Genomic DNA, 72,089 nt, shown 5'->3' with positions numbered 1-72,089 from the left:
TAGGGTGCTGTCGTGGCGATAGGAAAAAGGGACTTTTGGTTTCTGAGGAGTTTGGATTTAAAAGTTGCAGACCTACACTAACTTCCCTGAACCAGCTGTCAGCTTGACTCCCAGTCCAGGGTGGCAGAATGCAGCCACCAGGAGACACTGTGGACGGCCACATTAGATGGTCCAACTGTGCCCCACTGCCGGCCCACTGCCCCACTGCCAGCTGCGCACGGGGCTGTCCCCCCAGATACACCTCCGCTGGCCATTATTGCTCCTTTTGTTCCGAGTCCTGATGTTTGTCCAAACAGAACTTTTTGACTACATGTGGGGAATCGCTGTGCTTGAAAGAAAGTGAGTAACAAACTGTGGGGTTCACTTTTTGGTGTTACCTCTTGTAAAAGTTAAAAAACTGGGGCAAAATCAACATTTTAGAGCTAAAATTTAAATCTATTTTTTTTTCCACTTTGCTTTGCATTAACCCCTTAGTGACAGAGCTAATTTGGTACTTAACCCCTTTCTGCCATATGACATACTATCCTGTTGAGGTGGGGTGGGCCCGTATGACCACCGACGGGATAGTACGTCATACGCGATCGGCCACGCTCACGGGGGGAGCACGGCCGATCACGGCCGGCTGTCAGCTGCCTATTGCAGCTGGCATCCGACACTATGTGCCAGGAGCGGTCACGGACCGCCCCGGCACATTAACCCCCGGCACACCGTGATCAAACATGATCGCGGTGTGCCAGCGGTGCAGGGAAGCATCGCGCAGGGAGGGGGTCCCTGCGGGCTTCCCTGAGACCCCCGCAGCAACGCGATCACATCGCGTTGCTGCGAGGGTCTCCTTACCTCCCTCCCTGCAGCAGGCCTGGATCCAATATGGCCACGGCATCCGGGTCCTGCAGGGAGGGAGGTGGCTTACCAAGTGCCTGCTCAGAGCAGGCGCTTGGTAAGGATGCAGTGCTCTGAGACAGATCGGTGATCTGACAGAGTGCTGTGCAAACTGTCAGATCATCGATCTGTGATGTCCCCCCTGGGAGAAAGTAAAAAAGTTTAAAAAAAATTTTTCCAAATGTGTAAAAAAAAAAAAAAAAAAATTCCTTAATAATGAAAAAAATATATATATATTATTCTCATAAATACATTTTTTTATCTAAATTAAAAAAAACAAAACAATAAAAGTACACATATTTAGTATCGCCAGGTCCGTAACGACCCGACCTATAAAACTGGCCTACTAGTTAACCCTTCAGTAAACACCGTAAGAAAAAAGAAAAAAACGAGGCAAAAAACAACGCTTTATTATCATACCGCCGAACAAAAAGTGGAATAACACGCGATCAAAAAGACAGATATAAATAACAATGGTACTGCTGAAAACGTCATCTTGTCCCGCAAAAAACGAGCCACCATACTGCATTATCAGCAAAAAAATAAAAAAGTTATAGTCTTCAGAATAAAGCGATGCAAAAATAATTATTTTTTCTATAAAATAGTTTTTATCGTATAAAAGCGCCAAAACATAAAAAAATGATATAAATGAGGTATCGCTGTAATCGTACTGACCCGAACAATAAAACTGCTTCATCAAATTTACCAAACGTCGAACGGTATAAACGCCTCCCCCAAAAGAAATTCATGAATAGCTGGTTTTTGGTCATTCGGCCTCACAAAAATCGGAATAAAAAGCGATCAAAAAATGTCACGTGCCCGAAAATGTTACCAATAAAAACGTAAACTCGTCCTGCAAAAAACAAGACCTCACATGACTCTGTGGACCAACATATGGAAAAATTATAGCTCTCAAAATGTGGTAACACAAAAATATTTTTTGCAATAAAAAGTGTCTTTCAGTGTGTGACGGCTGCCAATCACAAAAATCCGTTAAAAAACCCGCTATAAAAGTAAATCAAACCTCCCTTCATCACCCCCTTAGTTAGGGAAAAATTAAAAAAAAAATGTATTTATTTCCATTTTCCCATTAGGGCTAGGGTTAGGGTTAGGGCTAGGGTTAGGGCTAGGTTTAGGGCTAGGGTTGGGGCTAGGGTTAAGGCTACAGTTAGGGTTGGGGCTAAAGTTAGGATTAGGGTTGGGGCTAAAGTTATGGTTAGGGTTTAGATTACATTTACGGTTGGGAATAGGGTTGGGATAAGGGTTAGGGGTGTGTCAGGGTTCGAGGTGTGGTTAGTAGGGTTGAGCGAAACGGCTCGGCCATTTTCAGAAGTCGCCGACTTTTGGCAAAGTCGGGTTTCATGAAACCCGACCCCTGTGTGGGGTCGGCGATGAAGTCGGCGATCTTCTGAATCTGGTATCAGAATTCCGATCCCGAGTTCCGATATGTTTGCAATATCGGAAATCGGTATCGGAATCCATATTTAAGTGTAAAATAAAGAATTCAAATAAAAAATATCGCTATACTCACCCTCTGACGCGCCCTGGTACTAACCGGCAGCCTTTCTTCCTTTCTTCCTTCCAGCGCTTGCAGGACCTTGCGGTGACGTCGCGGTGACGTCGCGGCTTGTGATTGGTCGCGCGACCGCCCATGTGACCGCTCGCGCGACCAATCACAATCCGCGACGTCACCGCAAGGTCCTGCAAGCGCTGATTCTTAGGAAGGAAGGGTGCCGGAAAGAAGCAGGGCGCGTCCGAGGGTGAGTATATACCTGATAGGAATATACTCACCCTCGGACGCGCCCTGCTTCTTTCCGGCAGCCTTCCTTCCTAAGAATCAGCGCTAGCAGGACCTTGCGGTGACGTCGCGGTGACGTCGCGGCTTGTGATTGGTCGCGCGAGCGGTCACATGGGCGGTCACGCGACCAATCACAAGCCGCGACGTCTGTTATGATCTGGTGGTTAGAACAAATAGTGGATCTGGTAGTTAGAGCACCAGAAAAGACCTGATAGCACATTAATACAGGACAAGCTCTGGGAAGTGGAACCTCTGCTGACCGCAATCCCTAATCCTATCACGTACACTAGAAATAGCCGTGGAGTGCTCCTAACATGACCTAGGCGCCTCGTCACAGCCTCAGAACTAGCCAGCCCTAGAGATAGGAAAAATAAGCCTATCTTGCCTCAGAGAAAATTCCCCAAAGGAAAAGGCAGCCCCCCCACATATATTGACTGTGAGTAAGATGAAATCACAAACACAGAGATGAAATAGATTTAGCAAAGAGAGGCCCGACTTACCAAACAGACAGAAGATAGGAAAGGTCACTTTGCAGTCAGCACAAAACCCTAAAAAATCCACACAGAGAGTGCAGGGAAAAATACCTTCCGCACCGACTAACGGAGCGGAGGCGCCCCTCTGCGTCCCAGAGCTTCCAGCAAGCAAGGCAAAATTCACATAAGCATGCTGGACAGAAAAAATAACAAACAAGAAAAAAGCAAAGCGAAACTTAGCTTCTGCTGGAGAAAACAGGTAACCAGGAAGATCCAGGAGCGAACTAGACCAATGCTACAACATTGACAGCTGGCATCGGACAAGGATCCAAGTGGAGTTAAATAGAGCAGCCCACTAACGAATTAGCCTCGTCACCTGTAGAAGGAAACTCAGAAACACCCACAGGCATCAGAGAAAGTCCATGGACAGAACCAGCCGAAGTACCATTCATGACCACAGGAGGGAGCCCGAAAACAGAATTCACAACAGACGTCACCGCAAGGTCCTGCAAGCGCTGATTCGAAGGAAGGAAGGTTCCCGGTTAGTACCAGGGCGCGTCCGAGGGTGAGTATAGCGATATTTTTTATTTTAATTCTTTATTTTACACTTAAATATGGATCGCAGGGCCTGAAGGAGAGTTTCCTCTCCTTCAGACCCTGGGAACCATTGGAAACCCAATGCACTGCATTGGGTTTCGAGTTTCGGCCAACCCCGAACCCGACTTTTTTATAGGATCGGCCGATTTCACTCGACCCGACTTTTGAAAAAGTCGGGTTTCGTGAAACCCGACCCGATCCTATAAAAGTAAAAGTCGCTCAACCCTAGTGGTTAGGGTTACTGTTGGGATTAGGGATAGGGGTGTGTTTGGATTAGGGTTTCAGTTATAATTGGGGGGTTTCCACTGTTTAGGCACATCAAGGGCTCTCCAAACGCGACATGGCGTCCGTTCTCAATTCCAGCCAATTCTGTGTTGAAAAAGTAAAACAGTGCTCCTTCCCTTCTGAGCTCTCCCGTGTGCCCAAACAGGGGTTTACCCCAACATATGGGGTATCAGCGTACTCAGGACAACTTTTGGGGTCCAATTTCTCCTGTTACCCTTGGGAAAATACAAAACTGGGGGCTAAAAAATAATTTTTGTGGGAAAAAAAAAAGATTTTTTATTTTCACGGCTCTGCGTTATAAACTGTAGTGAAACACTTGGGGGTCTAGTTTCCAATATGGGGTCACTTGTGGGGGGTTTCTACTGTTTAGGTACATTTGGGGCTCTGCAAACGCAATGTGACACCTGCAGACCATTCCATCTAAGTCTGCATTCCAAATGGCGCTCCTTCCCTTCCGAGCCCTCTCATGCGCCCAAACAGTAGTCCCCCCCCCCCCACATATGGGGTTTCAGCACACTCAGGATAAATTGGACAACAAATTTTGGGGTCCAATTTCTCCTGTTACCCTCGGGAAAATACAAAACTGGGGGTGAAAAAATAATTTTTGTGGGAAAAAATGTTTGTTTTATTTTTACGGCTCTGCATTATAAACTTCTGTGAAGCCCTTCGTGGGTCAAAGTGCTCATCACTAGTGTTGAGCGATACCGTCCAATACTTGAAAGTATCGGTATCAGATAGTATCGGCCGATACCCGAAAAATATCGGATATCGCCGATACCGATATCCGATACCAATACAAGTCAATGGGACACCAAGTATCGGAAGGTATCCTGATGGTTCCCAGGGTCTGAAGGAGAGGAAACTCTCCTTCAGGCCCTGGGATCCATATTAAGGTGTAAAATAAAGAATTAAAATAAAAAATATTGATATATTCACCTCTCCGGCGGCCCCTGGACATCACGCTGGTAACCGGCAGGCTTCTTTGTTTAAAATGAGCGCCTTTAGGACCTGCGAATGACGTCGCGGCTTCTGACTGGTCGCGTGCCGCTCATGTGACCGCCACGCGACCAATCAGAAGCCGCGACGTCATTCGCAGGTCCTTAATTCCTAGAATTGGCCCGGTCATTAACGTGCAAACCACCCTTGGGGGTAAAGGGGTTAATGACCAAGCCAATTTTTACAATTCTGACCACTGTCACTTTATGAGGTTATAACTCTGGATTGCTTTAATGGATCCCGCTGATTCTGAGACTGTTTTTTTCGTGACATATTGTACTTCATGTTAGTGGTAACATTTCTTCGATATTAATTGTGATTATTTATGAAAAAAATGGAAATATGGCGAAAATGTTTACAATTTTGCAATTTTCAAACTTTGTATTTTTATGCCCTTAAATCAGAGAAATATGTCATGAAAAATAGTTAATAAATAACATTTTCCACATGTCTACATTAGCACAATTTTGGAAACAAATGTTTTTTTTGTTAGGGAGTTATAAGTGTTAAAACTTGACCAGCAATTTCTCATTTTTACAACACCATTTTTTTTTTAGGAACCACATCACATTTGAAGTCATTTTGAGGGGTCTATATGATAGAAAATACCCAAGTGTGACACCATTCTAAAAACTGCGCCCCTCAAGGTTCTGAAAAACACATTCAAGAAGTTTATTAACCCTTTACGTGCTTCACAGGAACGGAAACAATGTGGAAGGAAAAAATGAACATTTAACTTTTTTTTGCAAACATTTTACTTCAGAACCATTTTTTTTTATTTTCACAAGTGTAAAAACTGAAATTAAACCATAAATTTTGTTGTGCAATTTCTCCTGAATACGCTGATACCACATATGTGGGGATAAACCACTGTTTGGGCGCACCGCAGAGCTTGGAAGAGAAGGAGTGCCGTTTAACTTTTTCAATGTAGAATTGGCTGGAATTGAGATCGGACGCCATATCGTGTTTGGAGAGCCCCTGATGTGCCTAAACAGTGGAAACCCTCCACAAGTGAACCCATTTTGGAAACTAGACCCCCCATGGAACTTATCTAGATGTGTGGTAAGAACTTTGAATGCCCAAGTTCTTCACAGAAGTTTATAATGCAGAGTCGTGAAAATAAAAAAATAAAAAAATTTCCAAAAAAAAGATTTTTTAGTCCCCAAGTTTTTATTTTCACAAGGGTAACAAGAGAAATTGGACCCCAAAAGTTGTTGTCCAATTTGTCCTTAGTATGCTGGTATCCCATTTGTGGGGGTAAACCACCGTTTGGGCGCACGGCAGAGCTCGGAAGGAAGGAGCGCCGTTTTGGAATGCAGACTTTGATAGAATGGTCTGCGGGCATTATGTTGCGTTTGCAGAGCCCCTGATGTACCTAAACAGTAGAAACCCCCCACAAGTGACCCCATTTTGGAAACTTGACCCACAAGGAACTTATCTAGATGTGTGGTGAGAACTTTGAATGCCCAAGTGCTTCACAGAAATTAATAATGCAGAGTCGTGAAAATAAAAAATATTTTTTTCCCCAAAAAAGATATTGTAGCCCCCAAGTTTTTATTTTCACAAGGGTAACAGGAGAAATTGGACCCCAAAAGTTGTTGTTCAATTTATCCCGAGTACGCTGATGCCCTATATGTGGGGGGTAAACCACTGTTTGGGCGCACGGCAGAGCTCGGAAGGGAAGGAGCGCCGTTTTGGAATGCAGACTTTGATAGAATGGTCTGTGGGCGTTATGTTGCGATTGCAGAGCCCCTGATGTACCTAAACAGTGGTAACCCCCCACAAGTGACCCCATTTTGGAAACTAGACCCCCCAAGGAACTTATATAGATGTGTGGTGAGAACTTTGAATGCCCAAGTGCTTCACAGAAATTTATAATGCAGAGTCGTGAAAATAAAAATAAAAAATTTTTCCACAAAAAAGATTTTGTAGCCCCCAAGTTTTTATTTTCACAAGGGTAACAGGAGAAATTGGACCCCAAAAGTTGTTGTCCAATTTATGCCGAGTATGCTGATGCCCCATATGTGGGGGTAACCCACTGTTTGGGCGCACGGCAGAGCTCAGAAGGGAGGGAGCACCATTTGACTTTTTGAGCGCAAAATTGTCTGTCATGTTTGGAGACCCCCTGATGTACCTAAACAGTGGAAACCCCCCAATTCCAACTCCAACCCTAACCCGAACACACCCCTAACCCTAATCCCAATCCAATCCATAATCCTAATCACAACCCTAACGATAATCACAACCCTAACCCCAAAACAACCCTAATGTCAACCCTAACCATAACCCTAATCAAAACCCTAAATCCAACACACCCCTAATCCTAATCTCAACATTTAACCTCAAACCTAACCCTAATCTCAACCCTAACCTTAACCCTAATCCCAAACCTAACCCTAATGCCAACCCTAACCCTAATACCAACCCTAATCCAAACCCTAACCCTAATCCCAACTCTAACCCTAACTTTAGCCGCAACCTTAGCCCTAACTTTAGCCCCAACCCTAGCCCTAACCCTAAATTTAGCCCCAACCCTAACCCTAGCCCTAACTTTAGCTCCAACCCTAACCCTAGCCCTAACTTTAGCCCCAAGCCTAACCCTAGCCCTAACTTTAGCCCCAACCCTAAGGCTACATTTACACTTGCGTCGTTTGGCATCCGTCGCAATCCGTAGTTTTGGACAAAAACCGGATCCTGCAAATGTGCTCGCAGGATGCGTTTTTTGCCCATAGACTTGTATTGCCGACGGATCGCGACAGATGGCCACACATCGCGCCCGTCGTGCACTGGATCAGTTGTGTTTTGGCGGACCGTCGGCACAAAAAACGTTCAATGTAACTTTTTTGTACGTCGCGTCATTTCTGACCGCGCATGCGTGGCCGGAACTCCGCCCCTTCCTCCCCAGGACATAGACTGGGCAGCGGATGCATTGAAAAACTGCATCCGCTGCCCACGTTGTGCACAATTTTCACAACATGCGTCAGTATGTCGGGCCGACGCATTGCGACGGCCCCGTACCGACGCAAGTGTGAAAGAAGCCTAACCCTAAATTTAGCCCCAACCCTAAATTTAGCCCCAACCCTAACCCTAAATTTAGCCCCAACCCTAACCCTAATCCTAAATTTAGGCCCAACCCTAAATTTAGCCCCAACCCTAACCCTAAATTTAGCCCCAACCCTAACCCTAAATTTAGCCCTAACCCTAATTTTAGCCCCAACTGCTCTCTCCTGCCGGCCGGCAGATGGCGACAGATGGCGGGTGCACTGCGCATGCGCCCACCATTTTCTTTCCCCATGAAGAAGCCGGCAGGCAGGAGAGGACGCAGGAGGACTCAGGGACACTTGTAAGTATAATAGGGTCCCCGAATCCACCTATTTCTCTGTCCTCTGATGTGCGATCACATTAGAGGACAGAGAATTACACATCGTTTTTATTTTTTTTTGCGACCGTCGGTAAACAGTTAATTACCGGCCATCGCAAAACAGGGGTCGGTAAAAACCAATCCCGATCATGTTCTTTGGGGTCTCGGCTATCCCCAGCAGCCGAGACCCCAACGATCCTCCCGATGCCGGCTGGCGGGTGCACTGTGCTTGCGCCCGCCATTTTTTTGCCAGAAAAAGATGGCGGCGCCCATCGGGAGCCACGAGGAGCACCGGGGGAGACAGGTGAGTATCGGGGGGCTATCGGGGACCCCATTTCTCTGTCCTCTGATATGCGATCACATCGGAGGACAGAGAAATTAAAAGGGAAATCGCGTTTTGTTTTTTTTTTGCGATCGCCGGTTAACGGTTAATTACCGGCGATCGCAACTCGGGGGTTGGTAAAAAAAAAACCCGAATCATGTTCTCTGGGGTCTCGGCTATCCTCGGCAACCGAGACCCCAGATAAAATCCGACTCTGGGAGGCGCTATTCACTTTTTCCACAGCGCCGTTAAATAACGGCGCTGTGGTTTAAGTACCCTTAACTGCCGCCGTTAAAAGACGTATCGGTGGTCGTTAAGGGGTTAATTCCTGTGTAGCACGTGAAGGGTTAAAACAAAATTCCTTATAAAAGTTTTGAAGTATTTGAGGGGTGTGGTTTATAAAACAATATCACTTTTGGAGAGCTTCCAAAATATAGACCCCTCAAGATCTGGAATATGTAAAGGACCCTAAAGAAACAGGCTTTGTAAATTTGTTAAGAAATTGCTGCTAAATTTTTAGCCCTTCTAACATCTTAATAAAATTACGTTTGAAAAATGATACAGATACAAAGTAGACATATGAGAAATGTTACTTATTATTTTGTACAGCATGACTAACTGCTTTAACGATAAAATGTTTGAACGTTTAAAAATTGCAATTGCAAAAAAATGTGCCAAAATTGCGATATTTTAAAAAATAAACGCAAGCCATATCCAACAAATATTACCACTATCATGAAGTACAATGTGTCGCGTAAAAAGGATTCTCAGAATCACTGGGATACATTGAAGGATTCCAGACTGGTTTAGACGAGTGCATGCAATATCATTCATTTTTCATCCAGAAAAGCACAAGATTTTTCATCCGTATGCATAGTTTTACTTATGTATTATATCCATTTTACAGCAACAATTTAATAAATAATAAAAGGCCAAATACAATTTTCTATGTTTTTAACTGAACAATCCCTAAAGTGACAGGGAAAAGTGAAAAACTTGTCTGGATAAAAATCACATTGCTCCTGAATTGAATGACATTGTCACTCATCAAAAGTAAATATCTCATAGACGCTTTAAAGGGAACCTGTCACCCACCCCCAGGCATTTTTAACTAAAAGAGCCATCTTGTGCAGCACTAATGCTGCATTCTGTCAAGGTGGCTCTTAGTTGGGGTCCCTACCAACGCTGAAATAATTGTTTTTAGAAATTGACCCTCATACCTGCAGTTTATCAGGGAGGCATGTATTTCCCCCCCTGACACAAACGCCTCCAGAGATGCAGTAGGGAGATGGGAGAATGTTCCACAAAGTCCACCATCACTGCCGCCCTCCACTAGTTGGGTCTTTATGGCAGAGTGGCCCGACGGAAGCCTCTCCTCAGTGTAAGACATATGAAAGCCCACATAGAGTTTGCTAAAAAACACATGAAGGACTCCCAGACTATGAGAAATAAGATTCTCTGGTCCGATGAAACGAAGATAGACCTTTTTGGTGATAATTCTAAGCGGTATGTGTGGAGAAAACCAGGCACTGCTCATCACCTGCCGAATACAATCCCAACAGTGAAACATGGTGGTGGCAGCATCATACTATGGGGGTGCTTTTCAGCTAGAGGGACAGAACGACTGTCATTGACGGAAACATGAATGTGGCCAAGTACATTGATATCCTGGATGAAAACCTCTTCCATAGTGCTCTGGACCTCAGACTTGGCTGAAGGTTCACCTTCCAACAAGACAATGACCCTAAGCACACAGCTAAAATAACAAAGGAGTGCTTCAGAACAACTCTGTGACCATTCTTGACTGGCCCAGCCAGAGCCCTGACCTAAACTCAATTGAGCATCTCTGGAGAGACCTGAAAATGGCTGTCCACCAACGTTCACCATCCAACCTGACGGAACTGGAGAGGATCTGCAAGGAAGAATGGCAGAGGATCCCCAAATCCAGGTGTGAAAAACTTGTTGCATCATTCCCAAGAAGACTCATGGCTGTACTAGCTCAAAAGGGTGCTTCTACTCAATACTGAGCAAAGGGTCTGAATACTTATGACCATGTGATATTTCAGTTTTTCTTTTTTAATAAATTTACAAAAATTTCTACATGTCTGTTTTTTTTTCAGTCAAGATGGGGTGCAGGGTGTAGATTAATGAGAAAAAGGGAACTTTTTGAATTTGCCAAAAACTTTCTGTACCCACTGAATGTGCAGCTACAGCATGCATATCAGTGGATGGAGTGTGGGGGATATTGCTGAATGACAGTAAGAATAATGGACTTTAACTATTAAACAACAGTGGCTATATGCAAGCTTGTCCACGGCTGAAAATGTATGCCTCACTGAAACGTCTGTTTCTTGCGTTTTGGGTTTTTTTTGCATACAAAAAAAGACCATTGTTCATCAGTGTGCTACATCAGACTTTCATCCATTTTTCTCCAGTGTTCGAATGTGGCAAATTTCAAAGTTTATCTTACCATTTAGGCTGCCTTCACAAGTCCGTGTTACTATTAAACTGTCAAAAAACACAGCTGGCATCAAGCCCCAGTGTTCGTAATAGAGAACTGTCCAGCAGACACCACCATTACTAACCCAGTAATAAAAAAAAAAAAACACAAAAAATACTTTATTTGAATAAAAAAGTGGTATAAATCCAGCGACTATGGGCAGCAGAAGATAAGCAAAACTTTCAGTTTATTCTATACATATTAAAAAAGAAATGCAGCATGTTGCAGCCACAGGGCTAAAGGGCTAAACTAGAGGAGGAACCATCCTACGTGTTTCAGCAGCAGGCACAGGCTTTAGCCACAGCAGCCGACTCTTGCTTCCTGTGACTCACTGCTCCGCCGCTCCCCCTCCGTCTTCTGGGACAATAACTTGGGTATAAGCAGAGGGGGGCCTTTTCAGCCCAAAAAATGGCTGAAAAACTCAGCTTATACCGAGTATATATCGAGTATATATGATATATGCAAAGCTCCTCTGGGAAATTGCAAGTTGCCTCTTCAGATAGGAAGAGGACTTGAACTCTAGTGACACCTGTTGGAAGTAGCAATCCTAAAGATTATTATCGACCCCTTATCGAGTCTTGCCACATGACATAGCATAAACATTTTTCCAAACTCATGTGACAAGGCTCCTTAAAGGGTCGATATTGACTTTTAGGATTGCTACTTGCAATAGATGGCTCTAGAGTTCAAGTCTTCATCCACTGTGAAGAGGCAATTTGCATATGCGTTCTCTATGAGAGTCATGGACAAACTATTCTGGCAACGGCTTAAATTTGAGAACAAAAGGATCGGTTGTCGGAAATTGGACAAGTGGTATACTTCTGTCCCCTGAAACTATGTTGCAGGAAACTTGGGAGCTCCTAAATACATTAAACTGTTGGGGGATCCAGCCGATATCAGTGGGTTCGGCCTATGTCAGGCCAATGTGTTTGGGAGACTTCAGTTATCAAAAACTATCCCACAAGATCTTCACTCCATGTTCCAAGTGGTCACTGAATGTCAGGATTTTGTCTGCTGTGCTGCCAAAAAGTGGAGTGAAGTCCAGGATCCGGGAAAGGCTACAATTCTGGGTGTCTCCTGAGCACTTCATTAGAACTGGCAATTAATTTGTAAAAATCATGGAAATTTGTATTTAAGAATACAGTGTAATAAAATGGCAGTGGCAACTTACATGAGAAACTTTTTTTCGACAAATAACATCTGCAGATTAAGAACAGGATGTGTAGTCATATTGTTAGTCGCTTGATTTAGCTCAGAAACAAATAGTAACACAGTTACTGGTATTACTCGGGCAAGCTGAGATCCCAAGGGTGTAAGCAGGGTTTGGTCAAGCAGGGGTTCACCTACTTGAATATGAGGAAGATACTTGGATAAGAAACACTGAAAGCACACTACTGACTACTTCATATTAAATGTTTCCATGCAGTAATCTAAAATCAGAAAATACGAAAAAACAAACATACATTTCCAAATAAAAAAAATAAATTACTTCACGTAAAATGGAATCTGTCACCACATTTGAACTATCTAAATTAGGCTAGGGTCACACTGCGTTATGGCGGTACGTTTAACGGATTACGCTACACCGCTACATAATGCGGTGTAACGTAGTCCGTTAACGCCGCCATTGATTGTAATGGCGAACGCATCACTAGCGCACGCCCATATTGGGCGTGCGCTAGCGATGTGCCGTCATTTGAGTGATGGACCGCGAACGCGATCACCAGCAGAATGACTGTTGTCCTAATCACCGTGCTGGCAGTGGTAGGATTTTTGCACCTTACAGAGACACAGGATAAACAAACTTATTCAACATCTTGCTTTTCTTATAAAAGACGCGGAAGGACAAAAACTGCTGGACTGTTGGATCTGTGCACACAGCCCAGTATCTGCAAGGACTATGCTGTACTTAGCCTTACCCCAGGACCCAAGGAAGGTATTAGCACCACACTGCATGCACAATGAGACTTGGACTCAGATTTTCTTGGTTCCTTAAGGCTCTTAATGAGACTAATACAATATAGAGACTCCTTTTTAATCCAGCCAATTGGCTTAGCGGCCTAGCGGAATGGATTATTTTTGGTATTTTACAGACTTGTATGCAAATTTTGTTGCTTTGCTTATTGTTTTATGTAGCCGTAAAAGCGCTAATATATATATTACCTAAGCTATGGAATAATGTAGGTGTAGAAAAAAAACCTAAGGCTTAACCTACTGTAGTGTACCATAGGCCCCGTGTAGCCACTGCTGACGGGGGAGGTGAGTGTCCACACTGAGGGTGGATGGGCGAAGCAGGTAGGAAGTCCCCTTGTGGGTACTAGACCCATGAGACAGGAGCTCCTTTTTGGACATCAGCTGACCCCGTAGCAAAGGTTATACCATTTACAAAAGGGGGAAATTGATATAGAAGGGTTAATAGTTTGCCTTAAAGTGCCTTTTGCCTTTAATTGTTAGAATTGCTAGAATCTGTTGACGCAGTAGTCTGATGGCCTCCTTCTCAAGGAGACTATACTTCTTATCAATGTATGTTCTTAATAGTCAGTCACAACATGTTCTGGGTTATGGTAAATAAAGTATGACCCTGGGTGATGATGGGGGCTACATGACTTACATTGAAATGCATTTGTTGTAAATGGTATAAAATATTGCCTCTTGCTGCATTACATCAGATAAAAGTGACTTGCTCACAGAAATATGTGTGAGGCGTCCTTTGTCTCCAAGCGCGCTTGTAAAATGACGGGCGTAATTCCACAATTTGGTCTCACTGGTGATCTGTCAGCTGACATTTGGGTCAGAACGAAAACAGCCATGACAGTTTTGGCTAACGCGATCCCTTTTGGGACATTGCGATAGCGCAGTACGTAGCGCTATGCACTAAATGGACTGCCCTAACGCAATGTGACCCTAGCCTTAGTAATATGGGCATACAGGTTATAGACTGCTGATAAAAATCCTGACTGTATGCCTCACATCAGATGCCTTGCTGATAAATCATCTTTTATCACTTTATATAAATGACCTCTTACAGGCTGTGGGGAAGGCACTGCCTGGAAGATAACTCTGCCTGTAGATATTACTGTACATGAATGTGGTGCATAATGGCCTCTCTCTGCTCTCCTGAACTCACTGCAGAGCTGTGTGTGATTATACCTGACGCATTTGCAGGTTTCTCTTAGGCTACTTTCACACATCAGGTTTATGCTGTCAGGCTAAATCCGGCTAAATTTAAAAAAAACGGATGTGGATAATGTTGCCGGCGGATTCAGTTTTTTTCCCATAGACTTGTATTAGTGCAGGATTGCGCCGGATGACATTGCGTTTCATCCAATTTTCGCCGGATCCAGGAAATCTGCCGTTTCCAGTTTCTGGAAAAATCGTCCATAGCAACGTTTTCTGTCTCCGGCGAAAAAGCCGGAAGCGCCGGATCCGGTGCTTCCGGCTGTTTGCTAGAATGGAAGCCTATGGGAGCCAGAAGGTGCCGGATCCAGAAAATGACGGATTCTGGCGCCGGATTCCATTTTTTTTAAACGGAGCATGCTCCAAATTTTTTTTTATCCTATAATCTAGATATGCTAGCCGGATCAGTCGAAAAAACGGATCCGTCGCATCAGTTTTTCACAATCTGCGCCGGATTTTTTTTCCCAACATTTGCTGGATTGTGCCTGATGCAAAAAACCTGATGTGTGAAAGTAGCCTTAGGCCATGTTCACACGTTCCTGATTTCCCTGCTGTTTTTTCTGCACTAAAACCGCAGCTCTTGGCAGAAAACGCAGGTCCTTTTTTTGGTGCGTTTTTTGATGCGTTTTTTAGTGCGTTTTTTAATGCAGAGTCTGTGTGTTTTCTAGGAAGTTTTTTAGGGTTAAAATGACTGAAAATACCCTAACCCTACCCCTAACCCTACCCCTATTCTAACCTTAGTGGAAAAAAAAAATTCTTTATTTTTTTATTGTCCCTACCTATGGGGGTGACAATGGGGGGGGGGTCATTTACTATTTTTTTTATTTTGATCACTGAGATATAACCTATCTCAGTGATCAAAATGCACTTTGGAACGAATCTGCCGGCCGGCAGATTCGGCGGGCGCACTGCGCATGCGCCCGCCATTTTGGAAGATGGCGGCGCCCAGGGAGAAGACGGACGGACACCGGGAGGCCGGGTAAGTATAAGGGGGGGAGATGAGGGCACGGGGGGGGCGTCGGAGCACGGGGGGGGTGGCATCGGAGCATGGGGGGGTGGGATAGGGGCACGGGGGGGCAGCCACACTGCAGCGGTTCTGCACCACAAACCGCAGAAAACCCGCAGATATTTTTTTCATCTGCGGGTTTTACTGCGGGTTTGACCTCACAATGGAGGTCTATGGGTGCAGAACCGCTGCAGTTCCGCAAAAAGAAGTGACATGGTACTTCTTTTTTACCGCAGCTATTCAGCGCGGCTTTTTTAGTTAATTCCCGCATCATGTGCACAGTGGTTCCTGTTTTCCATAGGGTACAGTGTACTGTACCCTGCATGGAAAACAGCTGCGGACCCGCAGCGGCAAAATCGCGGCGGTTCCGCAGTAAAAAACGCACTGTGTGAACATGGCCTTAGCTTCAGCTTCCATCTCACAGTGTTGTAATATTGTTACAATACAGCAACATTCAGCAAGAAGCAAAAAATATTTTTGCAAGAAGACAAATTTCATTTCTCCTGTTCTGTGTTAGATACTTGTCTCACGCTGCTAAATCCCCTTTTATTTAAAGTAAGCTCTGGAGGCAGAGTTATCTTCCTGGCAGTGTCCGCCCCATAAACAGAAGACGAAGAAAAAGGACGATCAGATGTCCCCAATAGTCAGTGTGCAAAATTTTATACACATATAAGAGAGCAGGGACGCACAGACCAGGAACATAAACATGTAAGTATAAATCTCAATTTATCACATAATTAGTGGTAACTTGACATGAATTTATATGCAATGGTAAAGCCCAATTCTGCAATTTGTACATGATATATGGAGGTACTCATGATTGATAATGTTGCTGTATATATAATGATGATGTAAATAGGAGTGAAATAATAGATTACCTGGGACACACACCAAATAAATGCACAAACTCCTGGATGGATGTGTGTCCACCCCGACGTGCGTTTCAGACCAGTCTTTGTCAGGAGGCAAGCACATATCAGTGATTGTGAAGTTTAAAGAAAGAACTCTATCCAATGAGGTTGCAGCACGGATCGGAAGTGAGACATGCGCAACCATGGCAATGGGGAATGGGGATGCCCTTGGGCGTCCGCATCATGTGACAAGTGACATCAGAAGCAATTGACTGAGCATATGATCTAACATCTGTCAGCACATAGAGGCACAGAAGGTCTCCGGGAAGCCCAGGGACAGGGTTCGCACGTGTGCTAGTCCATTGCAACTAAAGGCATGCCTCTGACTAGACATGCATATATCTGAGACTGTCACAACTCAGTATGAGCTGATCAACAGGGATGGTGTGACGGGGTGTACGTCAGAGCAAGAAGGGACAACAGGCCAAGGGATGATTCCACAGATTTATTATCAAGAATGCTGGAACAACACATGCAGGTAGATCTACAGAGTCCACAATTAGTCCAACGGAACAGATTCGGGGGCACCTCCCGATAATCCTTGTGCCAGGTAACAAAGCAATAGTCCACACGAGTCCAAGGGATCCCAAAACAATTCCACGAATGACGAGATATGTCCTCGGCTCAAGTCTCGCCACGTTCGCTTCCACAGTCACAGATGGATGTGGGGTCTTGCCTCAGCTAAGAATCCCCACTCCTTCTCCTTCAAGGATCAACTCACATCTGATCTCAAAATAAGAATGGATTGTCTGAGCTCCTGGGATCCGCCCATGAAGTAGGGGTCACACCTTCTATTCAATGGTTGGGTCCAGCAGAAGATTCTAGACTGGTTGGCTCCACTTAGTCTATTCATTATGTGCATTTGACTAGCCACCTGCTGTGAGGAAGAATGGCTATTCCTTCCCTAGTGGTGTGGACAAAGCTTAATTACATTATAGCTCAGGGCTGCAAGTATTGGGGGAAGGAGACAGGTTAGTTACATACACCCCATGACATTGCAAAATGTACAGTAAATACAACGAAAGAGAAGTCGCATCACATCATGACATATTATACAAAATACAGGACAGGGAAAAAAGTACAGATCATGACAGATGGGGGAATAGTAGAAATATATGCGCATGTAAATCACATTATATACTGGATTAACCAAGGATGATCAACATATTCTGTCATTTAGAACCAATGGCCAAAACAACACATACAGAGGGAAATATATAATTGAATGTGCACAATTACATCATATAATCAATTACAAAGAGTATACAAAGTTTCCATCTGCAAGAAAGGGTATACATGTAAGTGTGAGATGCACCTATTAAGTATAAGCCTTGAAGAATAAAAAAAAGCAAACAATAAAAATAAAGATCATAACAAAAAAAAATAAAATATATAAATGCAAATTATATAAAACACTATAACAGATGGTTAAGGCATAATGAGTACCAGTGAATACCACACCATATACACATGTATATCCATGTATAAATATGGTGACAGCACTCATAGCACATAGTAGAGTATTTAAAGGGAATCTGTCACCACTTTTTTGGGCTACCAGGTAAAAATTCCATTCAATTCAGTGCCCCCTATGTATTACACAAGTACTTCTAATATTCCGACTCCCCATGTATGATCCATGCGCAATACAGCTTTTCTGCTTTGCAGTTGGGCAAAGCATACTGAGCACGCGCGAGATGCCTTTGGAATGCGCATGCGCGAAAACTACGCAATCGCCGAAATTCACCGCAAGGAATGCGTAGAAGCAAGCGAGGAGGTGGGGAGATGGACACTAAGCCCCGCCCATCGGACTGAACCGACCATATTAACATACAGCGTGAGAGGAATAAAAAAGGTATGTGCGGATCATACGTGGGGACTCAGTCAGGGGGTATCAGAAGTACTTGTGTAATGCTTAGGGGGCACAGAATTGAATGTTATTTTTACCTCAAGATAAATTATTAACTTGAAAATGACTGGTATATTTGGTCAAACAATTAATTAACTCACCCATAATGTGATGGCTGGATCTGCTTCTCTTAGGTGTTTGATGTTAGGTGATCATGTTGCTTCTCACAACTGCTTTTCCGGATTTGTGTCGGTCTGGAGGGCAGTAAACTTTGTGATAAGTTTTGTAAACATCTTACAGCAGAAAGCTGTTAAGAACACAGAAGTATACTACACTGCAGGTCTCCTCACAGGGGGAAATTGATCATGCTCATGTTACATTTATAAAACTCAGCCAGGGTGAGATCTGCAGTACACAAATCACATAGCAGACACCCGGACTGCTGTATACATCACATAGAAGACGCTGGGGATGCTGCATATACAACACAAAGGAGACGCTGGAGCATAAACCTCATATAGGAGACGCTGGGGCTGCAGCATTTACATTACATAGGTGACACTGCGGTTGGAGCATATACATCACATAGGAGACACTGGGACTGCTGTATATACATCACATATGAGATGCTAGGGCAGGAGTATATATACTGTATATATATATATATATATATATATATATCACAGGAGACACTGGGGCTGGAATATATACATCACAGGAAACGCTGGACTGGAGCATATACATCACATGAGATGCTGGAGCTGGAAAATATACATCACAGAAAACGCTTGGGCTAGAGCCTAGACTTCAAAGCACATCACAGGAGACATGGGGCTTGAGCATAAATGACAGTAGACATTTGGGGCTGCTGCTTGTCTTCATCTGTGGGACGGTAGCATATCGCGCTCTGACATTGGCAAATGTAATCCTTAATGCATATGAGCGCAGTGTTCTGTACTGAATGCTGTGTGCACATGCTTGCATCGCAAGAAGGTTTTAATGCAGTGGTCCCCGGGAATCTGCCTAGGGATCGCAGAAAGAGCCTTTGCGATCCACAAGCAGCCTGTGGGCTGGAGGTTTCCTACCACTGCCTTAAAGGGACTCTGTCACCTGAATTTGGAGGGAACACTCTTCAGCCATAGAGGCGGGGTTTTCGGGTGTTTGATTCACCCTTTCCTTACCCGCTGGCTGCAATATTGGATTGAAGTTCATTCTCTGTCCTCCATAGTACATGCCTGCGCAAGGCAAGATTGACAGGTGACAAGAGTCCCTTTAAGGCTATATTGACACGGTAAGTTTTTGAAGAGTTTTTGACGCTGCAAATTTTTACTGACTCAAAATCGTAATGTCTTACAGTTCCAACAAAGTGGATGGGATTTATGGAAATCTCCTGCCAACTACTTTTTTTTTTTTTTACTCAGCGTAAACGGACCTGTGGTGCATGTTACAAATCCTAACATGTCAATTTCTCTTGTGGGTACGCTGAGTTTTCTGTGCAGATTTTTCCCACAGACTTGCATTAGATATGGAAAATACACAGGTAAACAACACAATCGTTTTTAGTGCAGCTCCACAGCACAAACACATGTAAAACACACTTGACTATATAAATAAGGTTTTGTCAAAGCCAAAACTAGGAAGTATCCAAAACAAAGCAGCTTTATTTAAAACATGGCATACCAATGAGACAAAAAAACAGTATAAAAAAGATATAAAACGCAATGAAAAAAAAGTCACATTCAACCAAATTTAATAGGTACAGAAAATCTGCAACATCAAAAGCTCACCAAAAGCTCAAAGTGGGAACGTAGCCTTAAAGGGAACCTGTCACCCCCAAAATCGAAGGTGAGCTAAGCCCGCCGGCATCAGGGGCTTATCTACAGCATTCTGGAATGCTGTAGATAAGCCCCCGATATAATCTGGAAGATGAGAAAAAAAGGTTAGATTATACTCACCCAGGGGCGGTCCCGCTGTGGTCCAGTCCGGGGCCTCCCATCTTCTAAGGCTACTTTCACACTTGCGTTTTTTGCAATCCGTTATTTTGGGCAAAAAACGGATCCTGCAAATGTGCCCGCAGGATGCGTTTTTTGCCCATAGACTTGTATTAGCGACGGATCATGACGGATGGCCACACGTCGGACCCGTCGTGTTTTGGCAGACCGTCGTCACAAAAAAAGTTCAATATAACGTTTTTTTTTGTCCGTCGGGTCCGCCATTTTCTACCGCGCATGCGAGGCCGATACTCCGCCCCCTCCTCCCCAGACTTCAGAATGGGCAGCGGATGCCTTTGTCATTTTATGAGGTTATAACTCTGGAATGCTTTAACAGATCCCGCTGATTCAGAGACTGTTTTTTCGAGACATATTGTACTTCATGTTAGTGGTAACATTTCTTCGATATTACTTGCGATTATTTATGAAAAAAAACAGAAATATGGCGAAAATTTTTAAAATTTTGCAATTTTCAAAACTTATTTTTATGCCCTTAAATCAGAAAGATATGTCACAAAAAGTAGTTAATAAATAACATTTCCCACATGTCTACTTTACATCAGCACAATTCTGGAAACAAAATTTTTTTTGTTAGGAAGTTATAAGGGTTAAAAGTTGACCAGCAATTTCTCATTTTTAAAACACCATTTTTTTTAGGGACCACATCACATTTGAAGTCATTTTGAGGGGTCTATATGATAGAAAATAACCAAGTGTGACACCATTCTAAAAACTGCACCCCTCAAGGTGCTCAAAACCACATTCAAGAAGTTTATTAACCCTTTACGTGCTTCATAGGAACTGAAACAATGTGGAAGGAAAAAATGAACATTTAACTTTTTTTTTGCAAACATTTTACTTCAGAACCATTTTTTTTTCACAAGTGTAAAAACAGAAATTTAATCATAAATTTTGTTGTGCAATTTCTCCTGAATACGCCGATACCCCATATGTGAGGGTAAACCACTGTTTGGGCGCATCGCAGAGCTTGGAAGAGAAGGAGCGCCGTTTGACTTTTTCAATGCAGAATTGGCTGGAATTGAGATCGGACGCCATTTCGCGTTTGGAGAGCCCCTGATGTGCCTAAGCAGTGGAAACCCCCCAAAAGTGACACCATTTTGGAAACTAGACCCCTTAAGGAACTTATCTAGATGTGTGGTGAGCACTTTAAACCCCCAAGTGCTTCACAGAAGTTTATAACGTAGAGCCGTGAAAATAAAAAATCAAATTTTTTCTGCAAAAATGATATTTTTGCCCCAAAATTTTTATTTTCACAAGGGTAACAGGAGAAATTAGACCACAAAAGTTGTTGTGCAATTTCTCCTAAGTACGTCGATACCCAATATGTGGGGGTAAACCACTGTTTGGGCGCACCGCAGAGCTTGGAAGAGGAGTGCCGTTTTACTCTTTCATTGTAGAATTAGCTGGAATTCATGTGCCTAAACAGTAGAAACCCCCCACAAGTGACCCCATTTTGGAAACTAGACCCCTTAAGAAACTTATCTAGATGTGTGGCGAGCACTTTAAACCCCCAAGTGCTTCACAGAAATTTATAAAGTAGAGCCGTGAAAATAAAAAATAATTTTTTTCCCTCAAAAATGATTTTTTAGCCTGCAATTGTTTATTTTCTCAAGGGTAGCAGGAGACATTGGACCCCAATATCTGTTGACCAGTTTGTCCTGAGTATGCCGATACCCCGTATGTGGGGGTGGGGGGGCACTGTTTGGGCACCCATCGGGGCTCGGAAGGGAAGCAGTGATGTTTTGGAATGCAGACTTTGATGGAATGGTCTGCGGGTGTCATGTTGCATTTGCAGAGCTCCTGATGTATCTAAACAATAGAAACCACCCACAAGTGACCCCATTTTGGAAACTAGACCCCCCCAAAGAGCTTATCTAGATGTGTGGTGAGCACTATGAACCCCCAACTGCTTCATAGACGTTTATAATGTAGAGCCATGAAAATAAAAAAAAAAATCAAATTTTTTCCACAAAAATGATCTTTTCACCCCCAAATTTTTACTTTCACAAGGGTAACAGGAGAAGTCAGACCCCAAAATTTATTGTGCAATTTATGCTGAGTAGACTGATACCCCATATGTGGGGGGGGACCACTGTTTGGGCGCACGGCAGAGCTCTGAAGGGAAGGAGCGCCGTTTTGGAATGCAGACTTTGATAGAATGGTCTGTGGGCGTTATGTTGCGTTTGCAGAGCCCCTGATGTACCTAAACAGTAAAAAAAAACACAAGTGACCCCATTTTGGAAGCTAGACCCCCCAAGGAACTTATCTAGATGTGTGGTGAGAACTTTGAATGCCCAAGTGCTTCACAGAAGTTTATAATGCAGAGTCGTGAAAATAAAAAATATTTTTTTTTCCACAAAAAAGATTTTGTAGCCCCCAAGTTTTTATTTTCACAAGGGTAACAGGAGAAATTGGACCCCAAAAGTTGTTGTCCAATTTATCCCGAGTACGCTGATGCCCCATATGTAGGGGTAAACCACTGTTTGGGCGCACGGCAGAGCTCAGAAGGGAGGGAGCACCATTTTACTTTTTGAGCGCAAAATTGGCTGTCATGTTTGGAGACCCCCTGATGTACCTAAACAGTGGAAACCCCCCAATTCTAACTCCAACCCTAACACCAACACACCCTTAACCCTAATTCCAACCCGATCATAATCCTAATCACAACCCTAACGATAATCACAACCCTAATCTCAACCCTAATCAAAACCCTAAATCCAACACACCCCTAATCCTAATCTCAACTTTAACCTCAAACCTAACCCCAATCCACCCCTAACCCTAATCCCAAACGTAACCCTAATGCCAACCCTAACCCTAATCCAAACCCTAACCCCAACTGTAACCCTAACTTTAGCCGCAACCTTAGCCCTAACTTTAGCCCCAACCCTAGCCCTAACTTTAGCCCCAACTCCAACCCTAGCCCTAACTTTAGCCCCAACCCTAACCATAAATTTATCCGCAACCCTAACCCTAACTTTAGCCCCAACCCTAACCCTAAGGCTACTTTCACACTTGCGTCGTGTGGCATCCGTCGCAATCCGTCGTTTTGGACAAAAAACAGATTCTGCAAATGTGCACACAGGATACGTTTTTTGCCCATAGACTTGTATTGCCGATGGATCGCGACGGATGGCCACATCTCGCGTCTGTCGTGCACTGGATCCGTTGTGTTTTGGCAGACCGTCGTCACAAAAAAAGTTCAATGTTACTTTTTTGTACGTTGCGTCCGCCATTTCTGATCGCGCATGTGTGGCCGTAACTCCGCCCTCTCCTCCCCAGGAAATAGACTGGGCAGCGGATGCGTTGAAAAACTACATCCGCTGCCCACGTTGTGCACAATTTTCACGTGAATCGGGCCGACGCATTGCGACGGCCCCGTACCGACGCAAGTGTGAAAGAAGCCTAACCCTAACCCCTAAATTTAGCCCCAACCCTAAATTTAGCCCCAACTCCTCTCGCTGCCGGTCGGCAGATCATGGCGGGCGCACTGCGCATGCGCCCGCCATTTTCTTACCAGATGAAGAAGCCGGGGACACCGGTAAGTATAACAGGTTTCCCGAATCCCCCTATTTCTCTGTCCTCTGATGTGCAATCACATCAGAGAACAGATAATGACATCGCTTTTTTTTTTTGCGGCCGCCGGTAAACAGTTAATTACCGGCGATCGCAAAACAGGCAGCAGAGACGCCAAAGATCTTTCGGGTACCAGCCGGCGCACTGCACATGCGCCCGCCATTTTTTGGCCGGAACAAGATGGCGGCGACCCCAATTTCTCTGTCCTCTGATGTGCGATCACATCGGATGACAGAGAAATTAAATGGAAAATCGCATTTTTTTTTTTGGGGGGGGGGGGGGGTTTGCGACTTCCGGTAAACAGTAAATTACCGGCGATCACAACCCGGGGGTCGGTAAAAACCCCCCGAATCATGTTCTCTGGGGTCTCGGCTACCCCCAGCAACCAAGACCCCAGAGAAAATGTGACTCTGGGGGGCGTTCTTCACTTTCTCCACAGCGCCGTTAATTAACGGCACTGTGGTTTAAGTACCCTTAACTGCCACTGTTAAAAGGTGTATTGTCGGTCGTTAAGGGGTTAAGATGACGTCCTCTTCTTGTATTCACGCTGCGGCTCCGGTACAGGCATACTTTGCCTGCCCTGTTGAGGGCAGAGCAAAGTACTGCAGTGCGCAGGCGCCGGGAAAGGTCAGAGAGCCGCAGCTTGAAGACAAGAGGACGTCATCCTATGAAGATGGGAGGACACGGACTGGACTGCGACGCCCATCGGATCGCCCACCCAGGTGAGTATAATCTAACCTCTTTTTCTCATCTTTCAGGTTACATCGGGGGGCTTATCTACAGCATTACAGAATGCTGTAGATAAGCTCCTGATGCCGGTGGGCTTAGCTCACATTACTATCCAAGTTAAAGGTGTGTAATATCATGAATAATACACACAGACAGTGCCATTGCTTATATCATTAACCCCTTAGTGACCACCAATACATCTGTTTACTGACCTCACATATTGGACAATAGCATCACCCGACTGATGAAAATGCAGCAGCTGTCCACTGTATACTATAGCTGACAACTTGTTGCATCAGCCTTGAATGGTTTGACCACCAACCATGGCTTTTTAACCCCTTAGATGCTGTTGTCAATATTGACTGGCATCTAAATGGTTAACAGAATGTGGTGGGCTCCGTCTTAACCCCATCAGCACCCTGAGATCTTCATTGTGTGGTCCTGATGTTTGCTATGGCAATTCAAGGCCAAGTAAGGTAACGCTCACATTAGCGTTATGCTAGTTTGCATCGGGTTTGCGTCGGGCGACGCAGCGGCGACGCATGCGTCATGCGCCCCTATATTTAACATGGGGGACGCATGCGTTTTTGTTTGTTGCGTTGTGCGTCGCATGCGTCTTTTTTGCCGCAAGCGTCGGACCAAGAAAACGCAACAAGTTGCATTTTTCTTGCGTCCAAATTTCGGCAAAAAACGACGCATGCGTCGCAAAACGCAGCGTTTTTGCGTGCGTTGCGTCGCCGACGCAGCGGCGCACAACGCGAATGTGAACGTAGCCTAACGGTGTTGAAGTCTGCCAGCTATAGCGGCGTGTTCAGAAGTTAGCAACATTTAGGTGATGAAAATAACATTTTTCCTTCTTGTCATGTCACTTTGCATTCACTCCCGAAAAGCAAGAGAATGAATGGTAAACTACCTGAGAGCAGTTCTGAATACGTTGAGGGGTGCCGTTTTTAAAATCTCACTTTTGGGGTTTACGGCGTATACGGTAGGTCTGCCAAAGTCACTACAAAACTGAATAGGATTCCAAAATAAGTAAGTTTTGTAAATTTACTTGAAATATTGCTGCTACAATATTAAACCTTCTAACATCCTAACAAAATAAAAAGATATTTTAAAAATGATGCTGGTGTATAGCAGACATGAGGGAAATGTTATTCAATGACTACTTTATGTGGTTTGACTGTCTGGATTAAAGGGATAATCATTCAAAGTTTGAAAATTGCAAACTTTTTGAATAACTTCTGGTATTTTTAAAAATAAATGCAGAAAATAGACACACATTTACCATTAACATAAAGTACAATATGTCACGAAACAAAACAAACTCAAAATCAATGAGATCTCTTGAAGCATTCCAGCGTTATTACAACATAAAGTGATACTGGTCAGATTTGAAAAATGTTGCCCGGTCACTAAGGGGTTGATAACGGTAATAATAGCAGGGATGTCGGTATAATATAGGCAATACTGTTTTCTTACCTTGTAGATTGTACCCATAATACCACAATGGTATCACTGTAATCACTGTAACATGACAGGTTTTGTAATGTGTGAAAAGAGTGAACTAAGAAAAAAAATGTCAATGCACTCAACCGTAACGGTGAAATATTCATCGGGAGCAAGTATTTTATATGTTTATTAAAGCCATCTTAGTATTATACATTCAGGATGATCCAGAGATTTTAGGTCACTAACATTAATCAGTACATGCCAACAATATTTATAGGACAAAAAACCCCAGGAAAGGAAAGTGCAATTTCTAACGGCTATATCAAGATAGGAGTCTGTGCAACCGATAGCATTAACACATACTACACAAGAAATGTAACTCTAAACTACTGAACGCATATTTAGTCAGGACAGGATAAGGGCGCAGTCAGACGGCCGTATAACATGGACAACGATCCCATCACAAAGCTCGGACTGGCCGGCATAGAAACACAAGCTGTCACGCTCGGGAAGGAGAGCCGCCGGCCAGTCCGAGCTTTGTGATGGGATCGTGGTCAGAGTTAAATGACTGCATCCTAAAGGTAGTAAAACGATCAGCTCTACGTGAGAAAGTGCAGCTTTGACAGCAAAGGTCTTTATGGGATAGCTTCCTCATTAGCAGGTGTGGTGAACACCCAGCTTCCCACACTGTATTCTCCTAGAGAAATAAATTAACAAAGAATTCAGAATCACAGAAACACATTTTAGGATTTTTTTGCACGGGAAAGTGCAGTTAGATTGTGTAATCAAAAAAATGGCGGTAGTCCAATATTCTGTCCCAACTTCTTTTTAAAATCAGATTGCAGAATTTAAAAAAAAAAGGTTTAGAAAGCATATGTGCACACAATGGCCCCGATTCATCAAAGTTTTGATGCCACAATTCTGGCATAAAAAGGTTTGAAAAGTTACATTTTTGCCCAATGCAGAATTGTGTAGACAAGTTTGTGCCTTACGGCATAGTTTTTGCCCAGCTTCGGCAAAATGGGCACAGGCTGAGTAGGACAACGGCACGGCTTGGGACCATGGTGGCAGATGGGGTTAATTACGCAACAAAGCTTACTCCAGTTCCCAACTCGAGTAAGACTGACATGTGCACACAGAGGTGCACGCCACTTTGCGCCCCCGCCTAATTCATAGAGAGGCATTCACCTTTTAACGAATAACGCTCCCTTTATAACACCTGGCACGAAAAAAGCTGGTCTTGATGATTTGGGACCGATGTCTAAATTCAGATGGCAGTGATGCCACAGTTTTGTTTGTTTTTTTAAAAAGACAGGACGCGTGTACAGCAATGTTGTTTTTTACTTAGCTGTGCGTTATGAACCTTGCTGCAGCGGTTTTTCAGGATTGCAGGCGTTATGTGCGCATGCCCTAAAGTGATCTCTTACTTAGTAATGCATCGTATGCAATGATTCTCTACAAATAACAAATAATTTATCCCAAAGTGTGCGTGGGTATGTGCTCACTTTAGTCGGCCGTATTTGTGCAGACCGAATAGCCACTTTAAATAAAGCACAAGGTATAGTTACCCCGCATCACAACTTACGAAATGGAGATTGAACATGAACTGAAACAACCGCGATTGCAATCAGGTATTATCCAATATTGTTGTAGTGCAGATTAGATAAAGAAATCAGACACCAGAAAACGAAGGGCAATATCATCACAACACAAATATCAATAGGAATTGACTATTGTGACAAACGAATTTACAGCAGCCCTCCTCCACCCTGACACTGAAAATTGACCATACAATTGTACCGACCTGGTGCCTTCCCTTTTCTTTGTCTGCCGACACCATGGTCCAGCTCCTCCTGCATCCAAGGTGACCGTGGCAGTGACCTAAGGAGCGTAGCGGAAAGTCTGGGCCATACTTTCAATGCCTCATCTGTGTTATCGGCGCGTGGCTCAGGCTTACCACTGCATCAGCCATGCTGGAGGCACAACAGGAACGTAGATCTCGGCAGAGGAGACAGTGAGATGCCTTCAAAGAGCACCAGGTAGACTGACTGCACGTGACAAATGTATAGTCACTTTTCAGAGCCTGGGCTATTCTATATAAGACATACAGGCTCTATTTGCCTTCCAGTCAATGTTTATACTGTTTTAATGCATCCCAATTGAAAAAGGAAGCCATTTTTTTCCCAAACTCTCAAATAGTTTTGTGTCTACAGCTATTACTCAGGGCTTTTTGTACCCAGATAAAAAACAAAGCCGGTGTTCTCTATTTCTAGTTACGGTACCTTCTATCTGTTCCCAACTACTGGAACCTACCAAAGACATGGAAATGATCGTACAGCCAGGGGCCGATAGCTGCTGCCCCAAAACTCCCCCAAATAAGAATCTCTGCTTGGTTGAAGGGGAAATTAGCATATGAGGCTCCCTTAAGTTTAAAAGCCAATGTCTCCACAGTGGAGCAGAGAAATAAAAAAGATGTTAACTCAGCTCTTCAGCCCTCTAAAGGTACCGTGACACTTAGCGACGCTGCAGCGATACCGACAACGATCCGGATCGCTGCAGCGTCGCTGTTTGGTCGCTGGAGAGCTGTCACACAGACCGCTCTCCAGCGACCAACGATGCCGGTAACCAGGGTAAACATCGGGTAACTAAGCGCAGGGCCGCGCTTAGTAACCCGATGTTTACCCTGGTTACCATCCTAAAAGTAAAAAAAAACAAACACCACATACTTACCTACCGCTGTCTGTCCTCCAGCGCTGTGCTCTGCACTCCTCCTGTACTGTCTGTGTGAGTACAGCGGCCGGAAAGCAGAGCGGTGACGTCACCGCTCTGCTTTCCGGCTGACCGACGCTCACAGTCAGTACAGGAGGAGAGCAGAGCACAGCGCCGGGGACAGACAGCGGTAGGTAAGTATGTAGTGTTTGTTTTTTTTTTACTTTTAGGATGGTAACCAGGGTAAACATCGGGTTACTAAGCGTGGCCCTGCGCTTAGTTACCCGATGTTTACCCTGGTTACCAGTGAAGACATCGCTGAATCGGTGTCACACACGCCGATTCAGCGATGTCTGCGGGGAGTCCAGCGACCAAATAAAGTTCTGGACTTTCTTCCCCGACCAGCGACAGCACAGCAGGGGCCTGATCGCTGCTGCCTGTCACACTGGACGATATCGCTAGCGAGGACGCTGCAACGTCACGGATCGCTAACGATATCGTCTAGTGTGACGGTACCTTTAGACAGGGTAGCCAGTAAAGTGATAAAAGGTCTTCTTTAAAGATCAGAGCAAGTATAGTACTTTATATGTCTGCAGAGCGGTGTGGGGGCACTGTCCATTTATAGTATTTCCATATGAATAGGGATATGCTCATATACACTTATTGAAAAGTAAATACTTCTCCTCACCGGGCCCCATACCCCAATCGTTGGGATTATATTATAACACAGAGTGCATTGTCAACTATGTGATCTGCTACTTTAGCCACATTTATAAAAATTAAAAAAAACTGTAAAACCACATTAAATATATGTCAAGCAGCAACGTTTCTAATTCACTAAATACAATTTCTTAAATACAAATCAAACATGAAAATGGGCAAAGGTTTTATAACATGAATTCAAAATTATTGCAGTGTAAGATCTTACTAGTCAATGCCAAAATACACATCCCTACAGATTAGGATTGGGAAGCAAAGGCAAATCTCTGATGTTACAGCAATTATGGTTTCCACGGACTTCACTAAAAGACCATTGAACTTTATTTACAAGTGTCCTTCTTTTCCAAGGCTTGTATAGATCTCCTGAACTGCAAATGTCCATAAAACATGAATGTGCCATCTCTAATGGAGACCTCCGTCAGACTTGTGATCCGATTTGTTTTTTTCATTCTTGACTGAGCAGATGAAATAGGTCAGTGTGTCCTTTTCATTCACTGGGAGCGTTCTGAAATGACCACCAATGATCTAGGAAGAATGAAATCAACAATCACTAGCATTATAGGTTTATCAAGACTTTGTATTGCAGAAAAAAGTCACAGCTGGATGCATCTAACCCCATCATGGCAGCGATTTTTATTTTTTTCAATTTCATTTTTTCTTCCTAGAGCCATATTTATATTTTTTTTCCATGGACTGACATAGCCATACAAGGACATGTTACTATATTAAGGAGCTGAAAAATAAAAATTCACAAAAGGGGTGAAATAGTAATAAAACTCAATTTTTGCAATTGGTATATATGTTTTATTTTTATTGGCGTAAACTTTGAAGTAAAGATGAGCTACCGATATATACTGCATCGGATTAAAAAAGACGCACCTCATATTTTGATTAAAAAAAAATAGGATAAAAACTTTTTTTTTAATAAAATGGCTTCTGACAATCCATGCATCTTATTGTTTACCAGGGTGGTGGCTGTGGTGAAACGGGGTCCCAGGGTTGCTGCTGGCCGAGGCAGGAGTGGTGCGATGCTGTGGATCCCAGACTGGAAGAAAGGGGTGTTCGGATGTGTGAAGCTGCGGGTGTTCAGTGTTGCGGGGGCTCCGCCGACATTTTGTGAAAGAACAGAGCCACCGTACTTCCACGGTTTACTTTGCGGTGGGTCTCCGGGAAAATGGCTGCCGGGGGCGACGCATGCGCAGATGGACATTTAGATTGTGAGCCCCATCGGGGACAGTGATGATAATGTGTGCAAACTGTAAAGCGCTGCGGAATATGTTAGCGCTATATAAAAATAAAGATTATTATTATTATATGGAGATATTGAAACGGAGATTTTCATCTCCCGAGATCTTGGTGCCAAGCTCTTCACCTATGCATGCGCAGCCATTTTCCCAGACTCCACCGCAATGTAAACCATGGAAGTGCGGGGGTCCTGGGCTTTCACAAAATGTCGGCAGGGCCCCACACTACCGAATACCCGTAGTGTCGCACCGTCAAAACCCCCTCATCCCAGCCTGCAGCAACGCGCCACTCTTGCCTCCTCCAGCAGCGACCCTGGGACTTTGCTCCACCGCAGCCGGTAAGGTATATTCAAATTATAAGACGCACCCCCATTTTCCCCAAAAAATTTGGGGGAAAAAAGTGCGTCTTCTAATCTAAAAAAATACGGTATAATTTTTCAGTATGATTACAGCAATACCACATTTGTATAGTTTTTAATTACATTTTGGTGCTTGAAAAAAAAAAAGTCTTTGTAAAAAATAAAATAAATAAATAAATGCAATAAAATATTGGCTTGTGTTGCCTTTTTTCTGAGACCCATAACTTTTTTATTTTTCTGGAAATTAAGGGTAGGTTCACACAGGGCGTTTTTACTGCTTTTTTATGCTAATTTTCAGCTGCTTTTTACAGTACCAGCAAAGCCTATGAGATTTCAGAAATCTCATGCACACACAATCGTTTTTTGTTTGATCAGTATTTTGTGCTTTGCTGCGTTTTTTCACCCATTGACTTGAATGGATGTTGGGGAAAAAACGCAGCAAAACGCAGGTATCATTATTTGCTGAGTTTTTGCAACTGAAAATCCAAGGACATTAGCAAAAACATCCTGTGTGAACTTACCCAAAACTGTGAGAACTTGTTTTTTTGTGTTACGGTCCGATCTTTTTTATTGATAGCATCTTAGGGTACGCAAGATATTTTCCTTGCTATGTATTGCACTTTTTTTGGCGAGGTGACAAAAAAACAGCAATTCTGGCATTTCAATTTCTTTCCCCTTTACAGCATTTACATTATAGAATAACTTTATAGATGGGATTTTGGCAATACCAGTTTAAATTTTAAATTGGATTTTTTATTTTTTTTTGCATTAATTTTAAAAACATTTGATAGCTTGTACTATATATTGCAATACTGTAGTATATAGCAGAAATGGCAACTTCCTATTAAGTCCAGCCAGTGGAAGCACAAAGTGACGGCATCCGATAATTGCGTTTTGGAGTGTTGGGAATCAAAAACAGCTGGCTCCAGAACAGTTGTGTCGTATGTTTGGGTGGGCTCAGCTCCATACACCCTTCACCCGATGTCTAACGATCATGCATGTCACAAGTAAGGGTTAATACAACAACATGAAACCTCATTTACATCTAGACACATTCTGAGAATTAATGCTCCGGTTTCCATAATAACACTACTTCTTACCTCAACGAGCTGTGCTTTATTTAGACCAGGCCTCGCTTGCAGCTTGAAGTGTCTCTTATACCTTCTCAGGGTGTTCACTTGCAACTGGAAAAGGTCCACCTAGGAGAGGGAAGCAAAAAGGAAAATCAGAAAGACGTCAGAAAGCCAAGGTTATGGCCAGGATTGGTTTCATATCGCTTCTGTTATCCTGGAAGTGGCCTTCAGAACAGTGCACAGGAATCTGCTTCCTTTACCCTAGACACTTGTACAAAAGTCGTCGGATTTATTATTCATTCAGCACAACATTTAGTTTTTTCTTAATATGCCTCTGAAAATACAGCTTTAGGGCACACTGACATGGATAGAAATGCTGCAGATTAGCAAATCTTATCCACACGCTGAAGAATTCTTCAGCAAAAAAATTGATTTGCATTTCACGTTACCATCCGCAGCGTGTCAGCTGCCATTACAGATTTTCAACAGATTTCATCCTTCTAATATAAAACCATCAGAAATCTGTAGCAAATCTTTATGATGAATTTCTAGAAAAAAAAAAATGTTTTCCTGTGTGGACGTTCCCTTAGAGATGTTATCTCATCAACTTCTTATGGCTGGAAACGCATGGTGACAGGAGCTCATGGACAAACATTGTCACGGGTTATCCGGGACTTTTTTTTTTTTTTCAAGGATGGCTTATCCTTAGGAAAGGTCATCAATATCAGATTGGTGGGGGTGCGAAACATGGCCACCCCGGCGATCAGGTGTTCTGTGCCGGCAGGAAGTGATTAGTTGAGGAGCAGAAGAGCACAGCGCCATCCACTGTATAGTGGCTGCAGGACGGTACTGCAGATCCAGCCCTATTCAAATAACCAGGCGTGGATCTGCAGTACCCCACTGCGGCCACTATAGAGTTCACGGAGCTGTGTACTGTAGCTCCACTCCACAACTGAGCACATTTGTCCTCCGCTGGCACCTGGAACAACAGCTTGATGGGGCTTACCGGTGTCACAACCCCATGATCTGATATTGATGACCTATCCTAAGGACGGATGGTGCTGTGAGGATTTGTTCAGTTTTGATGGAAAGGAGATTGAACAGAGATGTCTGTGTGTAACATTCTGCAGAGAGGAGTTGCTGATAAAGTTGTCATGACGGTCAGGACTGGACCAAATACACAACTACGATTACAGAGAACATTACTAGTTAGACACTGGGTTTTACCTACGTTGTGTACACATACAGTCATGGCCAAAAGTATTGACACCCCTGCAATTCTGTCAGATAATACTCATTTTCTTCCTGAAAATGATTGCAAACACAAATTATTTGGCATTATTATCTTCATTTAATTTGTCTTAAATGAAAAAACACAAAAGAGAATGAAGCAAAAAGCAAAACATTGATCATTTCACACAAAACTCCAAAAATGGGCCAGACAAAAGTATTGGCACCCTCAGCCTAATACTTGGTTGCACAACCTTTAGCCAAAATAACTGCGCCCAACCGCTTCCGGTAACCATCAATAAGTTTCTTACAATGCTCTGCTGGAATTTTAGACCATTCTTCTTTGGAAAACTGCTCCAGGTCCCTGATATTTGAAGGGTGCCTTCTCCAAACTGCCATTTTTAGATCTCTCCACAGGTGTTCTATGGGATTCAGGTCTGGACTCATTGCTGGCCACCTTATGTCTCCAGTGCTTTCTCTCAAACCATTTTCTGGTGCTTTTTGAAGTGTGTTTTGGGTCATTGTCCTGCTGGAAGACCCATGACCTCTGAGGGAGACCCAGCTTTCTCACACTGGGCCCTACATTATGCTGCAAAATTTGTTGGTAGTCTTCAGACTTCATAATGCCATGCACACGGTCAAGCAGTCCAGTGCCAGAGGCAGCAAAGCAACCCCAAAACATCAGGGAACCTCCGCCATGTTTGACTGTAGGGATCGTGTTCTTTTCTTTGAATGCCTCTTTTTTTCTCCTGTAAACTCTATGTTGATGCCTTTGCCCAAAAAGCTCTACTTTTGTCTCATCTGACCAGAGAACATTCTCCCAAAATGTTTTAGGCTTTTTCGGTTAAGTTTTGGCAAACTCCAGCCTGGCTTTTTTTATGTCTCAGGGTAAGAAGTGGGGTCTTCCTGGGTCTCCTACCATACAGTCCCTTTTCATTCAGACACCGACGGATAGTACGGGTTGACACTGTTGTACCCTCGGACTGCAGGGCAGCTTGAACTTGTTTGGATGTTAGTCGAGGTTCTTTATCCAACATCCGCACAATCTTGCGTTGAAATCTCTTGTCAATTTTTCTTTTCCGTTCACATCTAGGGAGGTTAGCCACAGTGCCATGGGCTTTAAACTTCTTGATGACACCGCGCACAGTAGACACAGGAACATTCAGGTCTTTGGAGATGGACTTGTAGCCTTGAGATTGCTCATGCTTCCTCACAATTTGGTTTCTCAAGTCCTCAGACAGTTCTTTGGTCTTCTTTCTATTCACCATGCTCAATGTGGTACACACAAGGACACAGGACAGAGGTTGAGTCAACTTTAATCCATGTCTACTGGCTGCAAGTGTGATTTAGTTATTGCCAACACCTGTTAGGTGCCACAGGTAAGTTACAGGTGCTGTTAATTACACAAATTAGAGAAGCATCACATGATTTTTCGAACAGAGCCAATACTTTTGTCCACCCCCTTTTTTTATGTTTGGTGTGGATTTATATCCAATTTGGCTTTAGGACAATTCTTTTTGTGTTTTTTCATTTAAGACAAATTACATGAAGATAATACCAAATAATTTGTGTTTGCAATCATTTTCAGGAAGAAGATGAGTATTATCTGACAGAATTGCAGGGGTGTCAATACTTTTGGCCATGACTGTATACGTCTGCAGAGTGCCTGTGCAGAACTGGTTTCTGCCACTACAATGGGGAAAAATAAGTATTTGATACTCTGCCGAATGCCGATTCTGCAAGTTTTTCCACCAACAAAGAATGGAGAGGTCTGTAATTTTTATCGTAAGTTCACTTCACCTGTGAAAGACAGAATCTTAAAATAAGTCCAGAAAATCACACTGTATGATTTTTACATAATTCATTTGCATTTTATTGCATGAAATAAGTATTTGATACAATAGAAAAACAACTTAACCCCTTCATGACTGGGGCTTTTTTTCGGTTTTGCGGTTTCGTTTTTCGCTCCCCTCCTTCCCAGAGCCATAACTTTTTTATTTTTCCATCAATATGGCCATGTGAGGGCTTATTTTTTGCGGGACAAGTTGTACTTTTGAATGACATGATTGGTTTTTACCATGTCGTGTACTAGAAAACGGGAAACAAATTCCAAGTGCGGTGAAACTGCAAAAAAAGTGCAATCCCACTCTTGTCTTTTGTTTGGCTTTTTTGCTAGGTTCACTAAATGCTAAAACTGATCTGCAATTATGGTTCTCCAGGTCATTACGAGTTCACAGACACCAAACATGTCTAGGTTCTTTTTTATCTAAGTAGTGAAAAAAATTCCAAACTTTGAAACAAAAAAAAAATAAAAAAATTTGCGCCATTTTCCGATACCCGTAGAGTCTCCATTTTTCGTGATCTGGGGTCAGGTGAGGGCTTATTTTTTTTTGCACGCCGAGCTGACATTTTTAGTGATACCACTTTAGTGCAGATACGTTCTTTTGATCGCCCGTTATTGCATTTTAATGCAATGTCGTGGCGACCAAAAAAAACTTAATTCTGGCGTTTTGACTTTTTATTCCTACGCCGTTTAGCGATCAGGTTAATCCTTTTTTTATTGATAGATCGGGCGATTCTGAAAGCGGCGATACCAAATATGTGTAGGTTTGCTTATTTTTATTGTTTTATTCTGAATGTGGCAAAGGGGGGGGTGATTTGAACTTTCATTTTTTTAATATTTTTAAAACTATTTTTCTTTAACTTTTGGCATCCTTCAGTTGCCTCCATGGGAGGCTAGAAGCTGCCATAGCCCGACTGGCTCTGCTACATAGAGGTGATGTCAGATCGTCTCTATGTAGCAGAATTACAGATGTGCTATGAGCGCCGACCACTGGGAGGCACTCACAGCAAGCCGGCAATGACAGCCTTAGAGGTCTCAAGGAGACCTCTGATTGTCATGTGGGGGGGGAGGGGGTCACCGATGTGCGTATTTACAGCCCGACGGAAGGAAGCGCGATTTAAATGCCGCTATCAGAGTTTGACAGTGGCATTTAACTAGTTAATAGCAGCAGGCGGATTGCGATTCTGCCCACAGCTATAGCGGGCACATGTCAGCTGTTCAAAACAGTGGACATGTCTAGGCTTTGAGGTGGGCTCACCGATAGAGCCCAAATCAAAGTGGGGGATACTGACATGGGCGAATTAGTACGTCCGATGTCAGTAAGGGGTTAATATTTGGTACAGAAAACATTATTTGAAATTTCAGAGGTCAGAAGTTTCATGTAGTTTTTGACCAAGTTTGCACACACTGCAGCAGGGATTTTGGCATACTCCTCTATACAGATCTTCTCCAGCTCTTTTAAGGTTTCGAGGCTATCATTGATCAACATTCAGTTTCAGCTCCCTCCAAAGATTTTTTACTGCGTTCAGCAGGTCGGGAGACTGGCTAGGACACTCAAGGACCTTGAAATGTTTCTTACGGAGCCTCTCCTTGGTTGCCCTGGTTATGTGTTTCGGGTCATTGTCATGCTGCTAGACCCAGCCACGACCTATCTTCAATGCTCTTACTGAGGGAAGGAAGTTGTTGGCGAAAATCTCACGATACATGACCCCATCCATCAGCCGTTCAATACGGTACAGTTGTCCTTTCCCCTTTGCAGAAAAGCACCCCCAAAGTATGATTCCCAACTCATGTTTCACAAGTGAGACGGTGCTCTTGGGGTCATACTCATCCTTCTTCTTCCGCCAAACACTGTGAATGGAGCGGATACCAAATATTTCTACTTTGGTCTCATCTGACCACATGACCTTCTACCATGCCTCCTCTGGATCATCCAGTTGGTCACTGGCGAACTTCAACCAGGTCTGGACATTTGCTGAGGTAGGCAGGGAGACCTTGTGTGCCCTGCAGGATTTTAATCCATGATGGTGTTGTGTATTACTAACAGTAGTGTTTCAGACTGTGGTCCCATCTCTCTTCAGGCCATTGACCAGGTCCTACTGTGTAGTTCTGGGCTGATTCCTGACCTTTCTCAAAATCATCCTTACCCCACGAGGCGAGATCTTGCATGGAGCCCCAGGTAAGTAAGACTGACAGTCATCTTGTGTTTTTTCCATTTTATAATAGTTGTGCCAACAATTATTGCCTCCTCATCAAGTTGCTTTCCTACTGTCCTGTAGTCCATCCCAGCCTTGTGCAGGTCTACAATTTTGTCCTTTGTGTCCCTAGACAGCTCTTTGGTCTTGGCCATGACGGAGAGGTTGGACTGTAATTGATTGAGTGTGTGGACAGGTGTCTTTTACACAGCTAACTAGTTCAAACAGGTGCAATTAATACAGGCAATGAGTGCAGAGTAGGAGAGCTTCTTAAAGAAAAATGATAATTACTTACGGGTAATTTGATTTTCCAGATCCATGACAGCACCGGTACATGAGAGATGGTCCCGCCCCCAAGAACAGGAAACCTGCAGAGGAGATAAAAGATGGGGGCGGCACCTCTCTCCTCAGCTTGTTTACAGAAAATGAAAGGTAACCGCTTTGTTAAGTCTTAGGCCTATATTAATCCCTGAAGACTATTTATTATATTACGTGGTTATTACCCCATCCTACGTATGTATATATATATATCTATATATATATACCTATATATATATATAGATATATAGATATATATATATATATATCTATATATATAATTGTCTAAGGGTTTTTCCGTCTGTCTGTCTGTCCTGGAAATCCCGCGTCTCTGATTGGTCGAGGCCGCCAGGCCTCGACCAATCAGAGACCGGCACAGCATCGACGTAGAAATCCCGCGTTTCTGATTGGTCGAAGCCGCCAGGCCTCGACCAATCAGAGACGAGCACAGCGACGATGATGTCATAATGGACGTAGACATACCGCGTCTGATTGGTCGAGGCCGCCAGGCCTCGACCAATCAGCAACGGGCACAGCGACGATGATGTCATAAAGGACGTAGACATCTCACGTTTCTGATTCAGCGACGGGCACAGTATCGACGTAGATGTCATAATGGTTGCCATGGCGACGATGATGTCATAAAGGTTGCCTCGACCAATCAGCGACGGGCACAGTCTGCCGCGAATTCTGGAATCATCATTGTCCATATACTACGGGGACATGCATATTCTAGAATACCCGATGCGTTAGAATCGGGCCACAATCTAGTATATATATAATTGTCTAAGGGTTTTTCCGTCTGTCTGTCTGTCTGTCTGTCTGTCCTGGAAATCCCACCTCTCTGATTGGTCGAGGCCGCGACCAATCAGCGACGAGCACAGCGACGATGATGTCATAAAGGACGTAGAAATCCCGCGTCTCTGATTGGTCGAGGCCGCCAGGCTTCGACCAATCAGCAACGGGCACAGCGACGAGGATGTCATAAAGGACGTAGAAATCCCACGTTTCTGATTTAGCGACGGGCACAGTATCGACGTAGATGTCATAATGGTTGCCATGGCAACGATGTTTTCATAAAGGTTGCCTCGACCAATCAGCGACGGGCACAGTCTGCCGCGAATTCTGGAATCATCATTGTCCATATACTACGGGGACATGCATATTCTAGAATACCCGATGCGATAGAATCGGGCCACAATCTAGTATATATATATATATATATATATATATATATATATATATATATATATATATAGGGCGGGAATCAGAGCGGTGCGGTCATGGATCTGGAAAATCAAATTACCCGTAAGTAATTATCATTTTTTCCCTTCCCCATGACAGCACCAGTACATGAGAGGAGGAAATAGAAAGGACCTCTAGGGTGGGATAACAGCAGATAGCACTTTTCTCCCGAAGGCGAGATTTGATAGTCCTAGATTTAATCTATAATGGCGGAAGAAAGTGGAGGGTGAAGACCATACTGCTGCATTACAAATTTGCTCTATAGACGCATTTGCCCTTTCTGCCCAAGATGTGGAAATAGCCCTAGTAGAGTGGGCCGTAACACCAGGTGGAGGGACCTGCCCCGAAGAAGAATAGGAAAGTGATATAGCCATACGGAGCCACCGTGCAATGGTTGATTTTGTGGCCTTTTTTCCCCTGTTTGCCCCCTGGAAGGAGACAAAAAGGGCTGAAGACTGTCGCCATGGATTTGTTACTTCTATATATTGAAGTAGGCAACGTCTGACGTCCAAGCAATGAAAGGTTTCTTCTCCCTGGGATTTCGGGTTAGCACAAAATGAGGGCAAAACTATTTCCTGGTCCCTGTGGAATTTTGAGTTGACCTTTGGCAAAAAGGCCGGATCAGATTTTGTGATTACCCTATCCTCCAAAATTGTAGTGTACGGAGGGTCTATAGATATAGCCTGGAGCTCACTAATGCGTTTGGCTGAGGTAAGGGCAATCAGGAGAACAGTTTTTAAAGTTAGCGCTTTTATTGATATGGAGGAAAGAGGCTCGAAGGGAGAGGTGGTTAAAGCATTTAAAACTACATTTAGATCCCAGGGAGCGACCTTTGGACGAGGTTTGAATGGTCTGGCTGTAAAGGAGGCCCTAATGAACCTACACACCCAGGGGTGATCAGCCAATTTTTGGTCAAATAAAGCGCCAAGCGCCGAGACTTGCACTTTTAGGGTGCTGGTAGATAATCCTCTCTCCAGACCCTTTTGGAGAAATTCTAGGATTTCTTGATATCGGAACTTTCTGAACGGTATTTGTTATACTTCGGCCTGAAAATTCTAAAAATTTTCCCCATACTTTTTGATATTTATCCGCTGTGATCTTCTTTCTGCTGGACATCAGAGTGGTAACTAACGGGTCCGAGAATCCCTTCGCTAGCAGCAGTCCCCTCTCAAGTTCCAAGCAGTGAGGTGTAGACTGTACTTGAGGATGTGTTACTGGACCCTGGTGTAGCAGGTCTGGAACATCTGGAAGCATCCATGGGTCCGAGATGGACATACGTCTGAGCCAAGTGAACCAAGCTCTCTTTGGCCAGAAGGGTGCAATCAAGATTATGCGTGCTTTCTCTTCTCAGATCTTCTTCAGGACTGTAGGGATTAATGGAATTGGGGGGGAACGCATAGGCTAGTTGGAACCCCCATTGGTGTAGTAAAGCATCTACCCCCTCCGGGATCTCTTTCGGGTTCAGAGAGTAGAATCTTTCTACCTTTCGGTTTTGCTTTGTGGAAAAAAGATCCACTTGAGGAAGCCCCCGGATGGCACAGATTTCTCCAAACATTTTTTGATTTAGAGACCACTTGCCGTGGTGCAGCACGTGACGACTCAGAAAGTCTGCGACAAGGTTGTCTGACCCCTTTAAGTGTGTACTTGTAAGGGATAAAAGATGGTTTTCGGCCCAACAAAATAGCCTCCTTGCTTCTTCCATTAGGGGACTCGAACTTGTTCCTCCCTGTCGGTTTATATAGGATACCGCTGTGCTGTTGTCGGATAATACTACCAGATGTTTTCCCTTGATTTCCTCTTCCGTTTGAAGAATCGCTTGCCTTACCGCTGTTAATTCCTTCAGGTTTGAGGAGGCTAATTGCATTTGTGAATCCCATAGACCCTGTAGGACCTGACCTGATAGGTGTGCACCCCAACCTAACGGGCTCGCGTCCGTTGTCAGTACCACCGGGTTTTTGATTGACCATGGGACCCCTTTTTTTAAATTTTCGGAATTTAGCCATCAGTTTAGAGAGTCCAGCACATGTTGTGGCAATACGATTTTCCGATTTAAGTTGTAGGGTTTTTTTGTTTGTTCTGACAATCTGCCACTGTAGGTCCCTTGAATGCAGTTGTGCCCATTGGACCGCCGGAATTGTTGCTGTCAGCATACCTAAGAGGGACATGGCTTCCCTTACCGAGACAGATTGGGCCGCTTGTATTTGTCTTATTCGCTGTTTTATGGTTTCGATCTTTCTGTCTGGAAGAACACAGTCTTGTCTGACTGAATTTAATTGAATCCCCAGAAACTCCTGCATCTGGACCGAAATCATTCTTGACTTCTTTAAGTTTATTATCCACCCCAGCGTGGTCAGCAACTCTCGCACCCTCATAACTGCCTTCGTACAATCTTCTTGACTGTCTGCTATAAGGAGGAAATCGTCCAAATAGGGCACTAGTAGAATATTTTCTCTCCTCACGAAGGATGCTATTTCTGAAATTATCTTCGTAAAGATACGAGGAGCCACTGATACCCCGAAGGGGAGACATTGGTATTGCAGATGGGTGAAGACCTGACCCAGCTGCACTACCAACCTTAGATATTGTTGATGCTCGATGCTGATTGGTACATGGTAGTAGGCATCTGTAAGGTCTATGACTGCCATGTAGCATCCTGGATACAGCAGTTTTACCGCCGTTTTCAGAGTCTCCATCTTGAATTTTTCTACTCGGATGAACTTGTTTAGCTCTTTTAAGTTGAAGATTGTTCTTAACGACCCATCCGGTTTTGGCGTGAGGAATAGGGTGCTGTAAAACCCCTTCCCTACTTCTTGTGGAGGCACTTTTACCAGGACTTTTTTGTCTAGGAGAAGATGAATTTCTTTTTCTAGTACTATCTGGTTCTTTTCGGCCACACAAGTAACTTTTATTCGGTGAGGAGGTAGGGAGACAAAGTTTAATCGTAGGCCGTCGGATAATAGGTTTATTATCCATTGAGATGGCTGTAAGCTTACCCACTGATGGACAAAAAAACGTAGCCTTCCTCCCACCTGGAATATGGCGTCATTGTTTAGGGTCTGGTTTTGGAGGCTTACTGAATAGGAACCCTCTCTCTCTCCTGTCGCACCAGGTTTTCCTTCGCGTGGCTCTATCTGATGGGCAGCCCCGGCCTGCTTTACCTGATCCCCGAAAGGACCGACGGTTGTCATACCAACGGCGTTTAAAGAAGGGAGGTGGAGGGAAATGTTTTTTCTTATCCGCCGCTTTCTCTACAATTTCATCTAACGCCTTCCCAAACAAATATTGCCCCTCACAAGGTACGGCACACAGCTTCACTTTTGACTGGAAGTCAGCATTCCAGTTTTTTAACCATAGCTCTCTCCTGCCCGAATTAGCGAGGGCACTTGCCCGGGCAGAAAAACAAACTGAATCAATGGCAGCGTCTGCCAGGAACCCCGCTGCATTTTGTAGTGAAGGGATGACCTCTAGAAGTCTGTCTCTTGAACATTTGTCCTTTATTTGGTCGCTTAATTCGTCTAGCCATCTAACCATGGCACGGGCAGTGCAGGTAGCCGCTACCCCTGGTTTGAACGACCAAGTTGAAGCTTCCCAGGCTGATTTTAGAAATGCATCTGCTTTTTTATCTAGGGGGTCTTTTAGGGCACCCATATCTTCAAAAGGAAGCGCTATGCCCCTGGAGGTACTCGCAAAAGCTGCGTCCAGCTTAGGTGCTTTCTCCCATTTCTCACAAATTTCCTCATCAAAGGGATATTTGCGTTTAAGGGCCTGGGGAACCGAAATCTTTTTGTTCGTTTTTTTTCCATTCCTTCTTTATAAGTTTTAATATATTATCATGGAACGGAAAAACTCTCCGTTTCTGCCCTTCCAAATTACTGAACATGGAGTCCTGGACCGTTTGTTTTTCCCTTGGTGTCTCCACCCCCAAGGTGGATCTAACCAGCTTCAATAATTTCCCCACATCTTCTGATAATACATATGGCCGACCACACTCTTCATCCGAAGAGTCCAGGTCCGAGTCCTCCTCGGGCGGAAGCTCTGCTGGTTCACCCTCAGATTCTATATCAGATGTTTGGGCAGGCGTAGAAGGCGGATTTACAGAGCTCTGCAACCCGTGCTGTCTTAATTGCTCCTTTACAGTGCTTTGCACTTCGTCTCGAACGATAGCCTTTATATTCTGAAGAAATGATGATGACTCTTCAGTTACGGTTTTTTCTATACATGAGCGGCATATTCGCTTCTCATATGTCTTGGGAAGGCTTTTATCACAAAGTGCACACACTTTATTCTTTTGCTTAGAGGTAACCTTCTTTCCCTGCATACACATACAGAAAACACAGTGTTACTGACATGGTTTGCCTTACAAAGGCACTCACTCACCGGACCCTCAGTACCACGACAGGCTGTGGGTTTTCTGCTGGGATCGCTGATTCCACAGGATCTGCCATCTTGCAGGAGGCTGTTACCGGCTTCTGCTTGCCGCCTTGCATTTAAATATTGGTGGGCAGGAAGCGGTGTGTGCGTCCCTGAACTTCCTCCCCCCTGGAGAGTGTCAGCACACCGCTTCTCCGGCGTGTGGCGTCACTTCCGGTTCACAAACAGGAAGTTCTCCCATTCACTCGGCACCAGCGTCGTGATGGGAACGCCTCTCGCCACTTTCGTCTCCTTCCCCGACCCAGCCTCCGGCCAGGAGCGGACGCCGGGGAGTCCGCAATAGGGAAGGACGCCCTCGCAGCTCCAGGTATGGGGGCGACGCGCGCACACGCCGCCGCTGCTCCCACCGCGGACCTCGGTTCGTGACCGGATAGTAAGGGGAGATCCCCTCCCCATGCAGCACTGCAGGTTCCCCGCAAGAACAGGAAACCAAAACTGAGGAGAGAGGTGCCGCCCCCATCTTTTATCTCCTCTGCAGGTTTCCTGTTCTTGGGGGAGGGACCATCTCTCATGTACCGATGCGGTCATGGGGAAGGGAAAAAACTAGGTCTGCTGAGAGCCAGAATTCTTACTGGTTGGTAGGCGATCAAATATTTATTTCATGCAATAAAATGCAATTTAAATTTTTAAAAATCATACAGTGTGATTTTCTGGTTTTTATTTTCAGATTCTGTGTCTCACAGTTAAAGTGTACCTACTATAAAAATGACAGACCTCTCCATGGGAAAACTCATAAAATCATCTGTGTTTCAAATACTTACTTTCCCCACTGTATATAGTACTCCATGGTGGTAATACTAGCGCTACATAGGACTACAAAGAGCATCTACTACATTATCTGTACCACTGTGTTATATAGGACGGCAGGAGGCAGGGTAACTTTCATTTTGGTTACTATTGCCTATATATTAGGAGTGAGGAAAAGACATGTAAATGGCTGAGGTCAACTAAAGGCTCCCTGAAGTCAATTCTTAAAACTTGCGAAGTATTATCAGGGTGGCCCTTCAAACTAAAAGGGGTCTTTAAAGTTAAAAACACACAACACTTTCACTTTTTATGGAGTTTGAGTGTTGTATTTTATGACATTACATAACCCCCACAAATGTCCCCTGCAAAAAAGAAACAAATACAAGAAACAGCCCTTATTGTCCATAACAATCAATCCTAACAGTTTTCATTTTGTATTCTGCTTTTGAAAAATAAAAACTGTGCTGTGATTTCTTGCTACTTGCAAAAAGAGTGTCTTTTTAGACACTTTTAGAAATCTACCCCGTATGCTGTGGTACTGACATTGCATAACACAATAGTTGACAGGCACCCGCGTGGTGTTTTTCAGGATCCTGAATCCTCTGGTCAATCGTCAGTATAAATACTAAACAACAGCTTTTCAGCCAATCTTCATCACCTAGTAATTACTTGCTTGGGCCACGTGCATACGTTCAGTATTTCACATCAGTATTTGTGAGCCAAAACCAGAATTAGAACAATCAAAGGAAAAATAGAATAGAAACCCGTGCACCACTTCTGTATTGTTCACAAACTCCTGATTTTGGCTTACCCATACTGAGATACAAAACTCAGCAAAGAATCAATGTGTAACACGTGGCCTTAGTTGAAATTTAATTTTTTACATACTTTAAGGGCTGTCAACCACCCAGTAATTCCTGAGTTGTCCATAAAAAACACTTTTTCCCTATCCGTAAAAAATATACAGTGAAGTGTATGCGACTTCTTTGAAGCTGGCGAAACTTGTACAGATTATTATGACTGAAATGATCATAATTTCACAGGTCGCAGTAAATGAAGATATCGGGATTGTGAGCTGCAGTCCATTAGAATCGTAGTGATTTATTATGGTTTTTCAATATGTCTGTAAAAATGTTGGCTGTCCCTGATTTTTTCATAAGCTTTCCATAAAAAAAAAAAAAATCATATTGGCAACGCTGCCATAATCACTTTAGATTCTGGACGCACCTTGGTTACATAGACTTTAGCAAGCAAAAAGTAAAAAACAAAACCGAGATGAATACTCCTTGTTCTGGTTTCTTCTGAACATGAACCTGACCAAATAAACAAAGGCTTTTCTCCCATTCTGAAACAATTTATTACCCCAAGATGATTTCTGGACACGCACAGGGGTGGATAGTGCTGCCATGAAACACTTTACGAATACAGAAAATGAAAAAGCCTCCTTAGAGACTGCCATCATCTGTCGATGGGTGAAGTGATCAAATATCCACTCTGTCCAATCACAATATTGAGAATCGATTCGATTTCTATCAATTAGAGATGATCGTTTTGTTTCTGTTGTATTATTAGTAAAACTGAAACTGGCCGCCGGCTTGGCACTAACGTCATGTACATTCACACATAAAAGGTCTTCTCCGGACTCTATTGTACAGGCAGAGCCTCAGAAGTCACACATCAAACACCATCTTCCGAAGTCTTTCTTTACAAGAAAGACATTTTCATCTTAGTCCCAGAGTTTTAAAGTAAAGACACATAAAGGCCATCCTTCACATATGAAGAAATGAAGGCCATGGGGCAGTGTCATTAAATCTTGCTCTACACACATCTAAAGAGAAGTGACACTATACATTCACCTGAAGGAACAATGGACAGAGTGAAAGCGAATAAAGTGGAACTGCAACTGGTACCTTAATAAAAACACGACTATCGGAACATTTACCTCTGGGGTATCAGTGTCGTGAACCGGAGAATCTGCATCGTCGTCATCGCTACCTTTTCTTTTCCGTCTGTTTCTCACACTCTGAATTAGGTTCTTGTGGAAGTCACAGATATAAAGGTGTCTTGCCTAAGAAAAGAAAACAGGAACAATAAACAGTAGAACAAGAGGAAAATCCACAGCATCCATAAAAATACATCACACATGGTCTGGTTAGGTCTTCTTTAACCTATGCTAGGTTCACATTTAGGCCTCATTCAGATGTCCATTTTTTCCCAAACGTGTTCTAGGCATGGTTTACACTTATGGAACATGCAACCATTATAATCTATGGAGCCGGTCACACATCCGACACTATTAAAAGGGACAAATCTCCTCGGTCCCAGATATTCCACTTGTTACACCTGGTGTAAAAATGGCCACAGACTGAGACCTGCTCTCCAGTACAGACGGAGGAAAGAGTTGTAGTGGACGATTTAGCCACTCACTACCGAAATCAGTACGAAGCTGGGTTTCCCAAAGAGATCCCCAAAATGCAGAGCACTTTGTGGGCCTTGTGGAAAGATACTTGGCTATGGATAACGCCCTACGCAACCAAGGGAGCCTGAGGTCACATTTCTGGGAGACCCAACAAAGGGGTCCAAGTCTATGTCTGAGGTGCACGCAAAGACTCAGGAGGAGTCAGAGTTGGCTTCAATGAGGACATCTTGCACCATTGTCTTTCGGAGCGGTTGTGTCCCGGGTCATATCTCAGCCATTTATCCCTTGAACTCTGAGACAATGGAATGTAATGTAGGCCGGCACTACTCTTAAGGTACCGTCACACTGAACGATATCGCTAGCGATCCGTGACGTTGCAGCGTCCTGGCTAGCGATATTGTTCAGTTTGACAGGCAGCAGCGATCAGGCCCCTGCTGTGCCATCGTTGGTCGCTGCAGAAAGTCCAGCACTTTGTTTCGTCGCTGGACTCCCTGCAGACATCGCTGAATCGGCGTGTGTGACGCCGATTCAGCGATGTCTTCACTGGTAACCAGCGTAAAAGTAAAAAAAAAACAACCACTACATACTTACCTTCCGCTGTCTGTCCCCCTGGTGACGTCACCGCTCTGCTTTCCGGCCGCTGCGCTTACACAGTGCAGGAAAGCAGAACGCCAGGGGACAGACAGCGGAATGTAAGTATGTAGTGTTTGTTTTTTATTTACTTTTACGCTGGTAACCAGGGTAAACATCGGGTTACTAAGCGCGGCCCTGCGCTTAGTAACCCGATGTTTACCCTGGTTACCCGGGGACTTCGGGATCGTTTGTCGCTGGAGAGCTGTCTGTGTGACAGCTCTCCAGCGACCAAACAGCGACGCTGCAGCGATCGACATCGTTGTCGGTATCGCTGCAGCGTCGCTTAGTGTGACGGTACCTTTAGTTAGACTACCTTGCCTGCAGTGCTGTTAATCATCCTGGCGAGGGGCCTCACGAATGCCGCGTGACTGAACGATGTCCATGTGAAAGGACTTCTGGACTCAGGAAGTTTGACAACCCTGTACTAACTGATCCGTGACTGAAAAGATAGTCACCGCCCCAGGATTGAAAGAAAAGGTCTGTGAGGGAATCCTCGAATGATAAAAAGTGGTTTTTAAACCTAATACTTGAAGATTTTCTTTGTTCGGGATGCACATTGCATTACTACCAGCACACTGGGACCAGTTTAATAGCTAGAAACGAGGTGACAGGTTCCTTTAAGTTCTGTTTTTCCTATTGTATTAAATACTTATTTCATGCAATAAAATGCAAATGAATTATGTAAAAAGCATACAATGTGATTTTCTGAAATTTATTTTTAGATTCTGTCTCTCACAGTCGAAGTCTACCTATGATAAAAATTACAGGTGTCTCCATTCTTTGTAGGTGGGAAAACTTGCAGAACAGGAAGTATCAAATACTTATTTTTCCCATTGTATATACGCGTGTGCACACACACACACACACACACACGTCCTATTCAGTGATTGTGTATGGAGAAATGGCTGTCAATTGTGACTAGAATCGCCCACTGGACTTACACATACAAACACCGGGGATTTCAGTGACTAAAATGCAAGATTCACTGAAACTTTTCCTACAAAAATGCACATCAATCTGATCGGCTCCTCCTGTTCTCTACCATCCCGCCTGCAGATCACACACCATTTTCAACATGACAGGCTCCCTAAAGGCTAGGTGCACATGTAGAAAGATCCTCTGCGTATTTTTCCGCAGCGGATTTGATAAATCCGCATTGGAAAACTGCTGCGGTTTTTACTGCAGAATTATTGCGGATTCTACTGCGGATTCCGCTGCGGTTTTACACCTGCAGTTCTATTGGAGCAGGTGTAAAACCGCTGCGGATTCCACACAAAGAATTGACATGCTGCAGAAAATAATCCGCTGCGTTTCCACACGTTTTTTTCCGCAGCATGTGCACTGCGGATTTCATTTCCCATAGGTTTACATTGTACTGTAAACTCATAGGAAACTGATGCGGATCTGCAGCGGCGAAAACGCTGCGGATCCGCAGCAAAATCCGCATCGTGTGCACATAGCCTTAAAGTGGTTGTCAACAGCAATCAATTCAAGACCCCAATGAAAGTAAATACAATGGATACTTGCCTCCCACAGCCGAACCACTCCAGTGATGTTGGCGCTGCTGTTCCCATAGGTTGACGTGACATTGTTGGGTTACAGCTGCCACTCATTGGCTGTAGCGGACATGTGACGCAATGTCACCCTCTGGGAATAGAGGCGCCAACATCTCTGTGACGATGTGAGTCTCTCTTATTTTTATTTTAATTGTGATCCTGAACTGATAAAATAGGGGTTGTCCACTAAAGGGAATCTGTTGTCAAATATTTGCAATTTAATCCGAGATCAGCAAAACATAGGGGCAGAGACCCTGATTCCAGGGATATGTCAATTGCTCAGCAGCTTGCTGTAATTTCACTACAATCAGTATTTTATCAGCTAGAGATCATCATTGCAGGTCAGTCAGGCTAATCTGTGTAACCTGAGCCCCCACCCCCACTAATAATTGGCATCTCGCTGACCATGCACAATGTACACAGGAAGCTGCCAATCATTGGGGTGGGCACAGTTATACAGAGCTCAGCATTCTGACCACTGCTACATCTACAGCAGTGAGAGAATGCCCTTATCTGCACTTCTGGTCTTTCCCACACGCAGAGCCATTCAATCCCAGTCACAACAGGCAACTGCATGAGCTTCCCCGAGCATTTCTCATTCTACGGAGGAAGACTACAAACTACCTTTGTTTTCGGAACAGTCCCTGCTGATACAGTGGCCTCCTGCAAGCAGAAGCCAGGATCTGTCACATGTATCATCACTGTTGTCAAAGCAATTTAGTTACCTTTAGATGTATGAAATGCAGCGACGCTATGTGTAATACGGACGGGTGTCAAATGTTTACATAGTGCATTTTATAAGTCCACTGATTAATACTATTGTTTCATTCATTTAAAATATGCTACGTTTTACTGCCTGAATTTCTTAGTACAGTATATATTTATAGGGATTAGATATCATTTTAGAAAATACTGAGTTTTCAGGTAAAGAGATTGATATCCATCTGCATCTAGAGCCTCCCCGCCTAGGGCTGAACATAGATTATTGCACAATATACAGTTTAAAGGGGTTGTCTGGTGAAAATAAGTTATCACCTACCCAAAGGTAATAATGTGCTCACTGGTGGGGGTGCTAGAGGTCTGACCCTCAGCAATCAGGGGAGTTTACATCCACAAGGGGGACCAAATATACCAGTTACAAAAATAATAGGCAATTGGAATGCCCGACCACCGCGCCATTCATTCTCTTTTTCCTCGTAAGAAATGGAGTGATGATCAGGCATGTGCACGGCTGCGCCATTCTAATGGGGATAAAGGTATCCCATTCTGCTGATCAGAGCGGGTCCCCGCAGCCAGACCCCAACAGATTACAAAGTTATCTATCCTGCAAAGAGTCCATAACTTTCTTTTACCGAAAGATCCTTTTAAAGACGACCTGTCATCAGGTCAAAAGTAGAACGTTTTTGCTCATATTTTATTGCCGCTATTACCCTGAGTATTTTGGTTTGGTTTTTTTATTCGTCGTGCACCAAAAATCGCCATCCTGCTAGCATTAATGTATGGCAAGCTATAATGCATAGATAAAAACAAGAAGGTGCAACCTACATGGGATCAGTTTTTAGCTATATTTAAATGTAGTATTTTCAGAACTGCGTTCCCAAAAGAAAAAAAATAAATTCAAAGTCACATTACCAAATCATTCTCTCATGCTCAAGGTTTCTTTTATTCTGTTTTTTTATCATGTTCCCACAAACACTTATGTTACTTGGACGGCCAGGCTGGATCAAATCCTTCTTTCATCTAAATCATGAAAAAGAATGGAGCACAAAAACAGGTACGGAAAATAAAAGTATAGCCACCTGACGAAGCAGGTTGTGAAAACGTGCGTCAGTGAGGCGGGCAGCCAGACCCCTGCTTACTCGGCATTTTGCTTTATAGCCATCCTTTTCCTTTTGGTTGTTGTATTATTTTTTAGAATGAGGCTTTTCCTTCTCTTAGGCCTCATTCAGACGACAGTGGTCCAGACCAAAACACGGAGATGTGTCAGATTTTGATTCAGATCACAGATCAAACTCGCCAATGTAAGTCTTTAGATTTGTAAGTAAAAATTTAAAAACATTGGACAACACCTGAATACTATCTATGTGCTGCCCGGTTTTTTATTTTTTGATAAGAACTTGAGATGCCTCCAACAGGTTTTTTTTTGCATGCTGGAAAAACTGATGGTAAAAACCGACACACTGACCAAACGGCGGTGAACAATGGTCATTGTTTCTGCACACAAGAAAAATTCATAAATTCTGAATGAGGAATTACGGTAATTGACTTTCCCTGACGAAGCCGTAGTTACGGCGATACGCGTTGGGTTGTTTTAGGGGCGCCCCACTCTGGTTTCCATCTTATTCCCCGCTTGGCTGGACGCTCCACTTTACCTTGGCAGGTTTTATTTTCGACAGCGTGAGTGTCCTCCTTCATCTGGTAACTTTCTGACCACACTATTATTGTGGCCCGTTTTCCTTCAGCCTTGGCTGGCCTTTACGGCTCTACTAGTAGACATGCTATATAGATATATATACGTTTTCTTTATTTATATGCATGTGCAGCAGCTTTGGCCGGGTTTGGTCATTAGGTTACACCTATGCTGGTATTTCTTACCGTTACAGGTTACTTCTTGCTCTGAGCTTTCTCAGGGTTATTTTGGGGTACCCACCTTTTCTCTATATCTCTTTATTGTCTGGGGTGCATTGGATATATTGTATAGGTTCTTTTGTATGACAATGATGTATTTTGCATTTATTTAAATTGACCTGTTGGCATCCTAATTATATGATATATGGTGGGGGATTCAAGAGTGGGGTTTCCGCATGATTTTACTTATGTTTTTGTTATTATGTGCCAAATAAAGTTTGTCATCTTTTCCATATTATACTTGTGTGGTGTAGTGTGCAGGCATTATGGTAGTGCTTTTTCTTTTCTCTGATACATTAATATTCACTACCGGCTCTTTGCACCTCCCTGGTACTGCATCTATAGGGTATGTGCACACGTCAGGATTTCTTGCAGAAATTTTCCTGACAAAAAACGGACATTTCTGCCAGAAATCCGCATGCGTTTTTACCGCGTTTTTCCCCAAATGCATAGAATTGCGGGAAAAACGCAGAAAATCCGCAAAAATAATGAACATGCTCATTTTTTTTACCGCAATGCGTTTTTTTCGCGGAAAAAAACGCATCCATGTGCACAAAACATGCAGAATGCATTCTAAATGATAGAATGCATAATGTATGCGTTTTTAATGAGTTTTTATAGCGTTTTTAGCGCGAAAAAACCTGTACGTGTGCACATAGCCTTAGAGTAGTGCGCCTGAACCTAAATTAAATGGAATGAGGAATTAGGTGCCCGTCCCGGACACATTCTGCCTCCACTCCTATGTCACAGGCCTGTTAGGCCGCCGTCACACTATCAGTATTTGGTCAGTATTTTACATCAGTATTTGTAAGCCAAAACCAGGAGTGCAACAATTAGAGGAAAAGTATAATAGAAACATATGCACCACTTCTGCATTTATCACCCACTCCTGGTTTTGGCTTACAAATACTGATGTAAAATACTGACCAAATACTGCTAGTGTGACGGCAGCCGGCTAGGAGTAAGGTTTATTTGTACCTCCGCTGCTGTCTTATGGTTACATAGGCACCAGCAATATGCACAATGGGCTTAGCCCAAATCTTCCACCTTTTCTTACAAAGTGGATTTATTTTATGCATGTGGTTTTTATATCCTGAAAGCTTGTATTTTTATTACTTTTTCTACTTGGTCATCTCTCATGCTTCACACATAAGTGTTGTATTTTGATTTTTGCATGTGACCATTAATATCATGGACTTAAAAGGGGCCGTCTGGCCTAAATCGATAAGTCTGCAGTCACTGTGTGATTGTAGACTCATAAATCCACCCCAGAACACGCACTGAATGCATTCGACGATTTCTGAGCTGGGAATGGCGGGTAAGTACGCGTCATGTATACTCCCGGACAGGGCCCATATGTGTTATGTATACTCCCGGACAGGGTCCGTATGTGTTATGCATACTCCCGGGCAGGGCCCATATGTGTTATGCATACTCCCGGACAGGGCCCGTATGTGTTATGCATACTCCCGGGCAGGGTCCGTATGTGTTATGTATACTCCCGGACAGGGTCCGTATGTGTTATGTATACTCCCGGACAGGGTCCTTATGTGTTATGTATACTCCCGGGCAGGGTCCGTATGTGTTATGTATACTCCCGGGCAGGGTCCGTATGTGTTATGTATACTCCCGGACAGGGCCCATATGTGTTATGCATACTCCCGGGCAGGGTCCGTATGTGTTATGTATACTCCCGGACAGGGCCCGTATGTGTTATGCATACTCCCGGGCAGGGTCCGTATGTGTTATGCATACTCCCGGGCAGGGTCCGTATGCGTTATGCATACTCCCGGGCAGGGTCCGTATGCGTTATGCATACTCCCGGGCAGGGTCCGTATGTGTTATGCATACTCCCGGACAGGGTCCGTATGTGTTATGCATACTCCCGGGCAGGGTCCGTATGTGTTATGTATACTCCCGGGCAGGGTCCGTATGTGTTATGCATACTCCCGGGCAGGGTCCGTATGTGTTATGTATACTCCCGGGCAGGGTCCGTATGTGTTATGTATACTCCCGGGCAGGGTCCGTATGTGTTATGCATACTCCCGGGCAGGGTCCGTATGTGTTATGCATACTCCCGGGCAGGGTCCGTATGTGTTATGTATACTCCTGGGCAGGGTCCGTATGTGTTATGTATACTCCCGGGCAGGGTCCGTATGTGTTATGTATACTCCCGGACGGGTCCGTATGTGTTATGCATACTCCCGGGCAGGGTCCGTATGTGTTATGCATACTCCCGGGCAGGGTCCGTATGTGTTATGCATACTCCCGGGTCGGGCCCGTATGTGTTATGCATACTCCCGGACAGGGTCCGTATGTGTTATGCATACTCCCGGGCAGGGTCCGTATGTGTTATGCATACTCCCGGACAGGGTCCGTATGTGTTATGCATACTCCCGGGCAGGGTCCGTATGTGTTATGTATACTCCCGGGCAGGGTCCGTATGTGTTATGCATACTCCCGGGCAGGGTCCGTATGTGTTATGTATACTCCCGGGCAGGGTCCGTATGTGTTATGCATACTCCCGGGTCGGGCCCGTATGTGTTATGCATACTCCCGGGCAGGGTCCGTATGTGTTATGTATACTCCCGGGCAGGGTCCGTATGTGTTATGTATACTCCCGGGCAGGGTCCGTATGTGTTATGTATACTCCCGGACAGGGTCCGTATGTGTTATGTATACTCCTGGGCAGGGTCCGTATGTGTTATGCATACTCCCGGGCAGGGTCCGTATGTGTTATGTATACTCCCGGGCAGGGTCCGTATGTGTTATGTATACTCCCGGACAGGGTCCGTATGTGTTATGTATACTCCTGGGCAGGGTCCGTATGTGTTATGCATACTCCTGGGCCGGGCCCGTATGTGTTATGCATACCCCCAGGCAGAGCTCGTCTAGATTGGATAACCCCATTATTGCAGTGTTTTACCAATCATGATTACACTGTAAATCATGAACCCTTAGTAGGACTCAAAAATAAATCTGGCCATGCTCTGATGACCTGATAGTTTATAATAGAATTGGTCACCGCGTTGCAGCTATAATACTTCCAGCCTTCAGGGAAGGATTTCTGCAGGAATTTGGAGTGGCGGAATTTTTGACCATTCATTGAGGAGAGGATTAGTGAGGTCAGATGCTGATGCTGGAGAAGAGGGGCCGGGCTAGTTGAAAGTAGACTATTTAGTAGGTAGGAAGGTTCCTTGGACTGACTTGTTACAAGGGGGCCTCCTTCTACAGTAGCACATTGAAATTCAGGGAGCTCTCCAGGAGCCATTCTTATACAAATGTCAGTAGAGGCAGATCCCATGCTAGGGGCTGGATTTTATGCATCTGTGACAAAGGGTTGGGTGTCCCAAATACTATTGTATAAGCCAGCCCTGGGATCACACAACATACCGGGTACAAGTATGTATAAGGGGAGTGTATTGTTACCATACAGCTCCAAACAAAGCAATTATTCTGCTTGTCTACAGAGCAACACAGGGAGGAAGTAAATGCAAAGCAGTGCAATCAAAATCATTTAGGAAAAAGACTACAAAGGCATCAGTATTAATCACGGCCACAGGACAAATTAAGGCCATTCTGGTGGCACCAGAGGTGTAGCTCCTACAACTTGTAAGGGGGCCAAAGGCCTCGGGATAAGGCGGCCTTGTGAATATAAAGTGTATTATTAGCATTTAGGCAAGCGTGATTGTCACTGTCCTGCCGACATGGGAAAGGAAGGCAGAGGCCCCGCATAATAGTCTGGAAGCCTCCATGCACTGACACTTGGGAGATCCAAAGAAACCTAACAGTCTGACTACAAAAATAAGGTGTCAACACAGTTCACATGATGCAAAGCGGTTTTTTGCTGCTATTTTAAAAAGTTTGGTAAAAATCCTCCCATGTTACCACCTTTTCAGGGAATCACGGCCAAAAACACAAAGCATATACATTGTGTGAACACACGTTCCCACGGTTAGTAACTGATGATGAAGACTTTCTGCCTCTATTAGGTCAATTTGGGTCATTGTGTTTTTTAGGCTACAGTTTTTCTCTCTTTTTGTTATATCATAACGCTGCTTTGTTTGTGATACTTCCGGGTATTCAGCTTTGACAAAACTCTACTGATACAGCCGTGTGCATTTTTGATATAGTACATGCTGAAACGCACTAAAAGTCACGTGGGTTTCTTACCTGCGGATTTTCTGCATCTAATGTAATTCCAAGGAGGAAATCTGCACATGAAACTCAGTGTAATCACGAGATACTGACATGTCGCAGATTTCAGGCATGGGTCAGTTTATGCTGAGTATATGAGATTTCTAGAAATCCCATCCAGCCCATTACAGGCCAAGGTGTTGCTTGCTGCTTTGGAGGAAGTGGCCCCTCACCTATCGGGCCCCTGGGGGGCTGCACAATAGTATGTCCACCCCCGGCCTCTTTCCATTATCTTTTCTTGTATGAAAAAAAAAAACAGATCATTTTTAATCAGAGAGCTGGATCTAATTTTAAGTATTTTTTTGTCTACGTGTCCATTTTTTAACATTAGCATGGAATCTGATTTAAAATAAAATTCCATCCAGTAAAGCACGGACAGCACTCAGATGGCACATGGCTGGCGTACAAGTGACATTCGTTTCTTTGTATCTGACCATAATGAGTATGTCTATCAGAAAAAACACGGACATACAAGTACGGGCAATACAGACATCTGGGTGATGGACAGGCCCGGCCGACGGTCATGTCTGGGCAATATCACATCGACATCTCCGATTTCAGAGAGATACGTCGCCACCAGACACGTCGGCCGATGGCTTTCTGATGGAGAACACAGGAGTGATTGCCGGATGAGGGCACCTATGTAGGGGAGAGCGGGCGGCCGGGCATCAGAGGGGCACTGTGGCCCTTAGCGCCTGCTAGAATCACCTGACAGCGGCGGATCTTCCCAGAGGACGGGCCTAGTGATCTGCCCCCCATACACATCAGACGGCTGGCCGATGAGCTCCCATATGTGGGGCTTTTATTAGAAGGTTGGGTATTTATGTGGCATGTACTGCAGCGGGCACAGGACCATCCCGCTCAGCCACCAGGGATTTCAGAGCATATCCACATAGAGCCCATAGGATGCCACAAACCAGCGGCCGTGGGCGCAGTCTGGGAAAAAGCTGGGCTGGTGGCAGCTTTGCAGCTGGACAACAACTGCATTCTGCACACTCCATAATACTAGAACCAAGTCCTTCAACGGCCATGATCTTACAACAGCCAACTTCTGCCACACCGACAAGGACTACAACTCCCAGGAGTGTGGGAATAACGCGACACACGGCCGTGCATGTCTGCCCTGCTGAGCCCCAGCACACACTGCATGTGCCGCAGTAACCGCTGGCTGCTCACAGGGAACAATAGCGTCCAGTCACCTGTGCGGCCATCATCGCACGTCACACCTCGGGGTCACAGCTCAGCTGCACGCCGGCCGCCTGCGCCATCCCCCGGACACAACACGTGTGTGAGCACAGACAGCTGCCTCCGATGCCGCCACCTGGTCCACAGAGCCACGGGACAGCACCGGCCACACACGGGGCAGCACCCGCCACTGCTGCTGGGCGACATGGCACCGGGGCTCACCGACCGAAACGGACCACATGCAATGTACAGCAATGGTGTCTGCAGAGAAGTGTGTGCGTATCCCCCGTGTGTGTACACACCCTAGTATGGATATATAGTGTATACAGGGGGTAGAGCAGTATACACATAGCATGAGCACAATATACTGTATACATGTAGTGTGTATAGGGGGGTACACCAGTATACACCTAGCATGAGCACAGTATATGTATGTAATGTGTATGGAAGACTATACATTATATGTACACACACACACTAAGGTGATACCAATATACACCTAGCATGAGAACAGTATACTGTATGTAGTGTATACGGAGGCTACACCTGTATACATGTGTAGTATGAGCTTAGAATATATATGTGTATGTACGGTATACACGTGCAGCATGAGTATAGTGTGTGTGTGTGTATATATATCTATAATATAACGCTGGGAGCGTCACTCTGTCCGAAGCCTCTATAGACTGCGCAAGCGCAAGCGCCGGCGCAGTCTGGGCCTCACAGAGCGATGCTCCCGGGAGATCGCGGTGTGCGTTCACACTGAACACACACCGCAATCTCCACCGCAGAAGCAGGGACCGCCAGGAGGGTGAGTATCGGCCTATATTCACCTGTCCCTGTTCCATCGCTGAGCGGCGCCATCTTCCCGGTCTTCGGTCTGTGGCCTTCAGTTCAGAGGGCGCGATGACGCGCTTAATGCGCGCCGGCGCCGCCCTCTGACTGAACAGTCACAGCCAGGAGACCGGGAAGATGGCGGCGCTCAGCGATGGAACGCCGGACAGGTGAGTATAGTAAGTGCTGGGGGGGCCTGAGCTGGCGGCGATACCGGCACCTGACCCCCACAGCGCGCCGGTGTCCCCGCCTGCTCAGGCCCCCCAGCACTCGGCGCCGAGCGGGTCAGAGGCAGTATGGGGACGCAGGATGCAGCAGCACATAACAGTATGGGGACGCAGGATGGAGCAGGACATAAGGATGGGGACGCAGGATGGAGCAGCACATAAGGATGGGGACGCAGGATGGAGCAGCACATAAGGATGGGGACGCAGGATGGAGCAGGACATAAGGATGGGGACGCAGGATGGAGCAGGACATAAGGATGGGGACGCAGGATGGAGCAGCACATAAGGATGGGGACGCAGGATGGAGCAGCACATAAGGATGGGGACGTAGGATGGAGCAGCACGTAAGGATGGGGACGCAGGATGGAGCAGGACATAAGGATGGGGACGCAGGATGCAGCAGCACATAACAGTATGGGGACGCAGGATGGAGCTGGACATAAGGATGGGGATGCAGGATGGAGCAGCACATAACAGTATGGGGACGCAGGATGGGGACGCAGGATGGAGCAGGACATAAGGATGGGGACGCAGGATGGAGCAGGACATAAGGATGGGGACGCAGGATGGAGCAGCACATAAGGATGGGGACGCAGGATGGAGCAGCACATAAGGATGGGGACGCAGGATGGAGCAGCACATAAGGATGGGGACGCAGGATGGAGCAGCACATAAGGATGGGGACGCAGGATGGAGCAGGACATAAGGATGGGGACGCAGGATGCAGCAGCACATAACAGTATGGGGACGCAGGATGGAGCAGGACATAAGGATGGGGACGCAGGATGGAGCAGGACATAAGGATGGGGACGCAGGATGGAGCAGCACATAAGGATGGGGACGCAGGATGGAGCAGCACATAACAGTATGGGGACGCAGGATGGAGCAGGACATAAGGATGGGGACGCAGGATGGAGCAGCACATGACAGGATGGGGACGCAGGATGGAGCAGCGCATGACAGGATGGGGACGCAGGATGGAGCAGCACATGACAGGATGGGGACGCAGGATGGAGCAGCGCATGACAGGATGGGGACGCAGGATGGAGCAGCACATACCATGATGGAGACAATATACCAATATAAATGCTTGCCACCCGGGCGTAGAACGGGTTCAATAGCTAGTATATATATATATATATATATATATATATATATATATATATATATATATATATATGTCATGTGTATGTACAGTATACACGTGTGTAGCATGAGCACAGTATATGTCTTGTGTATGTACAGTATATGCCATGTGTATGTACAGTATACGTGTGCAGCACGAGCACAGTATATGTCTTGTGTATGTACAGTATATGTCATGTGTATGTACAGTATACACGTGTAGCAAGAGCACAGTATATGTCATGTGTATGTACAGTATATGTCATGTGTATGTACAGTATACACGTGTAGCAAGAGCACAGTATATGTCATGTGTATGTACAGTATATGTCATGTGTATGTACAGTATACGTGTGTAGCACGAGCACAGTATATGTCATGTGTATGTACAGTATATGTCATGTGTATGTACAGTATACACGTGTGTAGCATGAGCACAGTATATGTCATGTGTATGTACAGTATATGTCATGTGTATGTACAGTATACATGTGTAGCACGAGCACAGTATATGTCTTGTGTATGTACAGTATATGTCATGTGTATGTACAGTATACGTGTGTAGCACAAGCACAGTATATGTCATGTGTATGTAAAGTATATGTCATGTGTATGTACAGTATACGTGTGTAGCACGAGCACAGTATATGTCTTGTGTATGTACAGTATATGTCATGTGTATGTACAGTATACACGTGTAGCAAGAGCACAGTATATGTCATGTGTATGTACAGTATATGTCATGTGTATGTACAGTATACGTGTGTAGCACGAGCACAGTATATGTCATGTGTATGTACAGTATATGTCATGTGTATGTACAGTATATGTCATGTGTATGTACAGTATACGTGTGTAGCACGAGCACAGTATATGTCATGTGTATGTACAGTATATGTCATGTGTATGTACAGTATACGTGTGTAGCACGAGCACAGTATATGTCATGTGTATGTACAGTATATGTCATGTGTATGTACAGTATACGTGTGTAGCACGAGCACAGTATATGTCATGTGTATGTACAGTATATGTCATGTGTATGTACAGTATATGTCATGTGTATGTACAGTATACGTGTGTAGCACGAGCACAGTATATGTCATGTGTATGTACAGTATATGTCATGTGTATGTACAGTATACATGTGTAGCACGAGCACAGTATATGTCTTGTGTATGTACAGTATATGTCATGTGTATGTACAGTATACGTGTGTAGCACGAGCACAGTATATGTCTTGTGTATGTACAGTATATGTCATGTGTATGTACAGTATACACGTGTAGCACGAGCACAGTATATGTCATGTGTATGTACAGTATACACGTATAGTATGAGTACTGTATATACAGTATATATGTCATGTGTATGTACAGTATACACGTATAGTATGAGTACTGTATATACAGTATATATGTCATGTGTATGTACAGTATACACGTGGATTTGCAGCAGTTTTCCATGCGGTGTACAGTATCATGTAAACCTATGGAAAACCAAATCCGCAGTGCACATGCTGCAGAAAATTCCATGCAGAAACGCAGCAGCTTATTTTCCGCAGCATGTCAATTCTTTGTGCGGAATCTGCAGCGTTTTACACCTGCTCCATAATTGAAATCCGCAGGTGTAAAAACACAGGTGAAATCCGCACAAAAACTGCACTGCAAAATCCGCACAGAAAAATCCGCTACGTGTACACATACCCTAATGTTTTCATTTCCTGTTCTGTCCAGATGTCACCATATCCCAGAATTCCAAGCGGAGGAAGTTCTCCGACCACCATATTGGGACACCCAAGTGATGCGTGTCTCAATATGGAAACTGATGCTGGAACCAACCTGTACCACCAGCAGAACACCGTACGCACCACACACTCACACACACGCCGCCGGGATCACCCAAATGATTCACTGACTTCCGCCATATTTGTACAGGAGGAATGCATGCGCAGTTTTAATGTGATCGCCACTATCTGTCTGCACAAAGATGGCGGGGGTCTGATTTACTGCGCCTGTGTGAATTCCACCCAGGTGCAGTGAATCATTCGGCTGATCCCGGCAGCAGATGCGTGATGTGTCTACAGGCAGAGGAAGCCGGTCACATTAAAATGGACACTGTCACCTGAATTTGGAGGGAACAATCTTCAGCCATGGAGGCGGGGTTTTTGATTCACCCTTTCCTTACCCGCTGGCTGCAATATTGGATTGCAGTTCATTCTCTGTCCTCCGTAGTAAATGCCTGCACAATGCAATCTTGCCTTGCCCAGGCGTGTACTATGGAGGACAGAGAATGAACTTCAATCCAATATTGCAGCCAGCATGCAGCCAGCGGGTAAGGAAAGGGTGAATCAAAAACCCCAAAATCCCGCCTCCATGGCTGAAGATTGTTCCCTCCAAATTCAGGTGACCGTGTCCCTTTAAAGGGGTTTTCCCACGAACGAAAGTTCATTTTAAAAATTGACTGTGTCTGACCGTGTAAAAAGCATACCACATCTCCTGGGCAGGGGAGGAAGCAAAAGACAATACTGACATTACAGCAGGAGATTCATTTTGTGAGGTAAAATATTTCACTGACTGTTTTTAAAAAATATTTTACCTCACAAAATGTTATCTCCTGCTGTAATGTCAGTATTGTCTTTGAGGGGAGATCACAGCACAGGAAGGAGAGAGACAGCAGACGGGGGATAGCACATGGGGTAGACAGGTCAAAAAAAGAGAGCACAGATGGGAGAAGTCAGCACATGGGGAAAGATAGTGGATAGGTGGGTGAGCACATGGGAGGGGGGAGTCCCCATCCCCACAGTCCCTATTGCCTTTATACACTTGCTTTGGCAAAACTGATGTGTATTTGGTCCTGCCAATAAAGCTTCTTTGAATCTTGAGATTCTCAATGCTGCAAAGCCAGCCCCCAGCGTGACATTACCTCGATAGCATCGGGCCTCCATCTAGTTCTTATATAAACACGAGCTGCCTGCACTGTGAATTGTACCAGGATAATTACAGTCATCAAAATCTTTTCTAGCTTCCAAAAACTTAAAGGCGTCTGGAAAAAGTGCCCTATTTTTACAGTCTGTCCTGGAATTTCTGGACAATTGGCAACTCTAACTCCCGTCACACCTGCACTGTGGGTGCTCCCCATCACTCCACCGTGGGTGCTCACACACTGTGGGTACTCCCGTCACTCCAGAACTGTGGTTACTCCTGTACTGTGGGTGCCCCCTCACTCCCGCACTGTTCGTACTCCTGTACTGTGGGTACTCACATCACTCCCGCACTGTGGGTGCTCCTCTCAAACCTGCATTGTGGGTGCTCCCATCACTCCCACACTGTGGGTGCCCCTGCACTGTGGGTGCTCCCCTCATTCCTGCACTGTGGGTACTCCCATCACTCCCACACTGTGGGTGCTCCCGTCACTCCCGCACTGTGGGTGCCCCGGTACTGTGGGTGCTTCCGTCACACCCGCACTGTGGGTACTCCCCTCACTCCCGCACTGTGGGTGCCCCGGTACTGTGGGTGCTCCCGTCACTCGGGCACTGTGGGTACTCCCCTCACTCCCGGTACTGTGGGTGCTCCCGTCACTCCCGCACTGTGGGTACTCCCCTCACTCCCGCACTGTGGGTACTCCCCTCACTCCCGGTACTGTGGGTGCTCCCGTCACTCCCGCACTGTGGGTACTCCCCTCACTCCCGCACTGTGGGTGGTCCCGTCACTCCCGCACTGTGGGTGCCCCCGTCACTCCCGCACTGTGGGTGCCCCGGTACTGTGGGTGCTCCCGTCACTCCCGCACTGTGGGTGCTCCCCTCACTCCCGGTACTGTGGGTGCCCCCGTCACTCCCGCACTGTGGGTACTCCCCTCACTCTCGCACTGTGGGTGCTCCCCTCACTCCCGCACTGTGGGTACTCCCCTCACTCCCGGTACTGTGGGTGCTCCCGTCACTCCCGCACTGTGGGTACTCCCCTCACTCCCGGTACTGTGGGTGCCCCGGTACTGTGGGTGCCCCGGTACTGTGGGTGCTCCCCTCACTCCCGCACTGTGGGTACTCCCCTCACTCCCGCACTGTGGGTACTCCCCTCACTCCCGGTACTGTGGGTGCTCCCCTCACTCCCGCACTGTGGGTACTCCCCTCACTCCCGCACTGTGGGTACTCCCCTCACTCCTGCACTGTGGGTGCTCCCGTCACTCCCGCACTGTGGGTGCCCCGGTACTGTGGGTGCTCCCCTCACTCCCGCACTGTGGGTGCTCCCGTCACTCCTGCACTGTGGGTGCCCCGGTACTGTGGGTGCTCCCCTCACTCCCGCACTGTGGGTGCCCCGGTACTGTGGGTGCTCCCCTCACTCCCGGTACTGTGGGTGCCCCCGTCACTCCCGCACTGTGGGTGCCCCCGTCACTCCCGCACTGTGGGTGCCCCGGTACTGTGGGTGCTCCCCTCACTCCCGCACTGTGGGTGCCCCGGTACTGTGGGTGCTCCCCTCACTCCCGCACTGTGGGTGCCCCGGTACTGTGGGTGCTCTCCTCACTCCCGCACTGTGGGTGCTCCCGTCACTCCCGCACTGTGGGTGCCCCGGTACTGTGGGTGCTCTCCTCACTCCCGCACTGTGGGTGCTCCCGTCACTCCCGCACTGTGGGTGCCCCGGTACTGTGGGTGCTCCCCTCACTCCCGCACTGTGGGTGCCCCGGTACTGTGGGTGCTCCCCTCACTCCCGCACTGTGGGTGCCCCGGTACTGTGGGTGCTCTCCTCACTCCCGCACTGTGGGTGCTCCCCTCACTCCCGGTACTGTGGGTGCTCCCGTCACTCCCGCACTGTGGGTGCCCCCGTCACTCCCGCACTGTGGGTACTCCCCTCACTCTCGCACTGTGGGTACTCCCCTCACTCCCGCACTGTGGGTGCTCCCCTCACTCCCGCACTGTGGGTGCCCCGGTACTGTGGGTGCTCCCCTCACTCCCGGTACTGTGGGTGCCCCCGTCACTCCCGCACTGTGGGTGCCCCCGTCACTCCCGCACTGTGGGTGCCCCGGTACTGTGGGTGCTCCCCTCACTCCCGCACTGTGGGTGCCCCGGTACTGTGGGTGCTCCCCTCACTCCCGCACTGTGGGTGCCCCGGTACTGTGGGTGCTCTCCTCACTCCCGCACTGTGGGTGCTCCCGCCACTCCCGCACTGTGGGTGCCCCGGTACTGTGGGTGCTCTCCTCACTCCCGCACTGTGGGTGCTCCCGTCACTCCCGCACTGTGGGTGCCCCGGTACTGTGGGTGCTCCCCTCACTCCCGCACTGTGGGTGCCCCGGTACTGTGGGTGCTCCGGTACTGTGGGTGCTCTCCTCACTCCCGCACTGTGGGTGCTCCCCTCACTCCCGGTACTGTGGGTGCTCCCGTCACTCCCGCACTGTGGGTGCCCCCGTCACTCCCGCACTGTGGGTACTCCCCTCACTCTCGCACTGTGGGTACTCCCCTCACTCCCGCACTGTGGGTGCTCCCCTCACTCCCGGTACTGTGGGTGCCCCCGTCACTCCCGCACTGTGGGTGCTCCCGTCACTCCCGCACTGTGGGTTCTCCCCTCACTCCCGCACTGTGGGTGCCCCGGTACTGTGGGTGCCCCGGTACTGTGGGTGCCCCCGTCACTCCCGCACTGTGGGTACTCCCCTCACTCTCGCACTGTGGGTACTCCCCTCACTCCCGCACTGTGGGTGCTCCCCTCACTCCCGGTACTGTGGGTGCCCCCGTCACTCCCGCACTGTGGGTGCTCCCGTCACTCCCGCACTGTGGGTGCCCCGGTACTGTGGGTGCCCCGGTACTGTGGGTGCCCCGGTACTGTGGGTACTCCCCTCACTCTCGCACTGTGGGTACTCCCCTCACTCCCGCACTGTGGGTACTCCCCGTCACTCCCGCACTGTGGGTGCTCCCCTCACTCCCGCACTGTGGGTGCTCCCCTCACTCCCGCACTGTGGGTGCTCCCCTCACTCCCGCACTGTGGGTGCTCCCCTCACTCCCGCACTATGGGTGCCCCGGTACTGTGGGTGCTCCCGTCACTCCTGCAGTGCAGTGATTGTTGTTGTTCCTCCCCACTCCCGGCCCCAGGTCTCCATTGCAGGCAGATGAGCGCTGCACTAATCCCAAACTCCGGACTATACTCCCGCACAGGACCCGGCTCTCCGCGCAGCGCCCCCATGCGGGCACACAGTGGGCAGCCGGTACCACATGTAAACAACCAGCAGCACTTACTGTCTTGTCCAGGTCGATCTTGACTTTCTTTTGGGAAATGCTCTTCTGGATCCTCTTGCTGAAGCTGGCATTGCCCGCGGGCCGGGTGCACCTCTCACCCTCGTCCCGCAGACAGCACAGCTGCCCGTTCAGGGGACCCAGCGCCACAGACGGGACCGGGGGGGTTGCGGCAGCTGCAGGGGAGGTCACCTCCCCCCCACTATCCCGGTGCAAGTCCTCGGTGGGGAAGCCGTTCATGGTGTGCAGTGCGGCAGCGCTCAGTCACCGCGTACCTGGCATGTGTACAGTCACTGCGCTCCGGTGCATTACATTCAGCGCAAGGTTACACAGGCCCCGCCCTCTGTCCGTGCAGGCCCCGCCCCTTACAAACTGCAACACTGCTCGCACTGAATAACAAACTTGTGCCCGGCTGTCCTGCGGCTGTGTGCTCGGCGAGTGCGGGAGCCGTCAGCACCGGACCCCAGCACCGGACCCCAGGCCTCCAGCAGGCGGCGGCCCATGGCCTCAGAACCATGCAGGACTCTAGTCACACAATGCACTCATTGCTTTCATCCCTGTTCTTTTCACAACATGGTGCCATGCTCATTTATGGCAGAAGCTGCCACACCAGGGGTCACTTGTCCGCTATGTGGTAACAGGGGGTCAGACACTTGTCATAGCTCCTGTCAGCGGACCGAAAACTGGCACATTTTACTGTGATGGTTTGCAGGTGCCATGTCTCATTGGTAGAGCCCCTGAGGTAGCAGAACCCCCATAAGTGACCCCATTACCCAAACTACGCCTCTCCGTGGATTCACCTAGGGGTGCAGTGGTCATATTCATGCCACAGGTGGGTCACAGACTTTTATACCATTGTGCAGTGAAGAAATAATACATTTATACAACATATGTGGCTGTACACAGGCTCTGACTGGCCCATAGGGGAGCAGGAATCCCCCGATGGGCCCCGTGCAGACATGGCCCCCAACCCCACTGTATAGGCAGTGCAGAAAAAGCCACATCTCATCATTTACCAAACTACCCAGTTTATTATTATAAACAGGTTTAGGTAAATCTGCTAGCGAGGCTAAGGTAATATTTGCATGTAGGTGGAAAGTGTCCCCTCAAAGTCAATGTCACTGGTGGGCCCTTGGCACGCCAGTCCGACACTGGCTGTACAGTACTGTTTGCCCACACAATGAGACTCGGGAGGGACGGAGTGCTATTTTACTCTTGGAGAACAAATAGTCATGGAATAGTTTGCAGACTCCATGTACAGCACGGTGGTGCAGTGGTTAGCACAGCAGTGCTGGAGTTGTGGGTTCTAATCCCACCCAGGACAACATCTGCAAAGAGTTTGCGTGGGTTTCCTCTGGGTACTCCAGTTTCCTCCCACATTCCATTTATTCCCTGAGTAAACATATAAGGACTTGTATATGTGCGGCTAATGCAGCCCTGCTGTATAGCGATAAGGAGATTCCTGGAGCAGACATGCTCACTGACACGGAGCCTACTGCTCATCAGGAGCATGCCCAGGCATTGTAAGGAAGTCATACAGGCACATGGAGGCCACACACACTACTAAGCATCATTTCCTTGTCTTGAGGCATTGCCACTGAAGTTGGATCAGCCTGTAACTTCCTTTTTGAACATTGATTTTGAGCATCATTCCAACTCCAGACCTCCGTTGGATATTAGTTGTGATTTACATTGATAATTTTTAGGTTTTATTGTTCTCAACACATTCCACTATGTAATGAATAAAGATTTACAACTGGAATATTTCATTCAGTGATATCTAGGATGTGGGATTTTAGTGTTCCCTTTATTTTTTTGAGCAGTGTATTATATGGAAGGCAATGTGGGGCCCATTATATATTACTGTAGATGGAAGGCAATGTGGGATCATTACGTTATATGGAAGGCAATGTGGAGACATTACATTATATGGAAGGCAATGTGGGACCATTACATTATATGGAAGGCAATGTGGGGCCCATTATGTTATATATGAGGTAATGTGGGGCCCTTACATTATATGTAAGGCAATGTGGGACCATTACATTATATGGAAGGCAATGTGGGGCCCATTATGTTATACTAGATGGCAGCCCGATTCTAAAGAATCGGGAGTCTAGAATCCATATATACTTTATTTATTCAAATGTAAGAATAATACAATTAATAAATAATAGTAAGAAAGAACAAAAATAATAGGCAGTATATGGAGAAAACACCAAACAAAAGTTCAAAATTGGTGTGAAAATGTCACTGAACCACTTCACAACTAAATATATATAGTTTTGGTAAATGGTATTATCATTTTTTTGACGAAATTCGGCAGGAGCTTGAAGAGCAACGTCACTGGGCCCGCCTCCACGCAGTAGAAACTTGCTGTGAGGTAAAAATTCAAAAATCACACCAAAATGGCAGGCGGAGTGTGTCACAGTACGGCACGTTTCTGATTGGTCGCTCGCAGCAGGCGGCAACCAATCAGACACTGGACACTGTTGACGTCACTTATCTCCGGACATTAGCTCCGGACATTATCTCCGCACATTAGCTCCGGACATTAGCTCCGGACATTAGCTCCGGACAAAGCCACGGAAGTTGGCACAAATTGCAGGAAGTAGTATTCTAGGCAATTATATATTAGATATGAGGTAATGTGGGGCCCTTACATTATATGGAAGCCAATGTGGGACCATTACATTATATGGAAGGCAATGTGGGGCCCACTATATATTACTGTAGATGGAAGGCAATGTGGGATCATTACATTATATGGAAGGCAATGTGGGGACATTACATTATATGGAAGGCAATGTGGGGACATTACATTATATGGAAGGCAATGTGGGACCCATTATGTTATATATGAGGTAATGTGGGGCCCTTACATTATATGGAAGGCAATGTGGGATCATTACATTATATGGAAGGCAATGTGGGATCATTACATTATATGGAAGGCAATGTGGGGCCCATTATGTTATATATGAGGTAATGTGGGGCCCATTACATTATATGGAAGGCAATGTGGGACCATTACATTATATGGAAGGCAATGTGGGGCCCATTACATTATATGGAAGGCAATGTGGGGCCCTTACATTATATGGAAAGCAATGTGGGATCATTACATTATATGGAAGGCAATGTGGGACCATTACATTATATGGAAGGCAATGTGGGGCCCTTACATTATATGGAAGGCAATGTGGGGCCCTTACATTATATGGAAGGCAATGTGGGATCATTACATTATATGGAAGGCAATGTGGGACCATTACATTATATGGAAGGCAATGTGGAGCCATTACATTATATGGAAGGCAATGTGGGGCCCATTATGTTATATATGAGGTAATGTGGGGCCATTACATTATATGGAAGGCTATGTGGGACCATTACATTATATGGAAGGCAATGTGGGACCATTACATTAAATGGAAGGCAAAGTGGGGCCATTACATTATATGGAAGACAATGTGAGGCCATAACATTTTATGGAAGGCAATGTGGAGCCATTACATTATATGGAAGGCAATGTGGGGCCCATTATATTATATGGAAGGTAATGTGGGGCCCTTACATTATATGGAAGGCTATGTGGGGCCCTTACATTATATGGGAGGCTATGAGGGGCCATTACATTATATGGAAGGCAACGTGGGGCCATTACATTATATGGAAGGCAATGTGGAGCCATTACATTATATAGAAGGCAATGTGGGGCCCATTATATTATATGGAAGGTAATGTGGGGCCCTTACATTATATGGAAGGCAATGTGGGGCCCTTACATTATATGTGAGGCTATGAGGGGCCATTACATTATATGGAAGGCAATGTGGGGCCATTACATTATATGGAAAGCAATGTGGGGCTTATTATATTATATAGAGGACTATGTGGGGGACATTATATTATGTGGAAGGCAATGTGGGGTCCATTATACTATATGGTAGGCATTGTGAGGCACATTATATTATATGGAAGGCAAATGTGGAGCCCAATATATTATATGGAAGGATATGTTTGCCATTACATTATATTGAAGGCATTGTGGGACTCAGTATATTATATGGAGGGCAATATGGGGGTCATTATATTATATGGAGGGCTATGTGAGGCCATTATATTATATGGAAGGCTATGTGGGAACCATTATACTATAAGGGAGATTATGTGGAGCCATTTTACTGTTTGGAGATCTATGTGGGGGCCATTATACTATTTGAAGGACCATGTGGGGGTCAATACACTGTTTGGATGACTATGTGGGGGCCATTATCCTGTTTAGAGGTATATGTGGGGGCCATTATACCGTTTGAAGGGCTATGTGTGGGCATCATACTTTATGGACGTGATGAAATCTAGGGCTTCAAAGGGGTAAAATTACTCTGTAAGAGTAGGAAAGTTGTTAGATATGCTCTTTTGTGCTCCATCAAATTTTTTTTGTGGGGTAGGGAGGCGAGGATTGAAACTCCTACTATGGGGCCCCATGATTTCTATGTACACCCCTGTTCACACTGCTGAAAATCAGATACAGCATATTGATGGAAAAATACACATCTGAATGAGGCCTAATCCATACAAAAATAATGTAGATTTGTAAAGCATGGCTTGGTAAATATGTTCAGTATGAATGCTATTATATTAAGTGCAATAATGCCAGAAATTGATATACCCTAGTATATTATTGGCTTGGGAGGTTCAGAGAAGAAGCATTTTGAAGATGAAATGCAATCAGATAAGCGTTTAGCAACAATGTACAACTATCCTAATGGGTTATGAAAGGAGATTCTCCTCTTCCTCACTTATTTGTCAGATGACAGAGAGACCACAAAGAAAGTAATAGCAAGCCATGGGTCATCAGTATCGATGACTCTCTATAGTCATTGAACTCCAAACTCTACCGTATTAAGCGCTCTGGATTACATATTCACAGAAAAATATTGTGTGGTATAATTTAGCAAATTCCGCACACAAGTCATTCAGGAAGGTTTCAGTCCTTTAGAGTTGACACTATTATTGAATATACAGTTTATCATTGCAGTCTGCTTGGGGCAGCGGAAAACTACAAAATAAGAGACAGCAGGCGACCGAGATCCATTGTTTACATAATTAGCAAATAAGGCAAAAAAAATAGAACAGCCAAGTCATTATATCAGTGTGCTCAGATCCTCGGAATAGACACCCACAAACACATTTCTGCTCTTAAAATTTAGTACACAAAAGTAATTTTCCAAAATGCGCCATGGTACCTCCAACACTTAACGAGGACCTGTCCTGTTATAGGTGCAGGCTGATCTACATGGTATAAAGCAGGAGGAAACTGGTTTAAAGTTTTATGAGGAAAGATTAATTGCAAAATATTTTATTCTTTGAAATCCTTGCTTATTCTGCGTTTAACAGTCTAGCGGGATCAAAGGGAATCTGTCTCCAAGCTTTTGCTATGTAATCTGAGAGCAACATGAGGGACAAAGACCCTGATTCCAGTGTCACTAACTAAGCTGTGTTTTACTATTTAAATTCAATCAGTGTTTTATCATTAGGAGATTATTGTCACGATCGCCGATACTTACCTGTCCGGCCGGCGCGCTCCCAACGTCCCTTCTTCTAGTCCGCTCAGCTTCTCTGCTTCTCGGCGCATCTGCGGTCCGCGCATGCGCCGTAGGGTCTCCTCCGCCGCTCTGCCTGCTGGGAGGTTGTGACCCGGTGGCTCTGCCTCCAATATGGCGGCGCCCACCGGGTATTTCTGTTCGGCGCTTCCTTCAGGTAAGCGCCTGTGTATCTTCGCTGTAGCATTTCTGCTAGTGCCAGCGTTGTATTTGGGCCCATCCTTTGGCTACCTCTCTGTGCTCCGTTCCTTCTGTGTATCCTGGTTCCTCCGGTTATCCTCTGTTCCCTTCTGGTTCCTGGTTCTGCCTTCACCTAATATTTGTGCTTTTTCCTTTACAGCTCTCTGCCTCGTCTCCCTCTACGTTCCTGCTCCGCTGCTTCACCTAGTCGTCCCTTTGGCTCCGGCAGTTGCGGTTCCATCCTCCTTGGGCCTGCTCCTAACACTCCCTGTATAGGGGGTGCATCCATCAGGTTTGCTCGCCCTGGGGGGCTCTGGGACCGCGACCCAGAGGGTCCACTTTTGGGTTCACTTCGTCTCTTCATCTCACCCCCGTGTAGCGTTATAGTATACACAGGCCATGGATCCCGCTGGAGCCTCTGCTGCTCAGAAAGAATTGCTCTTTGTTCGCGAAAATCAGTCCCGTATGATGGCCTTCATGAAGTCCATGGACTCCCGTTTGTCCTCACTTCAGTTTTCCGATCCCGGGAATGCGTCTTTGTTGCTTAATTTGCAGCAAGAACTGGCGCAGCAGCGCGACACACAAATGCAAATTTTGTCTTATATGGCCGCTATAGACTCTCGTCTCCTCTCTCTGCAGACTTCTGCATCTACTCCCGCACCGGTCCCCGCTTCTCACGCACCTCCTCGTCTGGCCAAACCCCCACGTTATAATGGAGACCCCAAATTATGTCAGGGTTTCTTAAATCAGTGTCGTCTCCACTTTGAGCTCTTGCCCTTACAATATCCCACCGATCGGGCTAAGATAGCTTTCATAATTTCTCATCTTGAGGGGGATGCGTTGGCGTGGGTAAATCCTCTCTGGGAGCGTGACGACCATCTGATGTCACACTTAGCTGATTTCTTTGAAACATTCCGTCGAGTTTTCGCCGAACCTGGTCGTCTGGCCTCTACTACTGAGTCTCTATTCAGTTTACAACAGGGGACTCTATCTGTGGGTCAGTACGCCATTCAGTTCCGCACGTTATCGTCTGACCTTGGGTGGAATAATGAGGCCTTGGTAGGGGCATTTTGGCGGGGATTATCCGGACGCATTAAGGATGAGTTGGCGGGTCGAGATACTCCTACCAATTTGGAGGATCTGATATCCCTGGCTACCCGTATTGATCTCCGATTTCAAGAGCGTGCGCGTGAGAGAAGGATTCCTCGTCCTTCCCTGCCATTACGTAGACCACCTAGTCCCAGA

General features: G+C 45.5%; 1 protein-coding gene across 1 annotated transcript; it reads right to left on the bottom strand.

The window, feature by feature from the left end:
- Nucleotides 1-29,571: 29,571 nt before the first annotated feature.
- SAP30 (Sin3A associated protein 30) lies at nucleotides 29,572-65,385 on the bottom strand. The gene is made up of 4 exons (XM_069744239.1): nucleotides 65,059-65,385; nucleotides 45,977-46,102; nucleotides 32,053-32,151; nucleotides 29,572-29,874 (listed from the first exon to the last, which is right to left on the bottom strand). Exons 1-4 carry the CDS (start codon nucleotides 65,293-65,295, stop codon nucleotides 29,752-29,754), a joined length of 585 nt encoding a protein of 194 aa, XP_069600340.1. The 5' UTR covers nucleotides 65,296-65,385; the 3' UTR covers nucleotides 29,572-29,751.
- Between the last annotated feature and the right edge of the window lie 6,704 nt (nucleotides 65,386-72,089).

Source organism: Ranitomeya imitator, chromosome 1, assembly GCF_032444005.1.
Source record: "Ranitomeya imitator isolate aRanImi1 chromosome 1, aRanImi1.pri, whole genome shotgun sequence".
Taxonomy (NCBI): domain Eukaryota; kingdom Metazoa; phylum Chordata; class Amphibia; order Anura; family Dendrobatidae; genus Ranitomeya; species Ranitomeya imitator.
This window is presented reverse-complemented; position numbering and strand designations above follow the sequence as displayed.

Coding starts and splice junctions, on each gene's coding strand:
- SAP30 (XM_069744239.1), bottom strand. CDS start 65,295: ATGAACGGCTTCCCCACCGAGGACTTGCACCGGGATAGTGGGGGGGAG. Junction 46,103..65,058: donor AGATCGACCTGGACAAGACA/GTAAGTGCTGCT, acceptor TTCTTTTCTTAG/GCAAGACACCTTTATATCTG. Junction 32,152..45,976: donor ACGACACTGATACCCCAGAG/GTAAATGTTCCG, acceptor TCCCTCTCCTAG/GTGGACCTTTTCCAGTTGCA.